Raw genomic sequence first — 70,273 nt, 5'->3', positions numbered from 1 at the left:
TCTGGCGCCCATAGAACCACATAGAATCACCATAGAACCTCCAAAGAGCCACAATGCATCCACGTACATAGTCACAAGCCGGCATGCTTAAATTTTATCACTACAAACTCTCCTTGGTCTTGCCCCCTGCGGCGGGAAAGTTTGTGCAACAGATTTCCCTAAACATAGTAACATGTTGGTTAGTTCTGTTAAAGAAGTCAAAAACAGCGAGAAATTGTCCTCAGCGAGTTGTCGGGGTGCCCACAATTTACTACAAAGCCATGCGTGGGCTTCGCGCGAAACAATTTTCATCAGTTATTTTTTAAATTTTACTCTGATTTTATGATTGCATTAGACTTCATTGCATTTGACTTCGTTGCATTCGGTGCTTAGACTTCCGCTAGCTAGCTTGTAGTAATTCAGCTACAAGCAAGACATAATTCGGTTCGTTACTGCTCTATTAAAAGAATAATTTAATTCTTATTGCTTTACCGCATTTTTCGCAGTAACGACTTTATCTTGTGTCGCGTTACGGGCGGAAATGAACATTCACCTCCTTTTTTGATACTTGATTCGTATCACGGGTGCGCTGTTTTTAGGTACCGATCACTTCGGCCGTTTTCATTTCGGCCAATTTCATTTCGGCCAAAATTTTTCGGACGCCATTCACTTCGACGATAACTTCGGCCGCAGTTTATTTCGGCCGACGTTATTTTGGTCGAATTTGAGCAAGAAAACGTTACTTTCGATTTAACTACGTTTCGATGGTACCATAACTTTTCGAATAACTTAAGATTAACAAAAGATTGAAAAGAACTTCTTCTGAATTACTGTGCCTAAGAATGACCTAAGAACCCTAAGTCATCAAAAAAACCTAAGAAGCCAAGAAACGAAAAAGAACGTAAGAAGCCTAAGAAAACCGAAGCAACATACGAAAACTAGGAGAACCTGGGAAATTTAAGATGGCCAAATGTCTTATTGCTGAAACAAGCGGTGACCGAAATTAGTGCTGGCCAAAGTGAACCTCGGCTGAAATGAACTTTGGCCGAAGTGATCGCATGCGGCCGAAGTAATCGGTCGCGACTATGGCTTCCAACATACAGATTCATATGTCATTTGAGATTTCTTATATCAGATTCATGGCACTTGTTTTCGATTTTTAAATAAATTTCAAAAATATTAAAATTGAGTATAAAATTATTGGAAAGTGCTATCAACTGAAAAGTGAAATTGATTTCGTTTCCTACTTTAAAGCCATGTATCCTTCACAGCAAAGTTTCCAGAAGATCGGGCAGCAATTTGACTAGCAACCTGACGTTTTGTACTCAGCAATGCGTTTCTACTTTTCGCCCTTTTTACCGAATGGGCCAACAAAATGGCGGTCTTTGTTTTTTTCGCTCCGATTAAACGGCTTTGCTTACCATAAGCATTTCAGATTCGTTCAGTTACCAATTTTAGTAGCTACTGAAAAAAAAATTTCCGAAAAGTTACGACAAAGTCGAAAAATGAGAAATTTCTTGGAAACTGGCAAAATGCTTATCCGGCAATTTCTTAAATAAAAAATTGGGCACCGCGACATTTCGCCCGCGAAAACTCGTTGCAGGACTTTTAGTCACACACATTTCGCCGCAAGGCAATCTCGTCGGGCGCCGTTTCGTCGCAGGACATTTCGTCGGCTACCGATAATTTCGCCCGTTTTCATTTCGGCCGCGCTCATTTCGGCCACATTTTTTTGGCCGCCACTCACTTCGGCCGCAATTCACTTCGGCCAAAGGACATTTCGGCGGAAATAGGACCTGGCTAAACTTTTATTCTGCAGCGTAAAAGCATCTGAATAAATATTGTTAGCACGAACTTTTTTTCTGTTTCTACTAAGTCTTCATCTTGCACGAACTGTTTTCAAACAATTTTGGAAGTGCCATTATCACCAATGCACCATCATGTCTCTCTTTTCCAAGTATTCTTATTGACACCTCGTCGACCGTCATAAGATCGATCACACGAAGTCTACCGTCCCGGGTGAGTTAACCGCACGACACCAAGAAAAACATGAAAAAACGAAAAGAAATCTTCAGATCTTAAATTACCTGAGAACAATCTAAAAATAACTACGAAAACCTAAGAAGCCAAATAACATAACCTAAGAAACCTAAGAAGCCAAATAACATAACCTAAGTACATAACCTAAGAAACATGAGAAAACCTAAGAAACTTAAAAAAACCTAAGGAATCCAAGAAACCAAAGAAACCAAAGACACCAAAAAAACCTAAGAATCCTAAGAAACCAAAGAAACCAAAGAAAGCAAAGAAACCAAAGAAACCAAAGAAACTAAAGAAACCAGAAAAACCTAAGAAAACCTAAGAAACCTAAGAAACCAAAAAAACCAAAGAAACCAAAGAAAACCCAAGAAACCTAAGAAACCTGAGAAAAACTAAGAACAAGCCTAAAAATCTGAAAACCTAGTGAGAATTAGGCGCGGTGATTTGGTTTTGCGGCGATTGTTCGCATCGTTCGAAAAGTCTCAAAACGAAATGTCCGCGACCAGATGTCTTGCGTCAAAATGTCGCAAAGATGAAATGTCTAAAAGCATGATGTCTCGAGCCGAAGTGTCCAAGCGTTCGAATGTCCGGCGGCGAAATGCTGTCGCGTCGAGTTTGAGTGCGGCGAAATGTCCCACTCCCAATTGTCCGGGTGCGTTTTACGTAAATGACTAGCCGACAAATAACAGCTTTGGCGAACAGCGTTTGATAGAAACCGACTTTTCACTGACGACATTCTAATTGTGAGGGTCACGTAACATAAGCTTCTCAAACACGATTAAAGTAGCATAAGAAATTCTAGGAGAACCTATAAACCATTCCAAAACGCAAAGCAATAAAATATCTAAAATAATTCATGGGATTCTAAAGTATTTCTGACGAACGCGTCCGATTACGTTGGCTGCGTTACATTTCGGCGGCATGCGATCATTTCGGTTAACGTTTATTGTGACGGAGTCACGACATGCTTCCTACTCTCATATTCTACTAGCGGACGGGTACCTCATTGGCATTTCACACAGAGCATATTACACAAGCTTTACATCACTTCCTGTCATTTTGACAGACATATTTCAGTTTAGTCACAACGGAAGTACTGCTTTCAGTGCTTAACCTGAACCGGCCATTCCCATAATTATATTATAAGAAAGCTTTTACGCCTCCAGGCTCCAGCAGTTAGTCCGTTCTTTAGCAGCGGTCTTGCTGCCGAGTCATAGAGTAGATCTAGTGCACAAGCGTTTGCGCAATAAAGTTCTCGGTCACATGGGTGCTGCTTCGCCCATCACCATAAATACAGATAGGTACACGTGATCGCTGACGTTGTCATATAAGGCTCGTAGGGTACACAATGAGGGGACGCGGATCGGCGAAAATATTTCGGCTCACGCTCTGCTCAACCAGCACTCAGTTCGGTGACCGCTCATTGCGGTGTTCCGTTGTTATGGTCATATGTCGTTTCTGTTGGTTTTATTTCAAAGAAGTTAACTTAGACGACAGTTTAAAATATATAACCGTAAGCTGGGCCATATCCGGAAGGTCCAGAGGGTGACCAAACATGATCAAAACTGACCAAACTTGGATCCCGGAGGCCTTGCTAATCTGTAAAGCCACCCCTACATCAGATATACCAAAAAAAATCACAGGAGAAAAAATTGCTAAGATCTATAAAAAAATGAAGCAAAGTTCCGAAAATTATTGCTCACTGGCCAATACTGGTCGCTTGAAAATGTCATGTCGGTAATGACACGTCTGGCCGTCTGGGCATGGTACTATTTTAATAATAAGAGTCGAAAATTCATATTAATTGACAGAAGCGTCGTACAAGATACAATAAACAATCAAAATAAAGCTAAAAAAAGCTGTATTAACTGACTTGTATATAGTGGGCGCCAGAAAAGAGGACTAGTATGGAAGCATGCCGGCAAGAGGTCTCAAACCGTACAAAATTTTCTTACTATTACGTACGGTTTTACCGTAGCGTTTTACCGCTACGGTGCTCTTACGGCAGCCATGTTCTGCATCTGTACGGTTACGATACAAAAATTTGCCAGCCCATTACGGTACGGTACGGTAAACTACGGCATGTTTATTTTTAAGTTAAGTTAAATTGCAAGTTAAGTGTTTAAGTTAAGTAAGTTTAAACGCCCGCATTTCCATTTGCCTTCGGTTTCTCGTTCCCCTTCTCGTCGGAAATCGTGATAAACGTACTTTCGACATATTTTACACTTGCAAGCAACTTAACTCAGAACACCGAGTTAAAACATTGTGCGCTTAAGATGCGTCACAGCGTCAGTTGAAAGTACCATATCTCGATATTAAATTAACTGAGAGGTCAGGCTACAGTACTAAGAATCGTTAGTACGAAAGGGGATTGAAGGAAGTGCTTTCAGTTACGAAATGCAATAACTGCAGCGTTTCTATTGAAATCAGCAACACGGTTACCTTATTTGTCAATTTGCATATGGTCACTATGACGAGCGCTGAAACTGTATTACAGCATGCAATTGTTTTGTTTAAGGCGAGAGTGAAGTTGCGATAAACGTGAACAGGAGGTCCGGTACCAACTTCATTTAAATTGTTGTTTATTTTTTCATTTAAAAAGCGCCTTGCCGTAACTTACCGTAGGAAACATTTTATCCGTTTACGGTATTACCGTAACCAGGTTATATACGGTTACGTACGGTAATCTTGTTACCGTACTCATTTTTTATACGGATCCTTACGGTTTGACCGTACAGTATACCGTATACGGTGATGCCGCATACGGTTTGCGACACAAGCCGGCATTGCCGGCTTGTGACTGTGTATGTGGTTCCATTGTGGTTCTATGGTGGTTCTATGGAGGTTCTATTGTGGTTCTATGTGGTTCTAGGGGCGCCAGAAAAGAGGGCTAGTATGGGAGCACGCCGGTTTGTGACTGTGCACGTGGTTCCATTGTGGTTCTATGGTGGTTCTATGGGCGCCAGAAAAGAGGGCTAGTATGGCAGCATGCCCGGTTGTGACTGTGCACGTGGTTCCATTGTGGTTCTATGGTGGTTCTATGGAGGTTCCATGGTGGTTCTATGTGGTTCTATGGGCGCCAGAAAAGAGGGATAGTTTGGGAGCATACCGAGTTGTGGTTCCATTGTGGTTCTATGGTGGTTCTATGGAGGTTCTATGGTGGTTCTATGTGGTTCTATGGGCGCCAGAAAATAGGGCTAGTATGGCAGCATGCCGGGTTGTGACTGTGCACGTGGTTCCATTGTGGTTCTATGGTGGTTCTATGGAGGTTCTATTGTGGTTCTATGTGGTTCTATGAGCGCCAGAAAAGAGGGCTAGTATGGGAGTACGCCGGTTCGTGAGTTTGTACCCGGTTCCATTGTGGATCTATGATGGTTCTATGGAGGTTCTATGGTGGTTCTTTGTGGTTCTATGGGCGCCAGAAAAGAGGGCTAGTATGGGAGTACGCCGGTTTGTGACTTTGCACGTGGTTTCATTGTGGTTCTATGAAGGTTCTATTGCGGTTCTATGGGTTCTATTGTGGTTCTATGTGGTTCTATTTGTTCAGGTGGTTGTGTCCTAGTCTGTTAGTTTAATCCCCATAGAACCACTTAATGTCCTAACTTGGACATTCTATGGATTTTCGGCATACATACAACAGCAACTTACCTAAGCCCAGAACAGTTAACCATTGTAAAGCATCCATATCCTAATATCCCGTTCTGCTAAGGAACTATGTGGTCTTAGAAGTTAAGAAACAGTGTTTGCGGCTTTGCGCTTAGCAGAAGCGGCTCACTAAGGCGTTTTTATGTGTACTGCAACAGTTAACAAATGTTAGCTATAGACCGGCATACCAAGTTTACTGCCTCTTGAAATTTTACGGTGAACGACTGCCGCACCTTCGGTATGGAAAAGCTGCTGAGGGCATATAATTATTATAGCATAAAATAATCACTGCTAATAAGCCCATTATTTAAAAGATGGCACCTTCCTCGGCACCGCGACATTTCGCCGCGGACAACTAGTCGCAGGACATTCGGCCGGAGACATTTCGCCGCAAGGCCATTTCGACTCGCGACATTTCGTCGCAGGATATTTCGTCGGTAGGACGTTACGCCGCGAGACTTTACGTCGCATGGCCGTTTCGACGCAAGGATTTTTCGCCGCGAGGATATCTCGACGAAGCGACAGTTCGACTATCCGATAAATAATTTACTAAGCTAAATAAGAAACCTAAGAAACCTAAGAAATCTAAGAAACCTCAGAAACCTCAGATACCTCAGAAACCTAAGGAAACCTAAGAAACCTAAGAAACCTAAGAGACCTAAACTACCTAAGAAAACCTAGAAAAGCGTAAGGTGACCTATGGAAGTCTAAGAAATACAAAGAAAGCCTAAGAAAAACTTGGAACAATCTTAAAAAAACTGAAAAACTAGTGAGAATTTAGCGCAATTTAGCGGTGAATTACTTTGCGGTGATTAGTCGCATCGTTCGAAATGTCCCAAGACGAATTGTCTGCGACCAGACGTCTTGCGTCGAAATGTCGCAAAGGTAAAATGCCCCAAAGCATAATGTCTCAAACCGATGTGTCCCAGCGTCCGAATGTCCGGCGGCTAAATGTCTTCGCGGCGAAAAGTCGCGCGTCGAGTTTGAGTGCGGCGAAATGTCACACTCAAAATTGTCCGGGTGCGCCTGTCGTCGTCTTGCAGCTGTGCCACTAATTATTAAAAGCTTAGCTTGTGCGTTATGTAAGAAGATTCCTAAGGTGTAAGAAGATTCTTGATTTATTGATTCAAGTGGTCTGCCCATGTGATTTATAACTTCGGCCACAGTAATCGAGGAAGTAAAAGTGCCTCAAACATATCGAAACCGTTTGAATCAGCCATCGGCATTAGCGAACCGGAACCGAACCGTATACAGATTACCGTTTGCTCATACTGATTTTCAGATCGTATAGAAACTTCGTTAAATTTTTGTAAATTTTGGATTGTCGGAAAGCGCTGTATAGGAACTAGAACACTGTATTATCGTAGGAATCATTATATTAAAGCAGAGCTGTCTGTGCGTCACACTCCCGCCTCCAAATCTTCCTGATTGGCCAGAACCCGCCTTACGGCTTTTGAGCCTTTTCAGTTTTTGATACCTATTACCTTAATCGTTTGTCATTGTTGACGCCTGACGCTTTTGAAACCTCAGCACCGTAGCAAACTTTCACTTAATTAGCTAAATCTACCAATCTGCCAAAACAGCCAGAACTACCAGATCAGCCAGGACTGCCAGATCATCAGTTTTACAGTCCCTTAAACCTGTCCTTTTACGCCTTTGTCCATTTGTCCTCGCTAAGTTTCCGAAACTTAGTACCTTTACCTGTGAAAACATTCTCCTATTAAACCGGTTCCCAGTTCCTACCTTCAGCTTTACTCTTTAATAAGTTTCAAGAACTTAGTGCTTTAACGAACCTGATAACTTAAATTACCTGAACAAGCCTGGCGGCACCCACTTTTAAGCCTTTGGTCACAAAGGGCCACGTGTGCGTTACCCGCTTTTATGAGCCTTTGGTCAACGAAGGCTACGCGTGCGGTATCCGCCCTTTTGAGCTTTTGGTCACCGAAGGACCCGCGTACGGTACCCGCCCTTTAGAGCCTTTGGTCACCGACGGCCACGCGTGCCGTATCTGTTCCTTTAAGCTTTTGGTCAGCGAAGGCCACGCGTGCGGTACCCGCCCTTTTTAGCTTTTGGTCACCGAAAGCATCTTAAGTCATTGGTAACGGAAGGCCTTTTAATTAAGCCTTTGGTCACCGAAGGTTTTTTAAGCCTTTGGTCACTCAAGGCCTAATAAGCCCTTGGTCACCGAATGTTTTTTAAGCTTTTGGTCACCAAAGGCCATTTAAGCCTTTAGTCACCGAAGGCCACGCGTGCGGTACCCGCCTTATTAAGCCTTTGGTCACCAAATGCCACGCGTGCGGTACCCACGCTTTTCAGCTGTTTGAAACCGTGGGCCGCGTCAGCGCGGCGCGTAAGCGCCGCGCGTCCTGCTTGTCCTATATATCAAAGCAGAGATCTGATTCCGGAATGCTCCCGCCTCCAAAGTTTTCTGATTGGCCAGAACCAGCCCTACGTTTCTGATTGGCCGGAACCCGTCTACAGACTTTAAAGCATTTGCAGCCCCTTAAACCAGTGCTGCTACGCCTTTATCCTTACTAAGCTTCCGAAATTTAGTGCCTTTACCTTTAAAACCTTCGCCTGATAAACTGGATCCCACCATTATTTATCTTTAATCCTTACTAAGTTCAAACCATAGTTCTTTAACAAACCTGCTAACTTTAATTACCTTAACAGACTTTGCGTTCCCACCTTTTAAGCGTTTAGTAACCGAAAGCCCCGAGTGCTTTACCTGCCCTTTTAAGCATTTGGTCACCGAAGGCCGCGTGCGGTGCCCGCCTTTTTGAGTCTTTGGTCACCGAAAACCGCGCGTGCGGTACCCGCATTTTTAAGCCTTTGGTCACCGAAGGCCACGCATGCGGTAAATGCCTTTTTGAGCCTTTGGTCACCGAAGGCACCGCGTGCGGTACCCGCCTTTTTGAGCCTTTGGTCACCGAAGGCACCGCGTGCGATACCCGCTTTTTTGAGCTATTGGTCACCGAAAGCCACGCGTGCGGTACCCGCGTTTTTGAGCCTTTGGTCACCGAAGGCACCGCGTGCGATACCCGCTTTTTTGAGCTTTTAGTCACGAGCCTTTGATCACTGAAGGCACCGCGTGCGATACCCGCTTTTTTCAGCTTTTGGTCACCGAAAGCCACGCGTGCGGTACCCGCGTTTTTGAGCTTTTGGTCACCGAAAGCCACGCGTGCGGTACCCGCCTTTTTGAGCCTTTGGTCACCGAGGGCGACGCGTGCGGTACCCGCCTTTTTGAGCCTTTGGTCACCGAAGGCACCGCGTGCGGTACCCGCCTTTTTGAACCTTTGGTTACCGAGGGCCACGCGTGCGGTACCCGCCTTTTTGAGCCTTTGGTCACCGAGGGCGACGCGTGCGGTACCCGCCTTTTTGAGCCTTTGGTCACCGAAGGCCACGCGTGCGGCACCCGCTCTTTTAAACCTTTGGTAACCGAAGGTTACGCATTATTTGTCCACGCTCTTAAGCGTTTTGTAACAGAAGAATTTCGGTTTAACCCGTTTTTTATACAGTAACTGTATTCCCTTTTCAATAAGATTTAATTAGCATATAAAACTGTTTGACTTCGATTCGTTTAGCAAAAAGGGCCCAGCCGACAAGAACCGCCTATGCACTGCAGCGCGGCGCGTGAGCGCCGCGCGCCGTGCTTGTCCTATATATTAAAGCAGAGATCTGATTCCGGAACGCTCCCGCCTCCAAAACGTTCTGATTGGCCAGAACGAGCCTTACGTTTCTGATTGGCCGGAACCCGCCTAGCGATTTTTAAGCTTTTGCAGCCCCTTAAACCAGTGCTGTTACGCCTTTATCCTTAATAAGCTTCCGAAATTTCGTACATTTATCTGTAAAACCTTCGCCTGATAAACCGAATCTCACATTTAGCTTTATTCCTTACTAAGTTTCAAGACCTTAGTACATTAACAAACCCGATAACTTTAATTACCTTAACGAACTTTGCGGCACCCACCCTTTAAGCCTTTAGTCACCGAAGGCCACGCGTGCGGTATCCGCCATTTTAAACCTTTGATCACCGAAGGCCTTGCGTGCGGTACCCGTCCTTTAGAGCCTTTCGTCACCGAAGGCCCCGCGTGCGGTACCCGTCCTTTTGAGCCTTTCGTCACCGAAGGCCCCGCATGCGGTACCCGTCCTTTTGAGCCTTTGGTCACCGAAGGCCACGCGTGCGGTACCCGCCGTTTTATGCTTTTGGTACCCGAAGGCGACGCGTGATGTGTCCACGCTTTAAAGGGTTGTGTAACCGAAGAATTTCGGGTTACACACCCGTCTCTAGCTAACTGTATTCCCCTTTCAATAAGACCTACTTAGCATATAAAACCGTTTCACTTCGTTTCGTTTAGCAAAAACGCCCAGCCGACAAGAACCGGCTTTGCACTGCAGCGCGGCGCGTAAGCGCCGCGCGCTGTGCTTGTACTGTATTATTATAGAAACTAGAACCGACGACTAACAATGGAAACAAAATTCGAGAAGGCAGTAAATGACGGGCACACGTTCCCTAATTGCTGACAACAGTATGCACCTAGTAAATACTCTGTAAGACAACTATTCAATTAATCCGCCATTGAAACCAGAAATTATACAGTTGGAACGGCTTTGGCAAAAAAATCATCAATAATTTCTTCAACAGAAATCCAGGAGCTCGGAATCGCCGAAAACAGACACACTGTAGCAATATAGTGGGCGATTTAACAAAGTCTCATAATACGAAAGGGATACATTTCGCACAACGCGTACGCCATATTTCACGTTAAGAAAACTAGTTTTTTCCGTTTTCGAGGCAGTTTTGTTTGTGTCACAGATTTTGACGGGCAAATAACGAAGTTCAACGTGCATTGAACGGCAAAGAAAACAACACTACTAGCTGTTTGGTTTTGTCTGCTCTGCGCTGTTTGGTTAAGCGTTTTAGCCGGAGACGGACTATCATACAGAAAACACGAATCCTCCCAGCCGGAGTACCAGAAGTATACTGGGCTGCAGTGCACGCCGGGAAGAAATTACATAGTTTCCAGCAAAAATCCAGCGAAACTTGATCTCCTCTTGTTTGCTGAAGAACGTGGCCATCCACTTCCACACTGGTACAGGCGGTAAAATTTTTGTAAACAAAGCCCACTAAAATGGCGTCCTCGATGCGGTGATACGCTTTCAGCCGGCAGTCATAAGAATGCGGTACACAACCGCATCGTGCCGGTTTCGCCTGTTAAGCTAGAGAAAACATGTCTCCTTTCAGCTGCTTACAAGCTTGCTCGGTTCTATTGTAATGGATAGCAGTAAGAAGGGACTCGGTGTTATTTAGGGATATTCCATCTGATGGTCCATGGATCAAGCACTTGGACAGTTGCGGTTTTTCTCGGTTTCATACACAGCATACCGGCAATTGCTGTCATTGCGACATTGCTGTTCACATTTAGATTTGTCTTTGGTAGTGATGAACGTGACATTCTCATTGCAGTTAACGGAAAAGTACGGCAAGAATATGGCTGCACCCTTCTGCAAAGAATCTTGATATGTTTTATTGTAATTTAATACACATACAGTAATACAAGTCACAATGCAAGAATTTCGTACTACTTGGTTGAAGGTGACTCCGCTGACAGCTGAGCTGCCCAAGAGCGTTTTTCCACAATTAACCAAGCTCACTGAAGGTAGAGGAACAGTATACGTCATGAAAGGGGTTATCGAAAAAACTGAGAATTACTTGGCACATCCCATTCAGAACTAAAGTAAATTTGGCGAAGAGAGCCGTTGCCGCATCGTTATTTCACGGTCATTACAGTGTAGAATAATCCTAATTTGTGTGTTTTGTTAAAATCCAAAATGTAGCGACGTACCTAGTCCCAGCAGAATTTTCCACTGTAAAAACCCCATGTCGTACTCTGGTTATTTGTCGGGAGAGCATCTGCAGTTAACCTGCAAAATTGACTGTTCCACGCGTTGTCATGTGTGTGTTGCATAAGTGCGGCAAAAACGTTAGCAATGGCCAGCTGCAGGCGCTAAACAACCGAAGAAGTTCTTCCTGGAACAATGTCGATGACTCAGTGCATTAACTGTATCATCAAAAAACACCGTGTGCAGCTGACTAACCGTGCGTCGTTCATGGTTCGTAATACTCACTGTACAGAATGTACTCTGCACACGTAATCATACCTACCTCGTTCTTGCCCAGAATAAACAAACATGATGTTCTGCATTTTCTGGAACATAGCTTGTCGAGATTATGATTGTACGTTGCTTCTAAAAACGCATTACGCACCTCTTTGTCCGTATACCGCAAGAGTCCCAAGTAGACTATCCAAGTGTGAGTTTCCAAATTTGAAATGGTTGAGACAATTACGCGTACATACTCTGTATTAGTAATTATTGCGATGCAGTCGTAATGAATCTCACAGGCATACGCTAAGTAGAAACACAGATTTCCTCGTATTTGGTTGCGCTTGGAGCATTTATACGCAGCGGAATGATGTGAAAAGCAGCAAAGTGTGAAATGCGGAAGCGCGTGAAGAATTTCTTACCTTCTGTATTGTGGCTAGGTCATATTCCATCTTTAATGCCTGAGTGAGGTTGGTCACATTGCTATATTTGTGAGTACAAATATACAGTACCAGATTATGTAAGTATGTATACATTTTTCCGTACTTTTAATTGGAGCCCATGGGCACCTAGTTCGAGTGGAATTTTATTTGGTGACCTTACTCTAGAGGGGCTAATGTTGCGGGGATCCTTTCACGAGGGAGCTCTTATTTCGGGGTGAGCTTAAAATTCGATAATTACGGAGCGATATACAACGCCTGGTGCGAAGGTCAAGGCTATCGCCTCTTAAGGAAAATGGCCCGGTACATAGTGTCAAAAATGGGATATATACAATAAAACTTTGTAATAATTTATGTCATTCTAAAGCTAAATGATTGTATACATTGTTCTGAAAATCGTTTGCGCGCGCAACATCCGGTTGCTGAGATATGGTGTGTTAAAATGGGCGAAAAGATTAAATGTAATGTTGTGTACCAAAAGTCTGGTTATTATCCGATCCTTTTGAAACTTTGCTGTACAGATAAAAGGCACATGGCCATGAAGTTAAAAGTGAACCAATATCAGATCCATAGCATTTTTTTCCGATTTTAAAATGAATTTAAAAAATTTTAAAATTCATTTTAAAATTATGGGAAAGTGCTATGGAGTATGGACTTGAAATTGATTCACTTTCGGCTTTACAGCCGTGTGCTTTTTACAGCAAAGTTTCAAGAAGGTCGGATAATAACCAGACATTTGGTACAAAACAATGCATTTAAACTTTTCGCCCATTTTAATACACCATATCTCAGCAACCGGATGTTGCGCGCGCAAACGGCGGTTTTCAGAACAATGTATACAAATCATCTAGCTTTAGAATGACATAAAGTATTGCAAAATAGTGATTCGGAGAGCGCGCAAGCGAAAGTTTTAGCGTATGTATCCCATTTTTGACGCTATGTACCGGGCCGTTTCCCTTAAAAAGCATTGTTAAAACGATATGTCCGAATTTGACTTATAGTGCAAATGTATCGTATGAGTCTTACTTGTATAGGTCAACGAGAAGCAGTACCTTGGCAGCGGACAACGAACCAGACAACCGCTAAAATAGTGACCATTATTGGATCACTGAAAAATGCCCATGTTACAGCTGCTCAAATAATCACTATTCGGTATGCATGCTGATTAAACCACAATGAATGTTGCTGAATATCGTTAGATAGTCCAGAGCGATCTTTATATATTGACCGGAATCTAGCCATGAGTGCTTGCAGATGATTTAAGAATGATACAATATACAAGTAGCGTATGTGCTGTAATCGTACCTCTTTTGTCAAAAAATGCATCGGATTGACAAGAGAGCGTTAACCAAAATTTAATATGTATGCCAAAATTTATCATGGCCTTTGTACAGCTGACTGAACTGGATTTGCCAATGGATCATGCGGAATAGCCGATCTCACGGGTTGGTCCGCCACGAAATACACTTGTTGCCCTGAAGCACCCTGTGTATAATAGAAGCCAATTGTGTGTACACCACTTGTGGAGTTTCGCTGCGTCTGAGCATTTTCGATATACTGATTCGTGCCGTAATCGACTGAGCCAAGCCACAAATCCACATAACACTATGCAGTCCCAAGAAGGTACCGACAAACGTTTGGCCGAGCACCCCTAAGAGCACACATGCGTTTCCATGAACGGGGTCGTAATCAAGATGGGAGCTGTCACAAGTATTCGCATTGACCAAATGGATTCCAATAATATCCCTGAGAAGAATTCCAAAAACACCAATTAAAAATGTTGCCAGGACAGTCGATATGGTGCTCATCACCATTGCGGTGACAAGAAAGCACTGGCGGGAATGCGGTGATTGTCCGTTGGGTAAATGTCGACCTGCGGCGATCCCGAAGGTGCCCGTTGTGATGCACAAAACACCGGCATAAAAACCTGAGCCGAAGAGACTGTAGACCGTAGCGTGCGCAACTGCAGTGATGCTGAAATCTGCGAAATATTTCCACAAGTCAGATAAGCTGTAAGCCTGTGATCCACCGACCCATTTTAACAAAATGCTAAGAAAATCAGAAATACTGGTAACGCTGTTATAACTTACTGATGGTATCCGTGATAATCATTGCTACTCCAAGCAACAGCTGGAGTAAGCCGAGAGCCAGAATCGGTTTATGATTGTGCAGAGACATTAGGTCTAATCAATCCTACACTCATCTTTTCAAGTACGATATCGCGAAATAAAATGTGAATTCTGTATGCGTCACCGAAGGATGACATATAGCAAAAAACGAGAATGCGTTGGGCCAGTAATAAGCTGTGGATCACCAGATAAAGCGCAATACTGCTAAATGAATCGTGCTTTAAGCCTGCATACATGAAAATGAATTGTACTGCAGGGTCACATGCTCACATTAATCCGAATGCTTGAGGGTGATTATTAATTTATCACTTAACTGATTAATGTAATGCCGTTTACTCAATGTAACTTAACTAATTAATTAGCGTAATTAATTAATATTAAGAATTAGGCAGTAGCGCAATCTAAACTACATCATAAATTACTAATATCAATAGCTTATAGTAATTACTAAATTAGCAATCAGTCTGTCACTAATAGTCAAGCAGCCTTTAGTAATACAGATAAATACTCAATAAAATTAGTAATGCAGATTAATACTCAATCACATTAAATTATTAGTAAACTAGCTAATAAACTTAAAGCTCTTCAACATGTAAGGGGTGGCCACTGTGTAAAGCTCCGTTGGCAATACTGAACCACGGAGGTGAATGTGTATTTGAAATAGAAAACGCAGCTTCGAAGCTGCGTTTTGTAATTCATCTGTGGATCACGTAGCGGACCAATAAGCGCAGCCGTTAGCTTTCGGCTTGAGAATGTTGTGGTGACTAACTCGCGTTATCTTTCACGGGCGCGCAACGGAGCGTTGTGCCCCACTTCAGGCAAAACATCAGTGAGATAATTCTCATAGGATTGATTACCCTTATTATGGTGAAGTGCGGCGCTAGTCCTCTTCTAAGGCTGTCGATACAACGACTGGTGTCTGGTAAAAACCAGTTACGGTTTCGTTACCACCATAACATTATATAAGCATCTCCGTACTTAGACGGCTACGCCAAAGTCTCTACGTGTAAAATTAATTACTATACAGTAGTTGTGTAGATGAGTGAAAATAAACCCCATACGAATACCAGTTGTACTGCACCGTAGCTGCGGTGCGGTACCGTCGACGCTCGTATAATCTGTTGAATTATCGTTGCATCTCAGCCTAAGCATGTTTTATCTGTTGGTAAATCTTTTTTTGTAACCTAACCTGCTTGGAAAAAAAGCGTCAGGTGTATATAATAATGCAGCGAGAGTGTATAAAACCGTTTAAGTTTTGAGACAAGCGCTTAACAGCGCACCACCTTGAATAGTAACAAAAATATTTTGTTAGCGTATCCTTCCAAACCAGTTTCCGTGTCCCCACTCGACACACCTTACCATCGTAAAAATGAGGCATACGTCTCTGTTCCTGCTTCTTTGTGTCGCCTTATTCAGCAAGAGGACTTTGGCTGGTATGTGTAGGTTTTGGCAATATCCAGAAATTTCACAAATTTACACGCGCATGCTGCAGACACAATAATAATCGTATTACTTTAACTATTAAATGGGTCGAAATATAGTGACAATACGTAGCACAAGCGGTCAAATATTAAGGGTTTTCTTTAAAATTTATATATTTTATTCATAAGCATGTCGCAATATGCGGAAAATACATCCCAGAAATATTCCATGATTTGTCGAGAATATCGTGGTTCCCGTCGATTTCCAGCATTTGTTTTGCAGGGAATTCATACAGTCCGCGGGTCTATTTATCCGGCTTCTCCAACCAGTTTCTGTCCGTTGACGAATGTCGCACTCAGTACCGGTGGGTGGACGGTAACACCAAGTGTTGGGGTTCGCACAACTATCGCAATTGCACCGGATTTCGCGGGCTCGTCCTTCGTTGCTACGATGAAGTCACACAGGACATTCTGAAAAACATGACCACAGAGATGGCCCGTCAGCCCATCCGACCAATCCGCGTCCGCCTTCACGATCGACCTTACTTGTGGACGGATGTGTTAGTTCCTATCAGAAAGCAGATTGTCCTCGTAGATCTCCGTTTATGCGAAGACACACGGATCACCGGCAAACTGGCCCAGTTGGAGATGTCCAAAGTCGTGGATTTCAAGCTCTTTAACTGCCACAATCTGGACATTCGGCGCAATGATTTCTCGAAGTCGCCGGAAATCCGCGTGATCCGATTCGACAGCGTGACCATCAGTGCACTGGAAGTCAACAGTTTTCAGGATTTAGAATATCTGCGCATGTTGTCATTAGATTATCTGCGGTATCACGATTGGAACGGATTAACGCGTGATAAAGCGTATTTGTGGAAATTGCACTGCGGATGCGAATTCGCATGGTTCCGGTCGTTTATCGCAGCCAATCCACGTCTACTGGAACCTGGGAGGCAGGGAGCGATGTATGAGATCGTCCCGGATTTATGGGAAAGTGAACCAAAGGAGAAATTCGAAATGTTCATCCCGGTGGACTGCGATTGATCATGGTCGGTCTCAGTGGTCCATCAATGCGCAAGAAAACTGCACTAGTATCGGAGAGAACTGACCGCGGCCGGCAACAGGATGCATCGGACGATAAATACTTGACCTTAACGATAGAACAGGTGTGCCTTTCGTCATATCATCTTCACTGCATAACGTCACGAGAAGAACCTATCCATATTAGTTAACTATAAAGTATGTTCCGAATACATGTTTTTTTTTGCGGCCGAAACGGGTCAGCACTGTGAAAATTAAGGTAGGAAGTACAAAAAGAAATAATGATGTCTCAAGTTCCAGATGCCGGGAAAAACATTACTTGAAAGCTCGTATTTCAAATTATATCAGAGAAATGCACTATTTACACCCGAAGATCTATTAGACACAAAATGCCGGTGACGCTTCGGAGAAAGTTTAGAAACATACAGAGAGTGCTTGCTATAAGAGTAAGGAAAAGAATATTTGTCCTGAAAAGACGTGTCGGACCCCAGTCTGGAACAACGGCAATTTGGGCATCGGTTCAATATCGGGTTGGCGGAATGCACTCGCGTTTAGAAAAATTATTTCAAAATAATCCCACAAATGACAAATCTTGTTGTTCCGCATAAAAGCGCAGATCAGACCGCAACCACTTAGTTGGTTGGACCTTTGCCGCCACTTCTTTAAATTTCAAGTTTCCATAGAACAACCCCAGAATCAATGAATTTTGTGACCGTATGCGATTCATTGCTGCGTATAATAATATCTTTCCATCATGTGCTTATGTAGATCGATATGATGGTTAACGCGCACTGTTCCATTCCAAGCGCACCACAGTTTGACTGATGACTATCCATGCAATTTGTGTTTCTATCCGGATTGCACCCGGAATAAGCTGTCACTGCACAGGAGCGAGATCAAGCGGCGTAGATTTTGCATTGCTGACAATGAAGCCAGGCTCCACTTGCAGATACACCGTTTCTGGGAATTTCCTGCTTATTGGCATTTTGCATAAATTGATTCCCGCGGTAATCGACTGTCCTAAACTGCAAATCCAAGTAACACTGTGCAGTCCCAGGAGGGTACCGATAACGACTGGGCCGGAATTCCTAATGGCGAGACAAGCTTCCGCATTAATGTGGTCGTAATTAGCACGAGAGTTATTACAAATATCCACGTTATACTAATTAATTCCAGTATAACCGATCAGAAGGATTCCTAGAACTACGACTAAGCATGTTGCCAAGATAGTCGACAAGATGCTCATGACCATTGTGATGACAAGAAGACATCGGCGATAACGTGGTGATTGTCCGCGGAGTAAGCGTCGACCAGCAGCGATCCCGAAGGATCCCGTGAGGATGCAGAAAATACCAGCATAAAATCCGGAAGCGAGACTGATGCGCAATGCGTAACTACTTGCACTGATGCTGAAATCTGTAAAGCATTTTTAAACTGAAATCTGTTAAGCAAATTTTAAACCCCCAGAGAAAAAAATGCCGCTGAACTTACTAATAATGTCGGTGACAATTGTAGCTGTTCCAAACAACACCTGGAATATGTATGCCAAAAACCAGGAGTGGTTTATAATTGTCCAAGAACGTAACCGTAGACTGCGAAGCCATTGCTGCTCTAGTATACTCTCCATACAGTCATTACAGTGTGAGACTGCTGTCTTGGACTAACAACAATCTTAAAAATTGGAGTAAACTGGAGTGCTAGGTCCTGCGCTGGAATGAACGAGACGTCTAGCTCGTAATCGACCGACTGTCTTAATTTCCGGTTACGCGAGGATGTTAAGCTAGTGCCGGCTATTCATAGGATGCATGTGCGTCTGTCATGTACATACATACGGTACATGTAAGCAAATGCCGCTAGACTCAAGTACCGTATAGTACGCTGTAGTGCTGTAAGCCGACGGGATGCCGCTACAGATGAAGTTTATGGCTATAATACGAGTACAATGCAACCGGTTCATGTGCACTGGCATACTTGTACAGCATGAAAAGTCCAGTCCTTTTCGTTAATTCATTCATGCATTCGTCGTGCGTTTAATCCGCACCAAACAATCAGCGAAATATTTATCAAAAATTAATATGATCGAGGCAGCCAACAACACGTCCGTCATCGCAAGCCCAGTCTGGGTACAATACCGTGTGCAGATCCAAATATGGTACATTTTCATGATGTTCTTCGTCATAATCGGGACATTATCCAGTGGACTCCTCATAATATGCGTCCTCACTTCACGAATACGCTCCAAATCCAAAGCGCTTCTGTTCAGCCTCCTTGTTGCCATAACCTTTCAGTGTGCACTGGGCGTTCCGTTGATGGCGACAGTCAGCGAGGGGACACCGTTCAACCGACCCATCAGCGATCGATTCTGTCCTTGGGCGTTTTGCATCTTCTTGTGTTTGACCACGTGGATCGATTGGGCCGATTGTATGATTGCTGTTAACCGCTTCATTACCATCTGTTATCCCCATTTGTATAAAACATGGACGACGAAATCCGTTTTGTATACAATGAGCATTCTTCCGGCGTTGATTGGTTTGACACTGGCTGGGATGCAGATGGCACAGTTAGCGGGCGTTGTAAAGCGTCTGACGGTGTGGTGATCCTGTAATATTATCTACAAGAATCCGGTGTGGTCCGGATTGTATACGATTGTCCCCTTCGTCGTACCCATAGCAGGGTCGTGTCTTTGCTATCAGAGTGTTTTCCTGGTGATTGTGTGGCGCCGATGTGGAATCGATGCGCCACTGGATGACGATGTCCGGAGAATAAACCGACAACGACGGCGATATCAGAGCGTGTACATCTTTTTTGCCGCCTTCGTCTCCTATAGCAGCTGCATTCTGCCGGGACCCGTCATCGCGTTTTTAATTCCACGGTTGTTATCAGAGCAGTTTCTACAGCTAACGTTGCGCGTCGTGGGACTCGCTGGCTTTGCTTCGATTTCGGTATGTCCTATACTTAGGCTTTCGCAACAAGTTGGGATATTATAATTTGTTTCCGGCAAACCGTAAGATCAGTAAAAAACTTTTGAAAATAAAGCCGTCCATTATAGAACCGGCTTTTCAACGTTTTCTCAGAACAGCTTTTAATGCGTAAAATGCATCACATTGAGTCTTCGAAGTTTGCTCGCGTCGAGTGAGCATAGAACAATATCGGTAGGTATTTGCTTTTGCGGTAGAAGCTGTAAACAGGCGAAAAGGAAATGCAGGAATTGTGCTTGACTTTGTTTAGGTTATTTATTTCATGCTTCGAAGTGATTATCAACAACAGCTTTGGAAGCGAGTAGAAGGCTCAAAGCAAACGTTATAGCGCAAATCAGACCCATTGCTCGCGTCGATCCAGCGAAAAATTCTTCGTTTGACCGCACAGCAAATGTAGCATCCTGTAGTGCTCAAAGAACTGGAAGATCCAGATCAGGTTCGTGCACATTCTTAATAATAACTGTTCAGTGTTCTTAGTCGTTTTGATACTGAGCGTCAAAACAAAGTATCTTTACTAATAGCCTGGTCATTTTTCAGATGCATTGCAAATGGGTACTGTGAAAACAGCTCGCGAACCGCGGAACCAAAGCAGTGGGCATCAACACCACTTATACATACAGAAGCAGCGAATTGTACTATGCAGGAATAAAAAAGCGACATGCTTCGTTTTATTATTAGCTATTGCGGAAACAAGGGCTTAAGCGCTCAGACCCACTACTTGCTTTGCAAACATTTACTTACTAGCTGTGAATGTGTTTTGCTGCACAGTGCCCCTGAATACTTCGATACGCTACCCGTGGTAGCTCGCTAGGGTTGCAAAAAGAAACTAAAGTAAGATCATAGCAACACGTCCGGAATTATAGCTTCGTTGCTTTGGCCTGAACAAGGACATTTGCGCGATCACAAATACTTCGCATCAGAAAAAACTTCAAAAAAGCATGATCCTTCTAGGGAAAATCGGATCTGTAGTGGAGGAAATCGATTCTCACGTTACAAAAATATAGCGAACGCAGCAAAATCTACAACCAGAGCACGTTTCATACATTTGTTTGAATATCGACAGCTGCAAAGGGATTCGGAATTTCCTGCGGCACACCATGAGTGCTATCGATCATTCCGCAATGAGAACGTAACGCTGTCGCTCAACCGGTGTCGGCATCGCTGGAACAGCCGAGCCGTTCCACTGTTTGGAGTATCTTCTACATGGTTGAGATAATTATTATCAGGTTTAGCAGGAAAGCAGCTTCCGTCGTGTTTGATATGGGATACAGGAATGCCTTCTTTAGCAATTAACAGTGTCACACGACAAAAGCCGAAATCAGAAGATGCGCATGAAGGTGGCGCTATATGGAATGCGATTAAAAACCTCGCTTCCAAACTGCAGGAAAGTGGACACCGAAAAGCCCGCAGCATATTTGGGAATCGGAGGAACCAAGAGAACAGTGATCCAAATTTTTTGCAGGTTGCGATAACTCGGTACGTACGATCTAACGCACGAAAACGTTCCTGTGCCGCTAAATGCTGTGCCTGGGCCTGTTGTTTCCTGGTGATCCTTAATATTGTAGCCGCCATTGCAATGGGAAGCTGGGGACTGAATTATCAAGCCAGACATTGTACGTTTAGTTGAACGAATAGCAGATGACATGCGCATTGTTCATTTTCTCCATGCTTGCGTTGCCTTTACCTGAGTGATAATGTGACCTATTACTATTTCCTCTTTAAGAAATCCTGTGGTGTGGACGTTAACTTTATCAGCTTACTGTATACCTGGGATTTTCCGCTTTGCTAAAACGGCAAAAGTAGCATAAAATGTGGTTGTATGCATTGCTTTACATTAATAATTCTTAATTTTTCCAGCTTTGCATAAATCTTTAGGTAAGCCGAACGCCAGCGGTCGGATTACTGCTGGAAATGTCAGCATGCGAGCTCCTGTCAAACAGGATGATGTATTCATGTGGCTTGACTCAGCGCAGGGAATGGATGACACTGACACTCTGTACGTCAAGGATCGCCCGGCGACTGTTCTGCGCAAGCTCTGCTTTGCCGTGGTTTGCGAAAAGGGTCAGTTACAATGTCATTTGCGATGTTCTGCGCGCAAACTTGATGCTTATATATATAGTGGTTAATGAACCAACAAAAATCGGACCAGTAATTACGCTGAGGTACATTTCATCTGTTATCCTGCAATTGGCTAATTTCCGTAACCCTAGCTTGATTGACAGTACTGTTTTATTATTGCACGCTTCGCTCGGCACTTAAAGGTTGCAAGACTGAGTCGGTTTTTTTTTTAAATCGTAGAAGAGTATCGCAGCAAATTGATCCCGCAAAAGTGTTTACGCATTACCGGTTGGAAGAAGGCGTCACATCTGTGGGGAATATCGGTCGCCTTAGTATTGTGTGGCGTATCCCAGATCGTGGGTTCGGCGATTTTCGCTTTGGGGAAGTGCTGCGATTGCGGCCGCTGCGTTGCGGGGGGCTCATTCTTCTGCCTGTTTGGTTTCGTGCTTTCGTTAGTTTACTATTATTTCATTGCCACCGATCTGTATATTTACGTCGATGCACTTTCCTGGTAAACATCAATTTATTTTCATAGTATCTGCCGTCCTTTTACTCAACTAATTTGCCATGCAACTTACTTACAGTACTTTAATCAGTTTAATGTTCCTGACTTTTTGTACAACGGCAGTTACAGCACTAATATGGACGTAAATGCACCTTTTATTAAAGCAGAAGCCATTAGTCGGTACCCATGAAAAATGCCAGCGCTGATGGTATTTGTCAAAATTATTCGCATACAAACAACAAAACTCGTTAATTGTGATTTGAGATGCGTACAGAGTGTTTGTAGAACGGTTGCTGCATTTCATTTAACATCCGGGTCATTGTCTCCATCGGGGAACACGTCAGTGAGGGTGGCCTTTGGAGAAAGCATTTTCCGGAGGATGCATTGGTTCCGCCGATGGCAACATACTGCTGGGTGCGGGCTCCGGTTTCCGAAAAGGAAGAAAATTCTCCCATTGATCGGAAGGAAGATAGTTCTTCCATCAGTGCTGGTGCAACGTCTGTAACGTTTGCGCTGGTATAATCACTGCCGGCGAAAGGCTTAGACAGAGAAGCCACCTCCTGGATGAACATTCAATCAGGGATGTTAGCCAAGATAGTCTATAAGATTTCTTATCACCTTAAAGAAACGAGAAGACATCGACGGGTGGGAACGCGGTGGTTGTTTGCTGGGTAAGCGTCGACCCGAGGCCATTCCGAAGGATTCTGGTATGACGCAGAAGACAACAGCATAAAATTCAAAGCGGAAGGCAAAATTCAACTTGTAATGCATACATTTTGCTGGTTCCGTTTACCAAAGGCAAAAATTATAAATAAGTGTGCATGTACTGTATTGTGTAGAAGTATAGAAGTATCCTTTTTCTTAAAGACGAATCAGTAATCATTTATCAGATTTGTGGTACGGCATCCCGCAAAATTCCCATTGATAACGGCGGAAACCTTATTTGTCAGACAACGTCGGAGATTCGTGTACGATCACTACGTTGGCTTCACTCATTGTTTCACCTTCGATACTCGTACAGGAAAAATTGAAGGTTTGTCATGTTATAGGCTGCTGGTCATTATTCAGTTTTGTGTAAAAGACTTCATAATTCACATTGCGACAATATTTCTCGGAATGCCGTTGCCATGATTCATGATAAGAAACACCAGTCGTGACAACGAGCCTTAAATCTAAAGAATCCACCCAGAATCACAACCGTTATTGCCGACCGATTCCGAAGCGAAGCGAGGGTCCCTATGTCCAAGAGAACGGGATTTTGTCGGTCACATCGCTCGCCTCGGTCACGCACAATATTTAAAAAATTACTTTGATAAACATTATTTCGTAAATGGTTTTAGCGGTGCATTTTCAGATTTGGTACGCGCAAATTACACTCGTTCGGCGCTTGAAGCGCTCGATGAACTGACGGTGAGCCACACGTGACCGATTTACTGGATTACCACAGATCCTGAAATTCTGAATTGAAATGCGAAGTCATCAGGATGATACAAGTGATCATTATACAATCTTGATCCATAAAATAATCTTGTTGCCCATTGAATGCTGTCAGTTATTCTTGTAAAAACGCTTTTCTATTCGGCTAAGCCGATTTGTTTTATCTAGTTCTCAACATTAAACGGCTATTCACAATTGTTTGTCCACAAAGCTCACCGGCCCAATGAGTTTCAAACTCCTTTGACGGGCGCATAATCTCATCCACTGGCTTAAAGCTTCCCATACGCCCTAATCTGCAATCTAGAATAGCCTATTGGACTTAGAAGTACTTACTGAAAAGGTTGCGTTAGAGAGGATAACGCCACGAATTTCGTGAACATCCAGAAACATTCCCGCAATTTCATTTTGTTGAAACGGCTGCTGCAAATTTTTTTCGTATGCTGCAAATTTTGTTCTCGTATGCTTAGCGCCAGTCTTTCAGAATATTGTTGCGTAATATATTGTTGCACTGCTAAAATAACTAATCTCCGCTTCGGATTCAGTAAAGGCCGTTCCAAGAAATTCATGTGCATTCGTTGAAGACCGACGAATCCTATACAAAGAAATCACGGCAATAATCGTTTGTTATCATTATGATTGAGGCACCCAACAACTCGTCCGCCGCCGAAGCTCCAGTCTGGTTTCAATACCGTGCCCAGCTTCAAATATGGTATTTCTTTATGATGTTCTTTATTATAATCAACAACATCCAGTGTGCTTGTGATAATATGCATCCTCACTTAAGCTTCCCGCGCACACTCCAAATCCAAAGTACTGCTACTCAGTCTCCTGGTGCCGGCGACCTTAGAATGCGGACTGGGCGTCCCACTGATGGCGACCGCCAGCGAAGGGACACCGTTCACCCGACCAATTAGTGATCAGTTTCGTTCGTGGGCATTTTCAATCTTCTTGGGTTTGACCACAGGGATCGACTGGGCCGACACCATGGTCGCTCTTAACCGCTTTATTGCCATCTGCTATCCCCATTTATATAACACGTGGACGAAGAAATCTGCGTTGTACACCATGAGCAATCTGCCGGCGTTGATTGGTTCGACACTGGGCGCGATACAGCTGGAGCAGTTGGCCGGCAGGCGGCAGTGTAAAACGTCTAACCGTGTGGCGATCCCGCAATATAATTTACAAGAGTCCGCTGTGGTCCGGATTGTATACGATTATCCCCTTTGTCATACCCATCGGAGTGTCGCGTTTGTGCTGTCTGCGATTATGGGACGTCGATGCGGAGCCAGTGCTCCATTAGATGATAATGTCAGAAGGCTAAATCGACAGCGACGGCGATATCGGACTATGTACACCTTTTTTGCCGCTTTCGTCTCGCACACCAGCTGTATTCTGCCAGGCCGCGTCATCGCGTTCTTATTTACACGGTTATTGTCTGAGCCGTTTCTACAGTTGACCTTTCTTAGGTTATTTATTTTCTGCTTCGAACTGATTATCAACAGCAACTTTTGAAGCTGAGTAGAAGACTTAAAGCAAAAATTCTATCGCAGTTCAAGCCCACCGTTCGCGTCGATCCAGCAAGAGATTCTTCGTTCGGCCGCACAGCAAATGTAGCATCCTACAGTGTCCAAGGAACCGACAAATCCAGATCAGGTTCGTGCACCAATAAGCCAACATTTTCTGTAACAACTGTTTTGGAGCCGCTTTGAGACTGAACGTCAAAGGAAATATCATTGTTGAACAGCCTAGATTTTTTCAGATGCAGTGCAAATGCAAACGGTGAAAAGAAATCGCGAACCGCGGAACTAAAGTAGTCAGGCTCACATATACATATGGCGGATATGGCGGATTGTACAATGCGGGATTAAAAACGAAATGCTTCGTCTTAATAGATATTGCAAAAGCTCAGACTTGGCTTAGCTTTTGCGCTCATACCATCTACTTGCTTTACAAGCATGCGCGGTGGAAGTGTTTTGCTGCACGATGTTCCTTGAATACGTTTGCTGTATACATGTATTTTCGTATTTTGGAACGACGGGCCGACTAACCGGTTTCCAACCATTTTTGCAATGGATCTGTCTGCTCCGATTCTGCTGGCCACCAGTCGTGCTGGTGTATTCATAGCCATTCATTGCACGGTATCATCTGGTGATGGTAACAGTGATTTTTAATCAACGGGTATATTTATCGGTATCCACCTTCTCGAACCAGTTTCTGTCGGCTGACAAATGTCGCACTCAGTACCACTGGGTACACGCTAGCATACAGTGCTCAGCGCTGAGGTTAGCAGGAATACCGCAAAAACACGCCATTTCACGGGCTAATTCTTGTTGCGAGCGGTTTGAGGAAATCACTCAAGACATCTTGAAGAACATACCATTGAGATAGCCCGAATACGCACCAGACCAATCTGTCATACTTTTGGATACATTGGATAGATGTATTAGTTCCTACTACAAAAATGATTGTTCTTGTGGATATCTGGTTTCTACGAACAGACACCGAGACAATCGCGGCCCGCGCTAAACTTTGGATTCGGATTTGGATTACTCAAATTTGGACTAGGATTTTTCAAACTTGGATTATCTAATTTGGATTACTTAACTTGGATAACCTGGATTTCCTAAATTGGGACAGCGCGACAGCTCACCGTGTACGGTGCATTTACAAGCATAGTCCCGGCTATTCATTGTTTTTGCCTCTCAATGATTTCTATCCTGCCAATTTTTCTAAGGAAGTCCGATGCTTCAAGGAACGGGTATGGTCAAATGGAATTCAAAGGATGTGCAGTTAACTATTCATAATAACTATACGGAAACGATATTTGACGTCATAGAAAAAGGTAGTCCACTTGCTATTCGTGAAACTTAATTGCATTTATTTTAATTTCTTGACCGCTGTAGCCTGTAGCCAATGGCTAGTTTCGACATCTTCACTAACATTCGCGTACCTCTCGACGGTTGCGGGGTCGCCGGAATATGCTGGTCGAGCGAAGTCAGAAATTTCAGCCTGCAACAGATAGCTCATTTTTCAAGCAGTTGCTATTAATAATTATTCTCATGTTACAGTAAAGTAAGTTACTAGCGCTCCTCGTTACCCGCACAAAGATTACCTCATTAGCAGTCCTTCAGACATCCGGTTTGTGCACCTATCCTTTCTTATACTCGGCATGCCACTGGTGTTATGTTCACTAGTGCGCTAAATTTACTCTTTCTCACGTTAGCTCCGATGTACGAGTCAACTCATCACTTCCTGGGATCTCTCATCATAGCTGGATTTCACATTATGAGCACGGCCTTCGTGTATCTTTTATCAGTCGCATGTCGTGTGTGTTTTTGTCACGGTTTTGATATTACTTCCTTTTCAGTGCCCGTAGTTTTCCTTAACGGAGCACATTTGACTGGCTCACTTAATTGCGGCCGATACTGAATAGAAAATGCAAAGTAATAATAGTTCGGGACCATGTATTATATGCCTTTGTATAACTGAATTCGTATTCAGCCCATGATAATAGAATGCAGGTATCTTTTTGATAAACTGAGTGCCACCTGTTCGGCTTAAGCCAACTGATTTGTCTTCAACATCAAACGACTATTCCGTCCGCAACAATGATCTCTGTAAATGTATAATAATGCACGAGCGAGTGCTTAATCCGCCTTTTCAGTTGAATCGATGCAGTTTATCCTTGTAAACGCTCCCGGGACGTCATGGCGGTTATTTACTGATATGAACTGAAGAGATCCATTGTGAGGGAGGACAGAGCTACGGATTCCAATACAATTTAGGAGTTACGTCCATAAACCTTTTGGGCAATGATGATTTGTTCATCGCTGCATTGGCGAAGGGCCAGGAAAATTCCCGCCAGTCTATTCAGCTCAGGAATTATCCTATAAAGTGCTACAGTCTCCGTTTACACACAATTGAAGCAACTAAATTTTTTGCCCTTTATTTCAACACTTTCTGCACTTTATTTCAAAATCTGTACTTTCTGCCATTTTTAAACCAAGCAAGCCAGTCAGCCCAAACAGCATCGGTAATTATTATGGTCGAGGCAACCAACAACACGTCTGTCATAATTCCAGTATGGATAGAGTACCGTATACAGATTCATATATGGTACGTTTTTATGATGTTGTTCATAATAATTGGAACCATAGCCAGTGTGCTTCTTATAACATGTATCCTCACTTCCCGTGTACGTTCTAAATCCAAAGCGCTGCTGCTTAGTCTTCTCGTGGCGGTGACCTTTCAATGTGGACTGGGCGTACCACTGATGGCCACAGCCAGCGAGGGAACACCGTTCTCCATGCCATTAAGCGATCAGTTTTGTCCTTGGGCGTTCTGTATCTTTGTATGCTTAACCACATGGATCGACTGGGCCGACTGTATGATTGCCGCTAACCGCTTCATTGCCATCTGTTATCCCCATTGGTACACCAAATGGACGAAGAAATCCGTATTGTGTACGATGAGCATTCTGCCGGCGCTTATTGGTTTGACACTGGCTGGGATGCAGATGGCGCAGCTGGCGGGCAGTGTGAAGCGTCTGACGGTGTGGCGATCATGTAATATTGTCTACAAGAATCCGGTGTGGTCCGGACTGTATACTGTTATCCCCTTTGTCATACCCATTGCACTGTCGTGCATCTGCTATCTGTGTGTTTTCCTGGTGATTGTATGGCGACGCTGTGGTGCCAGTGGTCCCTTGGATGATGATGTCTCCCGGCTGCAGCGACAACAGCGGCGATATCGCAGCGTGCATATCTTTTTTGCCGCCTTTGTCTCCTATAGCAGTTGCATTCTACCGGGACCGGTCATCGCGTTCCTGTTTACTCGCTTATTATCCGAGCCGTTTCTGCAGCTAACGTTGCGCGTTGTGGGGCTTGCCGGCTTTGCATCGATTTCGGTATGCCATAAGCTTACGTTTTATTCCCTCAAACAAAAACAGTCCGTAACTCTTTCTAGATATCCATTCAGACGTTCGTTTTCGCGCGCTCTGAAATACTTCTGTAATTTCAAAGTCAAAATATTTGTATAGCCCGAGAATCGCTTGTGGAGAGTAGTCTAAAAGGATTATTGATTATCGTCTAATAATAGTAGCTTTACTATCCGTTCTTTGCGAAACTGAGGTATAAGAGGCATAAATAAGTAGAAAAGAGAAAGACGAACGTGAACCAAAACCAGTTCGGTAATTTGTTTTCCCACTTTTTTATTTAATGATGATGATAAATTTTAGCTGATGTACTCGTACCTTCAGTTGCATGATTAGTTAATACCATGTGTTATATCGAGGATCTCAGTGCACTACAAATTATTGGTGTACCTTCGTCTAGGTGATTTATTTTCTTCTTCTGACTGACTATCAGCAGCAGCTGTGGAACCTGATCAGCGGATGTAGGGCAAGATTGCTGACGCAGGTCAGACACTCCGCTCGCATTGAGCCAGCTGGAAATTTTTCGTTTGGCCGAACAGCTAATGTTAGTAACGTAGCATCCTACAGTGTTCAAGGAACGGACAGATCCAGATCAGGTTCGTGAAATCCGAAGCCCACATTTTTTAATACTGGCAGCTTCTGAATTCTTCTAAAGTAACCGTAGACGAAAATTATTGCATAATACTGACATCCAGATTTCCTTTCCTTTAGGCATAATGCAAATGCGGTCGACGAAGAAAATTCGCAAATCGCGGAATTAAGGCAATGTGCACCCTGCTCAGATATTCTTATAAGTGCAATTCTGCGGTGGCCATCTAAACTGCTATTTTTCGGTTTTAATTTTTGCCATTTTAATGCTTAATTAAATATGCGGAGCCATAAAATTGTAATGGTCAGCTCTTGAAATCGTACAGATATTACTGACAGTTTTGCTGGTTATATGATTCAACAGCAGTCCACCTGTACCGGGCATTTTTACATCTGTTAACTAAAGACGATGGCATTCTATGACCGGGACGACAAGGGATCATTGCCTATTCGCTGCCAGTTGCCAGAATAGTCTAAATCCAGTGCTGAAAACGGATCGCATCGGGTGGATGTGTGCAACTTTCCGTTGTGCTGTTCCCAGCACGGATGACGACTGGCAGCCATTGTAATTCTGTCTTTGGGGTACTCGGTCCGGCTAAACTGGTCGCACTGGGGTGTGACGAGAGCGCAGGAACCGGTACTCCAGCTCCTCCAATGGGATGCTGGATTTTGTAAGCGTTTTTCCAGATTCAAACAGTCCCACTACGGAATGAAACTTGTAACAATATGTTTTATTGCATGACTGTTTCGAGAATCTTAACCTCGTGAAACTCGATTAGTGTAGTATGCACTACCATTTATAGTAAAGCCAGCTAATGGAATAATAGACTGTACCGTAAAGGCAAGGACACAGTTACCTGCGTGATAATCGTCCACCTAAATTTACAATCAAAGTGACGAAGAGTTATTTTTACACAGCACCGTTTACATACCTAAGTACAGAGTACGTACTGAGTGCTTATTAACTCTGAATAAATCTCTGTAGACTGGACCGCAGATGAATCAACAGATTTAGACTTCAGTACACAAATCACGGCGCTATCAGAAATAAAAAACAAAGCAGTGCAGTAAAAATGCATGGATGTAACGCGGGTTGTTTGGCCGACAAGCGCACTAGACCATCGCCCGAATACTGGAATTGGCAACTAACTGCATTTGCAAGTCGCCCGGGCTGACCTTCACAGTACCGCAATTTTTCTTATATTTTGCTCACTTTATGCATATAAATACAGAATACTGTACTTTCATGGTATTATGCTCACCGGCAACACCCACATCACCAAGGGACTCACTTTCTAACTGCTGATTGCACGACCTACCTTTCGATTTTTGACTTGCCTTTCACTGCAGTTTGTGATTATCCAAACAAAACGTACTTGTTGGGTACTGAAATAACATTTGTAATACGTACGACCGTACGAAAAATGACAGGTTCTTGTGCACTACACCCGGTCTAGTTCCTGTAGTTCGTTAATCTTATTTTTTCATGAAAGTTTATTGATTTTTACGATTTAAAAAACCATAAGCAGTTTCTGCAGTGCTATAAAAGTAAGCATTTCTGGCAACTTTGTTTTGCTGGGAGAATTTAACACCTGGTGGGCAAAATGCGGGTAGGAACCCGCATACTGAAAAAATCAAGAGTAAATCTTTTTGGGTTTCGGGACTTTATTAGTACGATGTTTAAACATGCCAAGTCATCACTCTTGGGTTTCATCAAAGTACTGTAACAACCTGGTAAGCTCTCATTTGCACGTACACAAATACCGCATTAGCAGTCACACAAACTTCCGGTCTCTGTGTGCATCCCTATATCTTAGCACGTCACGGGTGCACTTCATTTCTGTAGTATGTATACTGGATTATTAATTTTCTCCTTTCGTTAGCGTCCGCTTTGCGTATCGGATTATCATCTTTCTTACATCGCCACGGACTCATCTTCCAGGGTTCCTGGACAGAGATTTCTGAATGTCGGTATTCATTCAGTCCATCAATCTCGAGTGAGCCGTCTACATTTTGAGAACGAAACCGTTCTACTGATTGTATTGTCATCGGCAGTGTTCAGCACTTGATGTTTAGGATTGTTTAAGATTATTTAGGATTGAGGAATGTTTAAGTGGTCGCGCGTCTTAAGACTGACGAACTACAAAACACATGTTTCACTAATTTGATAGTTTCTTTGCCAGCATATGCAAACATTTATTTTGGTTTATAAAGTTCCGAGTTTTAACTCACTCGCGTCTTACAAGCAGTATCGAGCCGGGGCAAGATTGTACTTTTATTATATTTGTGCGAAAATGCACATTCTCTACCGTATACCTTATTACCTACTGTATTTTGTGGTATTGGTATTTGGTATTTCTAAACTGATTTGAATGCTAAATATCTGGAAAGATTCTTTGCGTGGAACTCAAAGCTACAGATTTCGAAAAGATCTAAGAATCTCTTTGCAAAATCCGGGAGTGGTTGAGGATGCTTCCACCATCGCATCTGTCACCAGGAAAGTTCTGTTCAACAGAATCCCGGAATTTTCGGTTAAACAATACTTCATTTATTTAATAAATGGTATTTTTAAATAATACTTCTTTCAAATAGTTTTATTGATATTTAAAATTAGTAGTATTTAATTCATGGATGATAAAGCAAATTCTATATCTTCCATTTGAAAAACCGTAAAATAACGAATTTATCATTAAATCTCAATGAAAGTCTCTGAGTCAACCTTCATTCTTGCCTTTTTTCAATTTTTTCAGTATAAACTAGTCTGGAAAATAGCACTCTGTAATTAAAAACTTATTACTATGCTCGGGGCAACCCACAAGACTTCTGAAATCATAACTCCAGTATGGATCCAATACCGCGTGCAGATCCAAATATGGTGCTCTTTCATGATTTTCTTTACTATAATCGGAACAACAACCAGTGCTCTTCTCATAACATGCATCCTTACCTCGCGCATACACTCCAAGTCCAAAGCGCTGTTGCTGACCCTCCAGGTGGCGGTGACCTTCCAGTGTGGATTAGGTGTCCAACTTACGGCAATCGCCAGCGAATGGACGCCGTTTTCCCAGCCAGTCAGCGATCAGTTTTGTCCATGGATGTTCTGCTTCTATTTATGTTTAATCACATGGATCGACTGGGCCGACTGCATGATAGCATTTAACCGATTCGTTGCCATCCCCACTTGTAAACCAAATGGACGAAGAAATTCGTACTGTATACGATGAGCATTTTGCCGCATTGATTGGACTGACACTGGCTGGGATGCAGATGGCGCAGTTGGCGGGCAGTGTGAAGCGTCTGACGGTGTGGCGATCATGCAATATTGTCTACAAGAATTCTGTGTGGTCCGGACTGTATACGGTTATCCCCTTTGTCATACCCATCGCCGTGTCGTTCCTGTGTTATATTTGCGTTTTCCTGGTAATTATGTGGCGACAGTGGCGCCGATGGGGAGCCAGTGCGCCACTGGACGATGATGTACCGGGAATACAGCGACAGCGACAGCGTCGGCGCTATCGCAGTGCCTATATCTTTTTTGCCGCCTTCGTCTCCTACAGCAGCTGTATTCTACCGGGACCCGTCATAGCCTTCTTATTTACTCGATTATTATCTGAGCCGTTTCTGCAGCTAACTCTGCGCGTTGTGGGGCTCGCAGGCTTTGCTTCGATTTCGGTATGCCGTAAACTCGCATTTTATTGCTTCAAAAAAATTTCCCAGTAAACAGTAACACTTTTGTACAAATTCACCCACACTTTCTATTTTACCCTCTTCGAAATACTTTGGTTTTACCGTATATTTACTTCATTCTACAGGCATTTGTACCGCGTGCACTGTATACGAAGACAACTGCTAACTGCTTGTGTGCGAATCATTTAAGGCCATGATACTATCCGTTCTTAAAAACTTCGTTGTAAGAGGCTTATTACGAGAAAGACGAACCTGAACTGGAACCAGTTCGGTAACTTGTAAACAAAATTCTTGATCTACGTAATGATTAAAATTCTCATAGGTAAAATTCAGTTGATGTAGCGTATATACAACCGCCATTACGTACTGTATCAACATGCGGCTATCTACTCGAGTAGCTATTTAAAGCGTTCTGTCATTGATGTTCCTCACCCTAGGTTATTTATTTTCTCCTTCTGACTGACTATCGGCAGCAGTTATGGAACCTGATCAGCGGATGTAGAGCAAGACTGGTGTCGCAGGTCAGACCCTCTGCTCGCATCGATCCAGCCAGAAATTCTTCATTTGACTCAGCAGCTAACGTAGCATCCTACAGTGTACAAGGAACGGACAGATCCAGATCAGGTTGGTGCACCCAGAAGCCTACCTTTTCCAAAAATAGGCTGCTTCCGAACCATTTCAATAGTAACCGTTTGACGAAAAATATTCCATATTTGCTAATATTGAAACTGAGAATTGTTTTTCCAGATAAAATGCAAATGCATTCGCTGAAGACAAACCGTGAATCGTGGAACCAGAGTAGTAGACGCCCTTCTTAAATATTCGTGCAACGAATTCTATGCTGGCCATTATATGGCTCATGATCGTGCTGTTTGTTTGTTTTAATTTTCTCCATAGAGTATCTGCATGATTACAGTAGGATGGGAGGAGCCATACAATTCTAATTACAAGCTGTCGAAAGCACAATTAGCCTTGATGGTAATTGTGAACTAAAAGTAATCTATTTGTACAGAGCATTTTTACAACTGTAAACTAAAAACAAGTTCTATAACCGGGAAGACGAATGATCGTTGCCTATTCGCTGCCAGTTGCTAGAATAGTCCAAATCCAGCGCCGGAAACCGGGCATCGGGTGGATGCCTGCCTTTCCGTTGTGCAGTTCCCAGTACGGACGATGACTGACTACCATCTTGATTCAGTGTTTCTGTCGTACTGGGTCCGGCTATACTGGTGGCGCTGGGGTGTGCCGAAATCGCAGGAACCGGTGCTCCAGCTCCGCCGACCGGATGCTTAATTTTATAAGCATGTTTCCAGATTTCAAACAGCCCCGCTGCGGAATGAAACCTGTAACGTGTGTCAGTGCTCGAGTGTTCGCGAATCAGCGAAAAGCAAGTACGACTGCAGTGCTACAGTACCAGTTACTACATTAAAAGTCGGTTAACAACGCAATTACCTGTATAGCAAAGTCAAGGGCACCGTCACGTGCGTGATAATCGTCCACCTAAATTCACAAATAGCGTCACTTATTAGTTATATTCCTATAATATCTCAGTTATGTGATCTAATGGGCGTAGCCGCCAGCGTACCAAGAAGGCGGCACTACTTTATAAAGCCATTCACATAGTTATGTTGTGTTAGAGAAAATCCATCGAAAACTACTAAGTTAGTCATATACTATATTTATTTAGATGGACACTGGTTACGCACTCGTAAACTCCAAAGAAATCTCTCTGTAGTGGACTAGCTTCGCTCCGCAATGTCTTGAAAATCTACAAACAAAAATTGTCTTTTGGAAGTTGCTATCCAGAGAGACTACCCGTATTTGGCCAAATTAGGCTATAAAGGCTATATCGGTAGGACTTTACGTTCATATTCCAAAAGGAAATATTGATCACAATCAGAAAAGTCAAGGCGTTCCTTCCAGGCTTCTGGATTTTCCCCACACGTCGGCTAGCATCCATGTGATCTAGAGCGCCATGACTGAGCGAAACCGGTGTATGCGCTATTGAACGATGCGACACCTACGAGTAGAACAAACGCTGGTTTACTGCAATGCTTGCACAATAATTCATGATAAGTATGTACTGTAACTTTTATATAAGATCAAATGCCAAACAGCGCGTCGGGTTTTCAAGTAAAATTTTTGTTCCGGCAGTCCGGCGCAAAGAAGCAAGGTTTTTTCGCATTATGCTGCAATCCTTGAACTTGCCTCAAATATGTAGATTGTCTGCAGTGTGGCTTGGACGATGGCCAATGTCTGCGTAACAATCATCAGGATGGTGTTGATGGGTATGCCCGGTGCGTCATCGTTGCTGCCGATTATGCTGAGCACGCTAAAAGCGTACACGCCAACCTATTACAAGACTTGCTTCGTAACATTCAGCGACAATAATAAAGACGTTATATAATGCTTTGTAACTCACCACGGAGATTAAAAGCATTGCAGTATCCAGTTCCCAGCTAACGCGACATCCCACATTTTTCGGTAGTTTCCGGGCGGCTTCCACGAAGGCGATAATCGTCGCGCCGATGCCCAAACAGTATAAAATGGTTTCGCCGATTTGTGCCTGTAGAAAATAAGAAGTTGTGATTTTTGAAACTGTAACACGACCGAAAAAAGTGACTTACGCAAAAACGTAACGATTTTCCGTACTTCAAAATACGAGTACCATTAAAATTGTCAAACACATACGTTGCTGGAAAATTTTTTTGGGTTTTGGTTAGCAATAATGTACATATCTGTGAAATAAGCGGTGTATAAAAACGGCATCTTTATCTTGCTAAATTTCAAACAACACGTTTCCTGTAGATTTACAGATCTGGTGGTAAAATCGGATATACGGCATTTAAAAGGCGGACAAAACGGAAGCAATAAAATTAATCTTGTATTCTAAGGCAGAACTAAGATGTAAGTACAGACTTAAATATGACACCTAAATGTGGGACGAGAAAATTCGTACTGGCTTTTGGTTGGCTGACGTAAACACTGCGGTTGTGCGGTATAGTTCTATTGCGAAGAAGTGGGATAAAGTTCTGTTCTTAATGACACTTTGCACAGCTCCACACATTACAGTGAAAGGATTCGCACCACAACAGTTGCTTACCGCTATAAGAGCCAGTTCCGGATTGCGATTCTTAAACACGAAGAACAGGATCAAGCACACAATGGTCAGCGCAAACACCACCGATCCGGTCAACAGTCCCCCCACCGCCTGATCACAATCCAGCCAGTACAGTCTCTGTGTCGGACCACCTTTTGTCGATAGGACGTTGCAGTAGCTGCACCACCGCCCGGTGAGTTGATGCCGCTGCCATGTCGCGATGTGCTGGTGATCGACATCAGACGAGCGGCGTTTGTAGCGCGGCGGAGACGAGCGCTCCGTGGTAGAGATATTGCGGTACATGATGTAGATGATACCGGCGGAAATCACGGCGTAACCGATGATACAGGGGTACAGGAAGACTGAGGCGTTAACGAGAACACCAGCGAGCACGGATTCCGACTGCAGGCAAGCTGGGGAGGAGAGTGTGGAGAATCCGTCGATGCCGTTGAATTTCCGATCCACACCTGAAGTATCACAAGCGCATTTACCAATACGATTAAGAGCTCCCACCGAAAACATTCAGAAATAATTCTGGAATCAAAAATTCCAAGAACCAAAAACAAGACGTATTCCTGTCAGGGATCTTCATGGTATATTAAACCCGCAGAAAAACTGGTTTGCATTGGTTTCGAAACTGAAATTTTTAAAAATATAAGCACTTATTAAGCAGAACAAATCATCAGCAACATTCTCTCGAAAACTTCGCAAATTAGAATTTAGAAAAGTGTTAGTTAAAATAAAAAATTCCAAAGTGTGTAACAGCCATAAAAGATATGACTGCTGGATACGAAACTTTATTTAGAGAAAAAATGTTACGTGAGATCCCGGAAGTGTGTCTAGAAAGTTAAAAAAGGCTTTTCAAAACTCGTTAAGCCAAAATTTATAAAACTGCTGCAACAAATCCACGAGAAAATCTCGATGTGTGCCAAAAGTAAAAATGACCTAACTACGAGCGATTCTTTAATCATCTGTCAATACTTACTTCGATAATAAAGATTCATGTGGACCTGACCAAAGGGTACCGTATGCTCCTCCGTGCCGTTCTGTGTCTTCTCCTGTTGCGAGCGGTACACGGTAAACTCGTACAGCGTCTGATCAATCAGCACCCGTAACCAGATCGTAATATCCGTCGCCACCAGATGCATCAGCCCGAACCGACTCAGAATGACACTGCGGTATATCACGTGCTATTAAAACAAACAGGTATAGTGGCCGTGGTTGATGTGGGGATATGAGCCGGTGAATAAAGGACTGCTTACTGTGTTACCTTGGAGTAAAGGAAGATAAAGTACGTCTGTAGCGCCACAAACGTGAGATTCATCAGCGGAATCACGCCAACAATAACCTCGTAGCAGCGCCGATTACTGATGAAGACCCCGAATTCCAGGCAGGAGAAGATCATGGCGCCGATGCCGCAGATGATGGCGTTTACTTTCAGGTAGACGCTGCTCTTGGTGCGGGCTACCGGATGCGGGAAGTTTTGATAGCTGCTGTTGTGGGACGCGGAGAAGTCGTGGTCCGAGGTGGTAATGCCTTTCCGCAGAAATCGGAAGGGTCTCCACAAGAAGAAGCCTCCATTTCCGTTTGTGAGTTTCTTCACGCGGAAGAGGAAGATCATTGCGTAGACGAGATATAAGATGCTCAGGCCGTATAATGCCGCATCGAACCACTGTAACCGGAAGATTTAGTAAGATGTGTTTTCTGTTAGAAGAGTATCCGGCGTAACCGTTCGTATGCGGATTTACATCCCGGCCCAAGCCGCCAGGTTAAAATTTTGGATCAGTGCGAAGCACTATTTTAATTAGCTCACAAAATATTGACGAGAAAAAAAAATCTTGGCGGACGTTGTTTGAACCAGCCGACGGTTTTGCTGGATTGATGGCAAAAGCGTCTGCCTGGCAGACGGTTTTTTCGTCCGAACAGTTTTTCCGGTTTTACCGGTGGTATACAGAATGATGTAATGGAATAGAAATTCGTGAACTAGCGTTTCGAAGCGCTTTTACCTTAGAGTAGGTTATTGGAATATGATTGTCTTTCCGGGCTTGGGCGGAAACTGATAAGGCGATATTGGAGATGATGATCAACAGGGCATACAGTGCCGCCATGGGCTGTGCGACGTCAGATTTCCTGCAATTGTGTGACTGGACACTTTAGCAACACTTACTCCCATGCAATAAACAACTTGGGAATTTAAATAATTCTATGCTTACTCAACGAAATTGCCGACAAGAACTTGATACCAAAGTACTAAGATCAACTGAAACATACGCAAATAAATGCACTTTAAAAAATATCCCTAAGAGTAGAAGACATTGTTCAAAAAGCAGAAGTTTGACAGAAATAACGTAAAAAATCAAGGTACTGATTAATCGCTACTACAAAAAGAAGCACAGGTTACTCAACGTTTTTGCCCGTGCCCGCCAAAAAAATAAAGAGTATATATAAAACCATAACGAGCCGTTTTTAAATAAGCCAGCAGTATAAAAAGAAGTAGCAAAACATGGCTACATTTTTAGAATAAAACGGATAAAATTAGACGCGAAAACGCCGAAAAAAGTAGGGTACGAGAAGGAATGTATAGGAAACAGCCAATAACGTACCATTCATCGTCGTCTTCGTGTGGAATATTATGCTCCAGCGGATCATCATACAGTGTCCGATCATGTCCATTCCCAAGGCATTCTCCCACTGATAACGTAGCCTGTGAATCACACATCATCCGCTGCCGTCCCGTACCCTCGCATTCCGGCAGCTGTCGCAACGCCGCCAACTGTCGCCGTGTGGCCGGCTGGTCATAATCCAGCGGATCGACACTACTGCGGTGTGAATACGCCGTCCGATCCGTGAAGAGCGATTCCGTCGAGTCGAACGGAACACGCGATAACATCCCCTCCTCATCGGCATCCTCAGGCAACCTGTTGGAGCGTTGTTGGGCCATTCTTAATGATCAATGCAAATTGTTGTCCTTAACAGTGTTTTTCACGGGTGTTGTACCGTCTACATGATTAAGCAACTGAATGCCGCGTATTGTCTAAGTGTGTCAGCTTTGTATTACTTTGTTTTACTTTAGGCCTTAAACTGTGTGTGGCTAATTGTAGCGACGGAGCCGGAAAACTGACGATGTCAGGCAAACAAACTACCAGCTCAGGCAGAAATGTGAAGTGGCTCACTTGTCAGAGAGGCAGTTAGAGAGAGTGAGAGAGAGCCCGGCTATTGAGGTCGACGCGGGAAGACAGTGGTTGTCTTGTGTGCGAGCTGCCTGTAAGGCGACCCCATCTCAAGTGCGTGTTTGTTTATTCCGCAGTGGCGGCAGCAAGCGGTGGTGTATTTCTAAAGACAGAAATTGTGATTGCGTTGAGTTTGGTTGTCGGTATAGTTTTACGTCCAGCGGACAGCAAATGGCTTGTTCGTATTTTTAACAACTTCCACGGAAGTATCCGCTTGTTACCGTAAGGATTACGCAGTGTTATGATAACAGTGCCTATTAATTTTTTCAACTGTAATTTATGATATAAAAAACAGTCGTTTGCCGGCTTATTTATTATTATTGTAACCGACACATACCGGAAAGTACAATAAACAAATTATTATTATTGTTATTTATTATTACTGTAACCGATACATACCGGAAAGTACAAAAAAAAATAAACTGGTTCGCTTTGATACGAAAGTCGAGAATTTATCTACAAACAATCACGTGTATCTAAAAAACTTCATGATCCAGATTCCAAATTCTAATCTCAAGCGTTAAAAATATCGCTGGATGTTACACTTTTTTAGTTTATTTTGTCTTTAAAAAATCGAGCAAAGGCTAATGATTCCAGAAACATCTGCCGGAAGATTATTTGGCGATACTGTTGCCGGCGTTCTGCTGAGTCAAAGATTGCTGTTTACTTTGCCTGTGTCCATTTGCCGTGCCGGTGTGGCTGTAAGGTTTTGCGTTAGACGACGGTTTCGTCGTTAGGCCTTGCTGCACGCGATTGGATCCGGCTGGTGTTATGCAACACATCCTGGACATCGTGACAATCAGTGCACGGCGATAGTCTCGTCCCAGCACGAAAAACATAACCTGTAAATTGTGTACAAATTAATGAAATTAATAATCTGCCCAGTACGAAGATAAGTTGTTTAAGACACACCAACAACTTTCAAAAGTCGACTCCCAAGAAACCTAATAATAGGATTTAATAATTACCGGTGTCATTGCATATCCGGCAGCGTAGATGGTCTTGGTATGCAGCATCACGTGCTGCACATACACCGGCGCGCGCAAAAGTCCCAGAATTCCAATGGGAATGTAGCAGGCGAAGTACCACATCGAGACAGCAAACAGCACCTGGGCGGTCTTCAGTCGCCGCCGCGAAGTGCGGTTGTAAGCGGCATTCTCTGCCGCTGAATCACGGCGTCCGCAAAAGGACCATGCTGCGTGTTTACAGAACACCCATGTGTAAATGGCCAACAAGAGTAAATTAGGGATATAGATGCCAGTCGCCAGCGTGACCAGGTAATATGAAACATGTTTTGTTGGACGGAATCCACAGCCTTTATACGGCATTATGAAGTCGTACTGGCCGCCAAAACCGGATAAAAACGGACAGTTGAGGACGAAGGAAAACATCCAACACGTGCAAATCTATAAAACGTACACGCTTATTTTACCGCATATACCGGTATATTGATCCAACAACCACTGTCATAAACTTGTTGTAAGCGGAGATCTACGCAACAAAACCATGTCAAAAATGTGAACATCGGAACATACCGGTAATCGAATTTACCAACAAAATTATGAAAAATTTAAAGTACATATATTTGTATTCCAGCATTAAGTCAGAATATTTATTATATGTAAGGTTACCATCATTGTGATTGTCTTTTTCCTGGACCATTTTACGTAAATCTGCGGACATTGTATGCTCACGAAACGGTTAAATCCGATGCAAACACTGGACCACTGACCGGCATAATTCGTGACGTTAAAGAGAAAGACCACATACACACAGCGGCTTGCGGGGAATACGTCGTACTGGCCAATGTAGGTAATAACCGAGGTCAGTGGCACGTGTACGCAGCACATGATCAGTTCCACGATAACTAGATGGATGATTAAAATTCCCGAGCCGGTGCGGTGCTTGTCCATCTTCAGCATCGCCCACAGAAAAAGTGTCAGCAGGAACGCGCCAATATAGCATATCGATAGGGTGAAGGAGATCCAGATTTTCAGACCAAACTGACCGATAATGGCAGAAGAAGCGTTAACCGGACGAAAGACATTCGACGAGACATTATGGTTAGTACGGAAATCCTGAAGTCCCGAGAAGTTGCTTGATATATTTAACATATTGGAAAAGAGACTAAGTGTTTCAGCAAGTTAGCAAGGAAGATGACAGCGTTCGAAAACAAAACTGTATTATCTTTTAATTCTCATGCCTTAATTAGTTCTGTAACAGGCAGGCGGTGTATCTTTAGACAACATATAACTTTTAAAATCCAAGTCGAAATATATTCCTGGGTTCAGAAAAGAGCAATGACGTATCATTATCGAAAAATAAAAGCAAAATATATTTGTCTCACTTGTAAACAGTTCTTTGCAAAAGGAAATAATACAGCTGCTTGAAACAAGAATCAACATCATGATTTCCGTATAGCCGGAGATTATAACAGCATAGCTGCCAACCTAACGGAAGCCAACGCCTAGTGTGGTGCAAGCGGAAATCCAATTAATTCTGGACTAACAAAAGACATTCTTGCAGCTCAGCAAGCGTTCGTAAATCTGATTAAGTCAATAAGATCGTGAAATGTTAATGATCACGAAGAATATGGAAAGGCTGTAGCGCGCCGTCCCATTAAGTTAATAACAAATGTGTGCCGCAATTTGCGTCATGAGTTAAAACTAAGCAGGGTACCGTGTATTAATGCTTCCGGAGCAGTCATAAGTCTGACGTTAAGCGACTTATCGAAAGGTTAATACAGTCTCTGTCAAAAGAGGGCGTGTCGTCGCTCGGTTAGCCTCGGTATATACGTAGATGTCTGCGCAGAAAAGCATGCAACAGACAACCTTTTACCATAAAAACAAAATACATATATCTCCTGATATTTGCTTCGGTCATGAAATCTGGAGCTTTTTCTACTCGTAATCCTTGAAGATGGACGCAAGGCAGATCTCCAGACCTGGCGACTTAATAGGTTAAAACATTTTTGTTCTGTTAGTATTTTGACGACATGTTTAACGATGCAGTATATGGCATCAGAATTCAACACATTCGCGTTTTTCAGTAGTGAGCTGCAAACCCGATGTTCGCAGTCATCACGAGAGTGTTCCCTTAAAACTGCATTGCATTGTTCGTAGCTGGTCTGGTGATCTCACGGGAATTCTAAAATGCAGCGTTCTTTGAATAATGAAGAGCGCGCAGCGCCGGATGCTCCGCGCACGAGAGTTCCAAACGTTTCCTATAGCTGCATCATGACGTACTGATACTTTGTCTCGCATAAGATGATTAATTAGTTCAATTAGGATTCATCCAATTAGGCTGCAGAAGGAATGCAGCTTACCAGAAAGGAAATTAGGAAAAGAGTTTCGATTTGCGCGTCAATTTTCTGTGCTAATTTTTCAAATAGGTTTGGATTAAACGCACAGACTGAACTTTTAAAATCTGACAGAGACGATTCTGATAAATGCGTCAATGGCCAAATTTATGCATGCGTTAGCATTTTTCCGGCGATATCGGGAGAATATTAGGACGCGTGTCAGCAAGAAAATTATATCCACGTACGCACTCTAATTTTGCATGCGTGTGTTCATATTCCATATCGAACTTTGCGCGCTATGATGTCATTAAAGCCGTGGTTATTCAGAAAAATGCCAATCGGAATGTCAAGCTGAAATTTGTATTACAAGCGCCAATGACACCGTTGTTCAGAAATGCAAGTTTCCGCTGTTCCACTATTAGATTTGATGATGTAAAAAAATTGACTTAACGTCCTATCATAATGGGACGTAATCCTCTCCAGTCCATACGAAAGCCAAAGATTCACGGCATCACAGCATATCCGTCCATTTGGTGGACGAACATTTTTTCCTACACGCCGAGCTACGCAACGAAGGTGATATCGTATAGTAGTATGTAGGCAGGGCACAGGAAATAACTGCGTCTGCTGTGCTACCTGATGCCGGTACTGACAGTCGCGCTTGGATAATTTTGTGTATTTCAGTGAAAATTTCGAAATGTTCTGTAGACTGTGGCTTGTAAACTAAAATTAATCTATGTGGGGCAGGAGAAGGAAGGACCATCCAGCCAGTATTACTGTCTTTTTTGCCGGTCTATTGGACGAACTGGTTAAGGCAATCCTCAAGCACCACATTCCGCATACACATTTTTAATCCAAAGCAAATTTTCGTGCTTATAAGAAAATTAGGGTATTTCCAGCATATTCCAACAGTCTTTCTCTAAAGCATGACGCCGTTTTTGGTCTTAACCCATGATATCCAGCGTAATTTGCGCTGTTGTTTGCCTGTTTTTTGTTACGCAATCTTCCGTAAAATTTTACTCGTATGCGCGAGAATTACATAATTGTGAACTGTTGAAACGTCAAGATTTTATCCAAAAGAAGTTTCTTTAATGACTGTGCGACAAGCAAAACTGCAATAACTGTAGCCGCATGTTGTTTAATGATTCTTTTAGAAAAATTTTAATATGAAAACTTTGGGAGCAGTATATTTGAAAACTGCAAGGGTGTCTCAGAAGATTTTGCATGCAGTTAATAACCTTAAATAAATGAATAATACACAGGTCTTGCTAAAACCGATTAATCGAATCCAACTGAATTACAGTTCAGACGTTGAATTCAAAATTTAATATCGACAGTTTGTTATAGCGGAACTATGTGCAGAGTACACTCTGTACAGTGCAGTATTACGAACCATGAACGACGCACGGTTAGTCAGTTGCACACACCATCGGGTGTTTTTTGATGATACAGCTAATGCACTGAGTCATCGACATTGTTCCAGGAAGAACTTCTTCGGCTGTTTAGCGCCTGCAGCTGGCCATTGCTAACGTTTTTGCCGCACTTATGCAACACACACATGACAACGTGGAACAGTCAATTTTGCAGGTTAACCGCGGATGCTCTCCCGACAAATAACCAGAGTACGACATGGGGTTTTTACAGTGGGAAATACTTCTGGGACTGGGTACGTCGCTACATTTTGGATTTTAACAGAAAACACAAATTATAATTTTTCTACACTGTAAAACTGTGAAATAACGATGCGGCAACGGCTCTCTACGCCAAATATACTTTAATCCTGAATGGGATGTGCAAAGTACTTCTCAGCTCTTTCGATGACCCCTTTCATGACATACACTGTTTATCTTCCTTCAGTGAGCTTGGTTGACTGTGGAAAAACGCTTTTGAGCAACTCAGCAGTCAGCGGAGTCACCTCCAACCAAGTGGTACGAAATTCTTTAATTATGACTTGTAATATGTGCATTCACTTACAATAAAACATACTTTACTTGGATTCTTTGCAGAAGGGTGCTGCCATATTCTTGCCGTACTTTTCCGTTAATTGCAATGGAAAGAATATCACTTTTATCACTACCAAGGATAAATTTGATTGTGAACAGCAATGTCGCAGTGACAGCAATTGCCGGTATGCTGTCTATGAAACCGAGAAAAAACCGCAACTGTCCAAGTGCTTGATCCATGGACCATCAGATGGAATATCCCTGAATAACACCGAGTCCCTTCTTACTGCTGTCCGTTACAATATAACCGAGCAAGCTTGTAAGCAGCTGAAAGGGGACATGTTTTCTCCAGCTAAACAGGCGAAACCGGCACGATGCGGTTTTGTACCGCATTCTTACAACTGCCGGCTGAAAGCGTATCACCGCATCGAGGACGCCATTTTAGTGGGCTTTGTTTACAAAAATTTTACCGCCCGTACCAGTGTGGAAGTGGATGGCCACGTTCTTCAGCAAACAAGAGGAGATCAAGTCTCGCTGGATTTTTGCTGGAAACTATGTAATTTCTTCCCGGCGTGCACTGCAGCCCAATTTACTTCGTACTATTGGTACTCCGGCTGGGAGGATTCGTGTTTTCTGTATGATAGTCCGTCTCCGGCTAAAACGCTTAACCAAACAGCGCAGAGCAGACAAAACCAACCAGCTAGTAGTGTTGTTTTCTTTGCCGTTTGATGAACATAACTTCGTTATTTGCCCGCCAAAATGTGTGACACAAACAAAACTGCCTAGAAAACGGGAAAAACTACTAGTAATTTTCTTAGAAATATAGCGTATGCGTTGTGCGAAACGTATCCCTTTCGTATTATGAGACTTCGTTAAATCGCCCACTATATTGCTACAGCGTGTCTGTTTTCGGCGATTCCTAGCTCCTAGATTTCTGTTGAAGAAATTATTGGTGATTTTTTTGCCAAAGCCGTTCCAGCTGTATAATTTCTGGTTTCAATGGCGAATTACTGAATAGTTGTCTTATACATAGAATATTTACGAGGTACATACTGCTGTCAGCAATTAGGGAACGTGTGCCCGTCATTTACTGCCTTCTCGAATTTTGTTTCCATTATTAGTCGTCGGTTCTAGTTTCTATAATAATACAGTATTCCTATGATAATACATTGTTCTGGTTCCTGTACAGTGGTTTCCGACAATCCAAAATTTACAAAAATTTAATGAAGTTTCTATACCATCTGAAAAGTATGACCAACCGGTAATCATGTATACCGGTTCGCTAATGCCGATGGCTGATTTAAACGGTTTCGATATGTTTGATGCGCTTTTACTGCCTCGATTTTTGTGGCCGAAGTTATAAATCACATGTGCAGACCACTTAAATCAATAAATCAAGAATCTTCTTACACCTCAGGAATCTTCTTACATAACGAACAAGCTAAGCTTTTAATAATTACTGGCACAGCTGCAAGACGATGACAGGTGATCAATCACGAATATAACAATACTTTAGTGTCTCAAAAAGTTCAGACGACAATTAGGCGATGCTTGTCCCAGGGCGAGGAAGGTGCCATCTTTTAAATAATGGGCTTTTTAGCAGTGATCATTTTATACTACAATAATTATATGCCCTCAGCAGCTTTTCCATACCGAAGGCGCGGCAGTCGTTCACCGTAAAATTTCTAGAGGAGGCAGTGAACCTGCCGGTCTACAGCTAACATTTGTTGACTGTTGCAGTACACATAAAAATGCCTTAGTGAGCCGCTTTCGCTAAGCGCAAAGCCGCAAACACTGTTTCTTAACTCGAAGACTACATAGTTCCTCAGCAGAACAGGATATTAGGATATGGATGCTTTACAGTGGTTAATTGTTCTGGGATTAGGTAAGTTGCAGCTGTATGTATGCCGAAAACCCATCGTCAAATTAATTTTTGTACAGGCACGGCATGGACATTTAAAACGGTCAATATTATGTACATTACGGTTTTTCTCGTTCTGTTAAATTCGTGGTTTCGCTACTGTGTTTATTAAACACCATTCTCTGATTATAGCGAGCCTAGCCGTTTGCGATAAAAAGAATTCGGCGGGCAGCTCTGCAGTCATTGGGAATACTTCCACTCAAACCGTAAGACATGCTCTAAAAGCGACGCGTTAAGAATTGGCGCGCTAACCAGATTATAATTCGTTACAGAAGGGAGCTGCCATATACGTCAGCGACTTCGCCGTTGACTGCGGCAAGCAGAACATCGCGTACATTGCTACCACGGGCACCGCGGACTGCGCCGAAAAATGCCGTAAAAGCAAGGACTGCCGTTACGCCGCTTATGTAGCCGACCGAGCAGCCGAAGACTCGAAATGTAACGTAAATGGGCCGTCAGTTGAGCTATTTCCAGGATTTTCCCAGGAATCTCTTAAAGCTGTCCACTACAACGTAACCGAGGAAGTTTGCTATCAGCAGTTGAAAGGGAAGGATTACTACGAAGCTCTGGAAGCCCGAGCGGCCAAATGCGGTCTCGTATCGTCCAACTATGATTGCAAATTCACCTACCTGAGCCGCCATGGTAACGACGCCATCGTGGGTTTTGTTTACAAAAGTTTTACCGCGCGCACCAACGTGGAAGTTACCGGGGAAATGCTGAAGACAGTATCCGGTGAACCGGTGTTGAAGACCGGGGTTTCGCTTGATTTATGCTGGACGCTTTGCAATCTCCATCCGTCGTGCACCGTTGCTGAGTATTTTAGAGGATATACGGAATATCACTTGAGCCATTCTTGGAGAGATTCTTGTAATCTGTATGCTAAAGCTGCACCAGCGAAGGCATTGAACCAGACAGCCCACAGTGTACAGAACCAACCAGCTAATAGCGTTGTGTTTTTTGCTGTTTGAGCGTTCGGCAACACCGTTTATTAGCGCATTACTGTGTCCACAAAGAATTTATGTATTGCATGGTAATTAATTATAGTGCATTTTTCATTTCGTACATACGAATCACGGACAATAATAAAACAGCAGCGGTGCCCTTTCCCTACGTGTTTAGCCGGGAGATGTATATATATCTATATAGGGTTTTATATGCATGTATCTATAATTTTTATATTCACATTTACAGTATATGTGGACTCTGTATTTTGTGTACAATATCTCGTATGTCATCTGTGTTTTTACATACTTCACCTCTTTCGTCTGTACATACTGTTATCTGTTCATATATACAGCAGTTTGCGTAATACCAAGAAAAAAAGGAAATCATTTGTCGAGGTCGACAAAGATGACGTGCTGTCGGCGCTTGGAAATAATTAGACAAAGCCTAATCAACCCTCGCGCTAAAAAACTAAACCAAATTTTATACACAGTTTCGTGTTTCGTTCACTTTTACGTTGCGTTACAAAGCATGCCTCACTTCGAACGAATATGCGGTTAGCGAACAATTAACATCTCTGCAGTCGTCATTTGCGAAATTCCAGTATCCCTGCTGTGATATTCCGTAGAACGGCGTTCATTTGCGTGGTGAACACCTCCGTCTTCAGCAGTGCCTGCATGTCTCTTCCGGAGTCGTGCGTTTGATACAGGAGGATAAAGTAGGTCAACAGTACTCCCACAATCTGCAACGTCAGCGTAATAGCTCTTCCCGTATCAGGTAATCATAAAAGCGGTTCAAAAGCGCCTTGCATACCGTAACAAGGTATTCCCGTGTGATGCAAAAGAATCCTCCAGCCGAAACAGCGGTAGTTCGAGTGGTGTCAATTTCCATTACAAACTTGGCAATAAATAAGTCAGTTTCCTCGTCGATCCCGGTTTCATCCCTGAGAACCTCTAGTTCCCTTTTAACACGCTTTACCTAGAAATAAATAAAGACGTAAAATAAAGATGTGGAGTTAAACCCAGCTGCAGGAAATGTCACCTTAATAATATGTAACTCGCACTGATTTCCAGCAAAATTCACTAACAAATAATTAAAGGAATTAAAGAACTTGACCTTTTCATTGCATTTAATCAGAATGCACAGCCGAATCAACATCGTAGCAATCTGCATTGATCCCGTTAAATAGCGAAACAAATCGCCGGTGCGGTTGATTTCCATTCGAATGGCAAACGTTTCCAGATCTTCCTTGGCATCTCGTTCGGTAATCGGTCGCAACGCCCAGGCAATCATCGAGACCACCTCAACTAAGTCCTGCACACAGCTAAACAGTAGTAAATAACCAAACGTCCCGTTAAAGTATCGCAATACACCGGTATACTGGCGAAATTTCTGAACGAAATCTGCAGGAAAAATTCCAGGTTTCGTTGCGCTGCGGCCGATTTCACAGGCTAATTGTTTGAAACAGGTAGACAGAAAGAACACCAGCATGAGAATAAACATATGCGGCGCCATAACTGCATGACCGAGTACTCCATTGGCTGTTAAGTAAAACGGATACAAAGTGTTCCAGTCGTTCAGAATCCCGGATTGAGCTTGCGCCAAGCCCATCGGCCGAATTGTGGCGGAGGAAACCGGAGGTGGCCGCAGTCCAATCAGCACCGTGTGCGCCGCGAAAACAACCGCGCCGATAACCGCGTTCGTCCATAGTACAGCCAAGAAGGCTGCCCGCGGCATACCGGTGGAAAAAGCATTGCACGCTAACAATTTATTCAGTAAAGTGACGATCTTGCTACGATGAAGGAGCATGTAGACACCCGCCAACGGGGCGTGGCACGCCATCAAAACGCGCTGCGCCAGAAGGACCAGACTGAAGAATTCCAGATCGACGATGGTGTAATACTCGATGTGGATGTAGAGATACATGTCCATGAAGGAGCAAGCGGTGAAGAAAGCCAGCAGGAGGATGGACCATACGGTGCATAATAGTCGGAGAAGATTTCTTTCCGTGGATGAGGTGGGTGTGCTGGTGAGAACACCGGTGACGCGCAGGTACATGAGATATATAGATAATGTACGTGGATATTTTGCTGTGGGCTTGAGATCGGCGTCCATGATGCTTTGGTTTGCTGAGGGAACGTCAGCTTTGACGCTTGGAATCGCACTACATTGAGAACGATGGATGGCGGATGCCGTATTCGGATTCCAATCGCTTCCGACGCTCAGATGCATTATGAGTTCACGACTGAAGGCACAGTGTTCTGGACTACCTCAGTGCGGCGGAAGCGTGCATTGGTATTCCCTAGACGCGCACGTGCATTAGTGTAATTACATCAAAACACATTTATTCGAACACAGATCATCATGAAGAAAGGAGAAGGTACGAAATGATCCGTTGTAAAATGATCAAAATTTAATGCTGGTATTCATTTGATCGAACTTTGTACTGTATAATGATAAAGTCGAAGCAATCATAGTCGTTTGAAAAAATCAGAAAAACTCGATGTTGGAGCATCTTTTATTTAATTTCTAAACATCGCAAAAATCAGAATGTTGTCCTAAATACCTAGGTATGAAAATCTACTGAGGTTTCGGAAGAACACGGCTAACTGTCTTGCTTATAGTAATTGCTTATGAATGTACGAGTGCAGTTGAATAAAATGCAAGGAATTTGAAATGGCCCATTTCCGGCTACGGTAATTATGTTGCAGGGAAGTATGCGCCCTTAAAAAATTACATGATTTGGGCGCGCCTGTGCGCCAGTTTTGAGCGCTAATTAAACTCAGAAGTTGGCCGAGGAGTGATAGGCGTGCGCCAGTGCGTTTGTATCATTCCTACGGGGTTGCCAAACAGCGAAACCTGTCACCAAATCTACGGATGGAAGCAGACAAGGATCAACTTCGTTTTATAATTTCCTGCGTCTAAACGCGTTTATTACAATTGAATGTTTGTACCTCGAAAGCGGCGGTACAAAACATGCATTCCTAGCTGCGGGAGTATTTCTCATGTTCGCGGTGTTCATTGCCGGTGATGAGTAATGGTCCTGTATGACCAGAATAAAAATGTTACGCTCGTTATGCTTCACTTATTCAATAATAAAATAGTACAATATTGGCATTCTGTAGTCGCAGGCTATAGGTGAATTTGCCGGCGTCGGCATATTTGCATGCGGCGATTGCAGTCTAACCGGTTGGTTTGACAATACATCCATTCACTCTGAACATTACAACCAGCATGCTAAGCAGTCCCATGCGGCAAATTCTGTTTTTTAGCAGCTGTAGAATATAACGGGACTACAATTATTTTTTGCATAAACCCGGCAAGCTTTTTTCTCTTGTAACTGACGGCAGTGTACATTTACACGTAATATAGTACTCACCGTTATAGAAATGCCGGTGGCGGCGTTTACGATGATGCAGGCGTCTTTTATGATCATCCTTATGGTGTTTCGTGCAGTCATAGGTAGGTGCTTCGTAATTATTCGTTAAGGGGGTAGCAAATTTTCTGGTTGACATAAAAACACTGTATTGCGAATTTTATTATGAATTTTTGCAGCGGAGACGCATCACAATAACGTGTGTACATCCGAGTCCTGTAAACAGACTGGTAAAAAATGGACATCTGACTTCTTTACCAATACGGGAACCATCATATGACACCTCAATATTTGATATTTCAGCTAAAAAGTATCTCAGTCGAATCGACTCCAAAATCAATCCTTGCGAGGATTTTTTCCAATACTCATGCGGAAAATGGATCGCTTCTCTTCCCGCGGAGATTGAAACTATCGACGAATACGACATTCTAACCGAGGAAATGAATAAAGTCAAACAAGGTTGCCGATAGAAACTCCGAGCAGTTTAATAACTATAATATCGAAATATCCTTTGATTTTACTTAGGGCTCTTAAGTAGCGAAAAACCCGCAACATTCGCATCGGAAACGAAAGCCAGAACTATCTACCAACAGTGTGTAAATCAAGGTAATAGGGCTTATACTATTTTTTCGCGAAAGTCAAAATTTAATAATTTGCATTTTTCAGTAGAAAGCGACGGAGCTGATTCGAAGCCGCTGTTAGACGTGATGATGGAGACCATCGCCGGATGGCCTTTATTGACTTCAACCTGGGATGCATCGACCTTCAACCTCCTAGACGCCATGGTTAAAACCACGCCCTACGAGGTGGAACCATTCTTTTCCATCGAAACTGTGCCGAATCCGGATTATCCACGCAGTAATGCCATTTCCCTCTCAATGCCGAGTCGCTTCTTGCGCCTGATGAGCAACGAAAATATGACGAGGGAGATGCTCAATGAAACATATATCGGTATGATTGTGGGCGTCGCCACGGTAATGGCTGGACAAACCGACAGTACAGTGGAGCAGGAAACACTCCAAACAGCAGCGGAAGAAATTTTGGACATTGAGAATCGATTAATTTCGGTATGTTAAGCTTTAAAGGTTGATTTGCTAAAATTATTGGAACGTTTTTGCTTTTCCAAGGCGACATCAGTCAAGTTTTGTAAAACTCACCGAGACGTACTAGTAGTATAAAACTTGTTTTCTTCTAAAAGTACCTTAGCGGCTTAGCCTTTCAGTTTATTCAAATGAAATCAGTTTACTGTTTAAATTTATCAGTGAATTGCATTTACTAAATGGTTTTAGTCATATTAGTTTTTAATTTCTTTAGCGATTCAGTTGTTAGAATTAATTCTGTTTCGAAGGCAACTTGGGAAACTTACGCGAACCCCGAAGCTGATTTTTATCTGACTCTGAACGACAGCACCACGTACTTCCAGTCGGAGTCGCTGCGCCGCCTCGGTGACTACATCAGTGCGCTGTATGGGGACTGCACTTTCTGTCTGGAAGGAACGACGGCGGTGATGATCCGCAACCCAACGTACCTCCGCAGTGTAGACGCAATTATAGCGGAATTGGAGTCCTCCGATGACGAAAGCAAACGCCGGCTTGCCAACTTTATCGGGGCGCAGTTTATCGTCGAGTTTGCACAGTATCTACCAAAAAGCGTGATAACCGCAGCGGAGAATCCTTACAACCCCGCTGCAGAGGAGGAAGCGGTATCGGATGAAGAGCGGTGTGTGGGCGTGGTTACAAGAACGATGCCGCTGGCTGTAGCATTGATGTGGATCCAAGACAAATCTTACGAAGGAGTTAAAAAACAGGTCAGATACCGTACAATTGAGAAACAGCTGTTCAAACTTAAAAATAAGCTTAACGCTGTGTCATTACAGAACTATAAAAGGTATGATTTCGAAAATTTTGCTGAAAGTTTACTGTAGGTAGAACAAATGGTGCGCGACATTACCTTCGGTTTTCTCGACCTGCTGGTAAGTGTTAACTGGATGGATGACCGGACTAAGATCACTGCCATGGGAAAATTGTCGGCATTGCTTTTCGGGGCGGGTTACCCGGATGGATTCTCGCCGAACACCATGCTAGTGTCCTCCTATTACCAAACGGTAATTCGCAGCTGTCCGGGAAACATTTTATAATAAAAGCTCGGAAACCATTAGTTTTTAGATAATTCCTGGAGAATCATTCTTAGCCTCCATGCTGCAAGCCACTAAAGCGCTGAAGCAGCGGCGTTTGTATAACATTATGCGATATAACAATCGCAATGACGCGCTGGATGGGGATTTGTCAATCATGGAAATGGGGCCGATGTACCGGCCAGGTACCAATTCAATCAGTAAGTACCGTAATTCAATGAGTAAGTACCGTAATCTGATGTAATACGTTGGCAGTTTTACAAATCAATACGTTGGTAATTTTACAAATCTGTTTGCTTGCAGCGATTCCGCTGGGAATTCTGCAGCTGCCATTCTACAGCGCCGATGGCCCTCAGTATCAGAATTATGGTGGCCTTGGTTCCCTAATTGCCCATGAGGTCACCCACGGATTTGACGATTACGGTACCCATTGCTTTTCACAATTCGCGGCAGTCATAAAAATCAGTCGAGTTACAACGATTGCAGGTGCCGAGTACGATGGTGACGGTTTCAAGAACAACTGGTGGACCAATGAAACTGCTCGTCGCTTCCCAGTAGCATTACAAGGGATGATTGCCCAGTACAGCAGCTACCGCATGCCGGGCGGACGAATGGATGGCAACCGCACCGTGGGGGAGAATATCGCTGATAACGGCGGACTGCGTGCAGCTTATAAGGTGTAATTTCGGCACCGGCATTTAGCGCTTGTTATGCCCGTAAAGACTGTGATTAACCTTTGGCAGTTTTAGGCTTATGCTCGATATGTCAAGCGACTGGGTCATCCCGAGTCTCTCCTGCACGGTCTGGAGAAATTCCGTCCTGAGCAGCTGTTTTTCATTTCGGCCGCGCAGATCTGGTGTAATAAAATGTCGATGGAGGCCCAGGAAGCGTGGATGGAAAGGGAAACACATGCGCCGTCGAAACTGCTAGTGAACGGGGCGGTGTCTAATATTCCGGAATTTTCACAAGCGTTTGCCTGTTCGGCTGGCTCGCACATGAACCCTAAAGTTAAAAACATTGTCTGGTGATGAACAGATGTAAATTGTTATCTTGATAAGCTAAATGTAGCGTCCAGACGCTACATTTTATGCCAATGGTATCCGTGCGGCCGTTTAATCGGTTATGGATACCCCGCTAAGTCGCAATAAAGGGGGAAGGAACGTTTGTCCGCTCCGCGTTACCCGTTTCTGTTATCCGTTTTGCGCTGAAAAACTAATGTAAAAACAGCTATTCATTGGTCCATACACGGAAATTCGCCTGTATCGTGGGTGTGCTTCAATTCAAGGTGTTGCTTTCTTTCTTATGGTGACCCAATAAAGCTCTTCATCGGAGCAAAGCCTCAGATTGCAGTATATTTCAACATGTGCCGAAGACCGGCACCGACAGGATTTCATACAAAATGCTTTGCGAATCAGCAAAATTATAATAATAGAATAACTGGCAGATTACGCAAGTCTAATTATATGACACTTTGCTTTAAAAACTGTAAGATTTAAAACATAACACTTCGAGATTTAAATATGTAGTATCGCAACGTTATTAGAAAAAAATAGTTACAGTAGGAATACGTAACTAAATGCAAATTATCAGAATGTGAAGTGAAACTGTAAGGGCACTCCTGGTGATAACTAGCGCAAAACTACGTATGTACAACAGTTAATAAACAAAATCGTCGCGTGAAACTGTGCGCGGAGGCAGTATCCAATTCCCAACAACATCCTCTGGCGCAGTCAGAAATTCATGCCCTTTAAGATCCTCCACCTTCGGGCGATTGCGCGGCTCACGGACCAGGCATTTCTCAATAAAACTGCGCACTGCTTCCGGTAATGCATCGGAGATTTCCGGCGAGCCCTCCTGTTCTATAACGACACACAGGAGGCCAACCACATTGTCCATCTCCAGTTTCACCCGCTGACCTTGGTAATCTGTTTTAAAGTATTCCGGCCAGCCTCGATTCACCACCTCCAGGACAACGCACCCTAAACTCCACACGTCCAGGCGCTTGTTTCGCCGACTCGCTGCTCCCGGTGGTTGGTATCGCGGCGGGCTACGGTCGAACAAGAGGCGCTCCGGCGCGAAAAAACGAATGTATCTGTAATCGCGACGATAAGCCCATTTACCGGTCGCGTCTTTGATGTTTCCCAGACCCGCTAATTTTACTTTGTATTCGTTCGTTCCTGTTGGCGCCACCAGGATGTTACAACCTCGAAGGTCACGGTGAGCACAATGGTGTTCGTGCAGATAGGCCAGACCGTCGACAACCTGTCGCATTATGTGTTGGATTTGTACGGAGGTAAGCTCCACTGAGCAGGCCATGTTATGCAGTGTGCTCCCTGTTACAACGATGAAGACAGTAGTTTATAACCATCGACGTAATGTTTAGGTATAAGAATTATCCTAATCGCATACTTGCATTTTACTACAGGCAACCATTAAGAAAATTAATGATTACTGTGATAAAACATGGCTACAACGGTGCAGTTCCCATGAAAATTCTGCATCAGCAATACTACGCCATGTCTTTTGTGTATCAAAAATCGATGCGAATAGCGTTTCTGAAAGACTGGCCAATTGTAAGCCAGATCAGCAACTTTTATTCGTCGAATACTCTCATGAAACAACTCATAACTATACCTCATGACTATTTCAGTAACTATATGTAAACGTCTCTAAAAACCGCGTACCTTACTGTGGCGTAGTGACATGGCAACAGTGGTTGTCGTTGCTGCAAAATCGCTACGTGAATCTGCAGCAGTGTGTTTCGGTAAATTGTGAATAAACGGAATGGCGGAGTATTGGTACTACTGAAGCAAAACACGCCTGGCTGCAACCACGGTACGATTTCGTTGCTGCAGCCTTCGAAATTTACGGGCCTTGGGGAGACGGAACTAAGAAGCTACTTGGTGGAAAAAGTTGGAAATGGTATAGCGACTTCCTCTGGCCAGAAACGTGCGAAAAGGTTTTTAGCAGCGATTATTACCCAAATACAACGGGGAACGAAATTTGTGTAATGGGTACGATCCCCGATTATGATAGCATAGAAGTCTTTCTGTTATAATTATTTCGTTTTTGGTACTTAGTTTGTATCCGATGTCCGATACTTATTAAAGGTACGAGCACAGTTGCGATAACGTTGAGGCTTCGCTGTGAATTTTTGGGCTTATGAGTTCACAACACTTACGATACTTTATGTAAAAATAGTTCACTGCTGTGCACCGTATATTTCGGGCGAAAAATAAATTCACTGTGCGTTCCGGTAGGCAAAGTAAATTGGCCATGCGCCGGCTCAGCACGCGAAGTAATTTGGCTTTGCGCCCTGCATTTCCAGAGAGACGATTTGTGGCGACGCAAAGCCGTTCCCAAAAAAATACACAATTATTTAACACAACTGAAGTGGTTTGTATAGAATGACGTGAAAGGATCGCTTTACAGAAAAAGTTAATCAGAGTGATTGAAATATTATGGTATCTAACAACAGGTTCACGCAAAGCAGGTATGAAGTATTAACGAAAGCCGGTTACGATCATCTGCTAACGAGACAGGATGACCTTTACGAACTAAGGTATCATGTAACCCCACGTCCCTACAGTTTATCCTCCAAATACGGGTTACCGTACTTGTTGCGACCGTGCTCTGTACGTTGCCGCAGCACGATGTTTTCTGACTGTAGTCTGTACATGTCGGTACATCCACTTTGCATTTTTTTAAATTTCCTGGGATTTCCTATAGACAGCCTTTTCTACTGCAGTGCTTACTTCCGAAAAGCTCCATGAAAATTTCAAAGCCATACAGTCGTTGTTCTCCCTTCATCTGCTCTTGGTAATGCAGATGGTGCACGATGTTCGGATGGCGCAGGTGTTTTATGAACTCAAAATGCGATTTGAGAGTATCAAGTAGGCCGTTTCGCGTTTCGTTGTCCTCCTTCCAGGACATATCACCCCTTCCATCCACGTCGACCGTCTTAACAACAATTATTTCACCCGTATCGGTCCGTAATGCTTTATGGACACCGCCGTGTGATTGACTGGCCCACGGTTCCCACTGCTCCAGGTAGATGATGCGAATACCAGATGTGGGAATATCTGGAAAGATCCAGGAGTCTGTTGCATTCGTGCGGTTGGTGCCGTGATCCATATTCATGATTTCCCAATGCACTTGATTCCATTAAAAGAACTAGAACCCCGGATTTTGTGATGGCTCTGGAATTCTCGGAATGCTCACGAATGTTTCCCATCGGTTATAGCAAAAACGATTACTGTGTCTGTGACTAACGGTTCCGCGACGTCCGTCCAGTCAATAGCCACGGAAGTAACGAATTAACTTCCATTACTAGTATTCTATAACTTCGCTAGAAAAAACACACGTCTCCCAGATGGATTATTATTGCACAGTGCACACTGCAGAATCTGAGCCGGAAAGCGGTCCATGTGCTGCAGAATAGTGCAGAGTGCTCGAGCAACGTTTACAGGTTCATACAGTAGCGAAAGCCAGAGAGAGATTGGTTCTGACTCACCATCAGCTGAGCCTGCCTAGCCGTAATAATTGAGATGGCGCTAGAGAGAGACTGAAAATAATCTGAGCAGGCAGACTCAAGCACTGTCTCTCTGTTTGGCTTTGATATTGCACATAAAAGAATGAACCGGTTATGACTCATCGACTAACCTAATGGTAAATCAATCACCGCTCATCGTGACTCCTGATATTAACGATTAAAAAGTGCGGTCCGGCTGACAAGTGAGCGACATAACGTACTTGATGCGGCATTGACTACCAAAAAACTAATATGCATAATAGCACAAATAATTGTATGCTAAGCTATTGTGTCTGATCCACCGAATCAATCTACTATCTGGCAATCGCAACTCGCAACGCTTGGAATATTTGAACGGCTTTTGTTGATTTAATCCGTTTCATCGGACGCGGTAGCTTAGCTCCCAGTGCACGAGTTTTCATTTAGCAACGGCCCGCGCTGAGGCGCTGAGTTTGAGCCTTAGTCTGACCCCTAAATCGCTGAGTCTGACTGGTAAAGGCTGAGTCTGACCACTAAATGGCTGAGTCTGACTAGGACTTTTTGAGTGGCACCTGTTGAGACGATATGTGCTTCACCGGAAACACTGGCAGATGTCATAATATCCAGTAATTAAGACAATAATTAAGCCCTATACGAGAAGTGGTTTGACAATGCTCAACGGCGTGCGAAACCGGAACGTTTACAATAACCGCAGTTATAATAATGATTGTAAGCTATTGTTACGTTTAGCCACACTGCTCTAATTAAAAATACATAAAAGAAATACTGCAGTTATTTTTGCATACTATTGAGTTATTTTATTATTATTGATTATATTTTCTTGGTTTTTTTCAACATGGTTGCAACAACTTTTGTATATTATTATTTCGATTTGTTAATAAATCCATAACGTAGCAAATGGCGTGGCGTTGTTATTGTCGATGCATAGAGTAGTATTTATAGCGTAGCGACTTTGGAATTACACAGTCTTTTCCTTAAACAGTTTTGTGCGGAAATTGTATAAAAAATCATTTTTTATTCAACATGAGAAAAAGGATCCAAAGAATAGAACGAAATGCTGACGAAACGAAACAATTCAGTGATGCCATCATTACTGCTCAGTCAAATTTCCGTCACACGGGAAAATCCGATACACAATGGCTGCTTGATAAGGCTAACAAATTCAAACACAGTATGATACTTTTAGAGCAAACATATTAACATAACTGTTACGCAGGAAAAAGTCAAAATGCAGAATACGGTATTTCTAACAACCGCAGATAAGAGATATGGCAAGAACTTGTAAAAGAACACAAATTACATAACTAAATACTTACTAGTCATTAAGCAAAAATAAGGGATAGAAAATATGATACGTTAGCTAAAGCGGAATACGGGACAGGCTCCGGCACGGTCTCCATGAAATCCAACAGGGAATCCTTCTTCGCTTCGCTCAGCCTAAACTCCGTGATAATATCCTCGCCAAAGCGCTCATTCTTAGCTGAAAAATCGGGGTGACGATTCCGCACGCAGGCAACAGATAAACGGTAAGCGCAGTCCCGAGCCGGTGCAATGCCTGTTTTGTTTTTTTCATAGTTAGGCTCATTTCTAACAAGGACCATACCGGATATGGGTGGTTTTTGTGAGAACATTGCACGACATCCAGTGCACTGGTACCCGGTGTAAGACTGTAAGCCAACTCCGCCAGCCAACGGACGGAGCTTGAATGGTGCAAAATTTATTTGCTATGGCGGTATTTCTGCTTACCAAAAAAAGCCTATCGAACGAGCTGCCTTCTACAATTCGCTGAGGTAGCGATTAATTTCCTCAATTAGTTTAATTAACGTTTTCTTTCTGTAGTTTTTTTAACGTTTTCTTTCTGTAACGTTTTGTCTTTTGTTGCAACGTGCTATTAAAGTTGGCGATTTTAAATACTATTAAATTTATATATGTATTTACTATTAACCGGCGCTGCCGCTCGGCTGAATGAAAACAAAATTAGCCGTAATCTGATCGCTGACATATCGTTTCTATCAGCTTAAGTACCATGCTAATAATACGGGGGGAGCACTGCAGTAGGGGAATGGCTACGAGTACAAATGCTAGTCGACCGAAGCAAAACAAAGGTCCTCTATGTTCAAGAAATCAGGAATTTTGTCGGTTATGTCGGTCACGCCTCAGAAATTTTAAACAAAAACGGAAGCACACACTACAAGAATAAACATTTTTAAATGAAAAATTTTATTTTAGAAACAGTTTCAAAACGAACACATCAAGCGTAATTATTTCGTAAAATTACTGCCTAATCTTGGCCGCCCGGAATAACTTTTTGGCGCTGAAATTGTCTTTATGAAAAAGAGCCTGAAAGACCCAGCGGCACAGAAAATAAATGCAAAACAGGGTGAAAAGTTCGTTCAAAAATGAAAAAGGGCACTGTCCAGTGTTTCGAACCCTGGAAAGAAAAACCGGCACACGGTCGCCGAGAGTCACTTACGTATGTATAACTGCTCGTGATGCTTTAAGTTGCGCACCAGTGACAGCTGTTAACGAAAAAAATGTGGTTCAGGAAATAACTAAGACGTGAAGATAATTAATTAACGACTTGTTCTCTATCAAAGAAAAGGATCTATCTGCTACAATTTCCCCATAATCTTCGTATACAGAATCCACTACGAAAAGACAAAAAACTCATAATGTCATTAAAGTTAGCATGTTTGAAAACCGTGGCGCTTGAATTTCTCAAGCCGTTCTTTGATGTAGGAACGGTAGAGCAGACCTTATGTAACAGATGTGCAAAAAAATGGATGGAGGCTCCGTATACCGCCTTTATACCACCGCTGGCTTCTATAGTGCTACAATTTTATAATTTTTGACCATTTGCATTGAAGATTTATATGTTATGTGTTTTAACTAATCAGACCATAGTATATGACAAAAAATTCCGTCTCTGCAGTGTACCCCAGCATCATTGTTCATTTTGTCGCATAGTACTCATACTGTTTGGAGTTTGTTTCGTACCAACACAATGCAGGCATTAACAAAGAGAAAAGCCGTTCATGATTTAAAACTACTGATGATGATTATTGTAGTCATCATATTGTGTCATGCGGTACTCGTAATTTAATTTATTAAATCGTTATATCATCAGCTCAAAATTTTGTAGAAATAAAGCTCCTTCATTTTTTGTCTCTTAAGTAGGTTGGTGTGGCCAAACCTTGTACTGTAACTGTTTCTGTTTTTAACGCTCCGTATTCACGGCGCTGAACATTTTTATACTAATTCTCGTATTGGGCTTAAGGTTGCATTACTCACAGGATGTGATGATGTCTGCGAATATTTCCGGTGAAGTACCTGCCATCTCACAGGTGCCACTCAAAGAGTCCTAGTCAGACTCAGCCTTTTAGTGGTCAGACTCAGCCTTTACCAGTCAGACTCAGCCCTTTAGGGGTCAGACTCAGCGCCTCAGCGCGAGCGCGGGCCTTTAGCAACTGCATTCATCTGCTGAATCATCCTGAGAAAAGACGGTTTCAGGGTCCGGGTGGTCCTGCGATTTGGATTTCCTGTGGAGATGGCGCACAACCGAAGCTCATTTAGACAGCAAGTAGAAACCAAAGACCACCACGAAATGGCACGAATATCCATTAACGAAAGGACGACGGGCGTGGCACTAAAAAATGAACCGCATCTCAAAAAACTGTTGCACAGCATCAGAAGAAACTGTTGCAAGAGCGGTGGTATTCCTCAGCAGCTGAACCGCCGGGCTTGTCACGCAGCGACGGAAGCAGACCTCAGGCGGGCTCAGGGGTTGACAGTGATATACCTGTTCGCCAAGAAAACCGATAGTCTGCGATGTAACGAGTTGGTGAACGGTTTCGAACACTCCTCCACCGGAAGTTCTAAGAATTCTGGAAGTGCGAAGGCAGAAGCTCTATCTGTAAACTCCGAATACCTATTTATCCGTGTTTTGTAGCGTGATACCCTTAGCTGGCCGTTAGGCAGAACACGTTCGTTCCACTGTGAAAGGATACTGTATAGGTTAAGGTACGAATAGAATATTCCGGCAATAAAATTGCCTTTAGTTTAGGTAGGTGCTTTTTTGCTTGAAAAAGCGAAATACATAAACTGAATCCAAAATGTGAAGGCATAATCTAAGTAAAGCACTGATTAACAATTAATTATTCAAAAACTGAAAATTCAGATTAAAATGATTTAATTATTTGCATATTAAGTTAACACATGTTCCGTGAAGTGGGCATACCGTCGAAAAAATAAACGCGATCACTGCATGCGCATGTACCCATAATTCCAAGAAAAAACTACTACTTTACTACTACTGCTTTACTTTACTGTCAAAGTTACGTTGATCAATCGAGCACTCAATAGTAATATAAACAATTTATCTGAAAGATCGGTATAAACTTTGGAAATTAAGTAAATCGAAACCAACTCTGAACGCCGCATGAACTGAAGTAATCTTCTCCAACCAAACGGGGTTTCCGAATCATCACTTTCAAAATTTCTGAATGGAATCCCAGTACGTGACAATATGAAATCCTTTTGTTCGGTGGACAATAATTTTCCAACCCCCTATTTAAGGTGTCAAACGCTGCTGAATTTATAGGCCAGCGTTCCAGATCGTTCTTTAATCGTTCCCCTCCTTCCCACTGGCAGTAATGCTGGCATTCCACGGCATCGGCTAGCTTGCCGTGTATAGTACAGCGGAGATTTAGCCCATCAAGCAAACGTGAAAATCCCCTAACTGAGTCCTTCATGGTTGAAGTCGTGCAGCAGAACGTCCAGCCGTCGCCCAGAAGGTTCTGCAGCCATTTTATTTCGTCCGGCGCTGCCATAATTATTTCTACAACACCGGTTAACATCAACAACAGTAATATGTGGTCACTAATGGTATACTCTAATCGGTACATCTGAGTGTGTACGCTTAATGTACCTAACGTAAGACGCTCGGCGCTTTTCGATCTCATGATGCAGAAGATGTGGAGATTATTGACTGCGGGATACCACCACAGCTCATGGTAAAGATCCAACATTGGGCTGCGCCAGTAAACGATGGTTCTAACGCGGTAAGACACATAAAGTTCTAACTGCAACTGCATTTCTTTGATTAGCCGCATGGCCGTGTAGCTATGGCTGGGAGAAAAGTGCATCAATATCAAACTTCGTGTCGATGTGGCGGTGTACTTCAACAAAGCCTTCGCCAGGTATATAGGGTGATCTTCGCGGTTGTCCGGATCTTCCAGAATTACACACTTCTCTGTCATGGTGCTTGATTGAAGTCTGGACCATCTGCGACAAATGCTGCAATATGCACATTTTTGTAAATAATTCAGTCGGAAAAACCGTCCGAACGGTAAAAAGCTTATACATTGTAGCACGCCCCCGCTTTCCGGTATATACTCCGGCGTAAGCGTCTGGATAAAATTTCTGATCCGTTTGCTTCACAGTTTCGATAAGTGCAAAAAATAGGGAAGAATTTACGGCCACCGATTTTTTCTACCGTCGAACGGTTTCGCAGGCAAAAGAGCAGCATGTTATTGCGGACAGTTAAATTCGTCAAGGAATTTTCGGATAAGAACATAATAGGATTAAGGGAGCCCTTTAAGTGAACAAATCACTATCAAGCAGAGCTCCCCGAATCTGCTTTTCGAAAGTCGCAGAAAGCATGGGATTTGCCTCTGTAATGTCTCGTTAACCGCTTTTTTAAACGTGTTTCAGAACGACGATGTCAACAAAGCCCGTCTACTTGCGCAGTCCAAACCTGAAGCCGGCATCTGGTGGAACGCGCTGCCGTCGGCCCACATCGGAAACTTACTTGATGACGACACCCTGAAGATCAGCATCGGAGTTCGCTTAGGTGCGAAAATCTGTGAGCCACACCAGTGCAGTAAATGCCATAGACCTGTGGACGGCTACGGACATCATGGGCTGTCATGCCCTTTCTCTGCGGGTAGACATCCACGGCACGGGGGCCTGAACAACATAGTTTGCCGTGGGCTGGTATCAGCTGGTGTGCCTGCCAAACTGGAACCGCAGGGAACATCCCACACGACGGATCGTCGACCCGACGGATCCACAACTTTCGCGTGGAAGCGCGGCATGTGTCTCGCTTGGGATGTAACAAGTGTAGACACGGTGGCTGCCTCTCATCTCAAAGCCACCTCCACAAGTGCTGGAGCGGCAGCGGTACAAGCCGAAGAGAAGAAAGCGAGACTGTATTCTTATCTAGTTGGTCGTTACATTTTTGCACCAATTGCCTTTGAAACGATGGGACCATGGGGACCTTCCGCTATCGCCATCGTCAAAGAATTAGGCAAAAGACTGCAGCTACATACCGGGGAGTCTCGCTCACATGAATTTCTGCGACAACGATTGTCGCTTGAAATCCAAAGAGGAAACGCTGCACCTGTTCTCGGGACCGTGGGCGAAGCGGATAAACTATATGAGGTTTACCTGTTGTAACTCTTTCTTACATTACCTTTTGATGTTTCAATACTTTGCGCTTTCTGTTTGATTTGACCAATAAAGATCAGTACAATCACTATTATCAAAACTGACAACAACTTCACAATCCTGGTGGCAGTACAACCGTCATTTGACTTTTTGTGAAAACACAAATGCAAGTAACATGCTGTTGACATTGCAAGTAATCAATTGACACATCCACCACGCCTACATTACTTACATTAATTACATTAGGTTCTTTACAGTTTACATTAAGCATATTTACTGATTTAAAATGTTTCGAGTTCAGAGTGGACTGCCAAATGGGATAGGAAGTCCCAACTCGCTGAACGAAAATTCGGTTTTCTATAATTTTGCCGCTCGCTTACTTTCGAACTTATTTCGCTGACCGATAATCGACTTCTCGTTCTGGTTCCAAAGTTTCTTAGCTTCTCAGTGTTTTTTCTAAGTTTACCTCTTATGTTTTTCTATGTTCTTATGATTTTTTGGTTTCCTTATGTTTTCTTATGCTTGTCTGGAGTTTTTTTAAGATTTCTTAGCTCGTGCTCTTGGTTTCTTAAGTTTCTATGTTCAATAATTTTTCATAGGTTTTTTTACGTTTTTTCAGTGGGGTTTGATAAGTTATTTTGTTGGCCACCGGAATGTCGTCAGCAAAATGTAAGTGCTCAGCAAGCAGTCGCTTAGCAAATAGCAACTTGCACCGAATTGTCTGTCGGGTGAATGGTTTTTTGGTCAGCAAAAAGTAGCCAATCCAACAAGTTGTCGGCCAGCGAGAAAGCGGTCAGCAAATTGTCGTGTGGCGCAAACGGAACTATTGGTATCCCATACTTACCCGTATTATGGGGATTTGTCCGGAAAGGAGCCAACAATCTCGACTTCGCCTTCGGCTGAACTGAGAAACCACCTGTATTCAAAACTGCGTTATCAGGGACTCTTCTAGGATCGGCGGAAGAATTCCAAAGGTTTTGGCACCTACTACGCGTATGTTGACGTTCCCGCTTTAGATGTATGCGTTGCAGCAGTTTTGTAGTGTCATTGTGATTGAAGTCAATCATATAAAACCTTTACCGCTCTGTAGGTTGCTTTCAGAATGCAGTTGAATTTCTTATTCCACTGCCATTTGTTAACTGTAGCAAAATTGAACTAATAGCCAAATGAACCGGACAGTGGTAGCAGCAGTATTTTTGTTGTGAACCGTGGTGCCATAAGTAGTGTTAGTCTCACTAAGAATGTAGAAAAAGCAGCGGCAAAGGAATGTGGGGGTCGGCCAACTTCGCCTTTGCCGCCCATTTGCCTTTGCCGTTTCAGTTTGCCGTTTTCAACTTTACCTTTGCCTTTACCTTTGCCGGTGAAAAAGCCGTTAGCACAATAATTTGCCGTTGCAGAACGCCGTCTCTAAAAGCCTTTGCCGTTTGGAAAACGAATTACCATTAACACATTGCCGTTCCCGAACTTTTTTTGGTGCGGTTTCCGGTTTCTCGTTTTTTCCACATTTCCTGTGTACTTTATGCGCACAGTCCGTCTGCGAAAGTTTTACAGATCTTGGTAATCTTTTTCCTGTATACACCGCAAAACCAACATCAGGATAACATGATTAACATCATACTGTATAATACAGTAACAATATACAGCATGATCTTGGTACCACTGTAGTACTGACCATGATTTTGTTAAAGCTATTAGCACATCAACAAGATTATCCACATGATCTACAATTTATATTGGTAGTTCGTAATCTCAAAGTTAAGAACAGCAGACAAAAGTCACCGTCAGCTGACGAAAATTTTTGAGCCAAATAATTACCTCACGAATCAAATTATTAAGTTTGAACAAACTTGTCCTAGCGCCAAGATTATGCTGTATGTATACTGTTACTGTAATACAGTAGGATGTTAATCATGTTATCCTGATATTGTTTTTTGTGGTGTATATGGGAATAAAATGACCAAAATCTGTTAAACTTTCGCAGACGGACTGTGCGCATAACGTACACAGGAAACTTAAAAAAAACGTGAAACCGGAAACCGCACAAAAAAGTTCGGGAACAGCAATGTGATAATGGTAATTCGTTTTCCAAACGGCAAAGGCTTTTAGAGACGGCGTTCTGCAACGGCAAATTGTTGTGCTAACGGCTTTTTCACCGGCAAAGGTAAAGGCAAAGGTAAAGTTGAAAACGGCAAACTGAAACGGCAAAGGCAAATGGGCGGCAAAGGCGAAGTTGGCCGACCCGAATCTGGGAACCTATGTGCCTCAGAGAGTTGCAACAATTGATTTTTAAAACGGGTCGCATCAAGCACTATAATAACTGATGAATTCCCACTTACCGTTTCAGATCCGTCTGGGTTACCCTGTCCAAGCTTTGTACTGTCTCCCGCAGTAGTATATCCGGTAGGTTATTTATATGTTTCGCTGGAAGCGCTTCGTGATTCTGAGAGGCGCCTTTAAAAACCAGGGCACCTGCAAATCACCCATGTGAGCTAACTGTAATGGAACACTGTTTAAGGCGCGATTCAAGTATTACGTAACGGCTCAGGGGTGGGGGGTGGGTCCGGCTGGCGTTACCCGCCCATAAGTAATACATGGATAAAGGTCACAAAAGGGTGGGGGGTGGTCGAAAAAGTTGAAAATTTCCGTTACGTAATACTTGAATCGCGCCTTATTTCTTTTGCTTTGTTTTTATAATTACTACCACTGCAGGGTATGTTTACGGCACCCTGTTCTTTTACGCAATTTTTCTGTTTTTACGGCATAGCAGTTTCTCCCATGAGCAGAAGCGAAGAAAATTCTTGCACTCAATTTAATGTCATTTTCATCATGCCAAATTATCAATGTACAAAATTACAATATCGAGAAGATGTTCCCGATTATACGTCCAGAAACTATTTTCTAAGAATAAAATTTCGTTAGTAAAAATTTGACGTACCGGCGACTTTTGATTTCGAAGCCAACCAATTGGGAACAAACATCAGTTTACGGATCGTTTTTGTGAGCCAAGCATCCATACGAGTGGTACCACCTATGTTAAAAAACAAAACTCTGTACAAGGCAGTCATGAAAGTACAAGAACAGCGTTATAAAAATTGTATTTGTCTTGGTTTAAGAATCAAAGTTTTTAACAGATAGCATTGAGCTGAACTTGCTGGGATATTTCACCTTAATTGTACTACTAGAAGTTCCTTGTGCAAGATGATCAACCATGCAGTTTCTTAAGCGATTAAGATAACTTCTAAAGTACCCACTGTAAATTGTAATTGACTGCAACAACGTTTCATCGCTTTAACAGAAAAACCAAATGCCCAGTCAGACCTTTTGCAATATATCGCTCCATAAAATTGTTGTATAAGTGGAAAACCAGTCGATGAAATTTCTTGGGCAGTCGTTTGGTTTTGACGCGACAAAGCACGGTGACACTGACATCGTCAGCCGACATTATAAGCGTGCTCGTCATTTCCAGCCATACGATCTTCATACTAACATCCCTTTGCTTCATATAATACAGAACAGAAGACCGTGGGAAGGTGCAATCGGCCTTGTTGCATGCTGCGTGCGGCAGCAACGGCACGGTCACTTTGTAGAAAGTCTTCGGTGTGACTGTTCGCCAAAGTCGCATTTGGCGGATACGAATATTGCTGGCCATGAAAGGCGGCCTCCGATTAGTTACAATGGCCAAAGAGAACGGATTCCTAGACTGCAGTCGGACTACGGTAAATTGTCCACCCTCTTCTTCGGCTCGCCTATCACCATCTTCAGGCACCACCGTCACGAAGATAACTTTTCTCCAGGTCAGAGGTTGATCTCTACCCGCGGAAATCACAACCCCCATTATACATTCGGGTTCATTCCAATAATGAAGAAAATCCTATTCACTTACAATGCGTCTCGAACGAGTACCTCCACCTCGTAGTTCAATTGGGTTGGCTGGATGTAACGGTAGCCGTCATACTTTTTGGATGGCAGCGTGCGGATACAGGAGAATTCCAGCAGTTCCTTTGACGACGGTCCATCATGATGAAAGTCGATGATGAGCCCATCGTCAGCAACATCCGTAACAAATCCCCGCTGTATCACTTCATCGCGCACCACGTCCACTGTGAATTTAACATAAAAATTAGAATAGTACAGCTTATCCAGCAGAGTCTCTAGCCTTCTTGAAGGCATTATTTGGTAAAATTTTTTCCACGTGTAAAAATTCTGCTGCTGACATTATGGTTGTCTTCCAATCGAGTTTGATTCCAGCGAGAGGATGAGCGGCCTATATATACTATATATCACATACGGTGTCGTATAAGGTGGCCCAGACTCCAACTCTGACTCTGATTCTGATTCTGACCACTCAAACTCTGACTCTGACTACTCAAAGTCTGACTCTGACCTCTTAAAGTCTCTGATTCTGAAGGTTTCTTAGGGTTTTTCTTAGGTTTCTTACGTTATTTTTAGGTAATTCTTAGTTTCTTGGGTTTCTTAGGTTATTCTTAGGTCAGATTGAGACTTTGTACAGTCAGAGTCAGAGTCAGAGTTGGGACAGTCAGAGTCAGACTTTGAGTAGTCAGAGTCAGAGTTTGAGCGGTCAGAGTCTAAGTTAGAGCTTGAGCGCGGGCCCTCTGCGCGGGGTTTCCACATTTGGAGCAATTGTGGCACAAATACATACAGAGAGCATTTACAGAGAGCGTTAGTTGCTCACACCAGCCAATCCAGCACGCGATCAAAGAAAGTGCGCAGTTAGGCACTGCGTACCGTTGAATTATAGATCCGAAGAACCTTATACGGCCTAGACTCCAACTCTGACTCTGATTCTGACCACTCAAACTCTGACTCTGACTACTCAAAGTCGGACTCTGACCGCTCAAAGTCTGACTCTGACTCTGAAGGTTTCTTAGGTTTCTTAATAGGTTTCTTAGGTTTCTTAGATTTCTTAGGTTTCTTAGGTTTCTTAGGATTCTTAGGATTCTTAGGTTTCTTAGGTTTCTTAGGTTTCTTAGGTTTCTTAAGTTATTCTTAGGTTATTCAGTCAGAGTCAGAGTCAGAGTTTAGACTGTCAGAGTCAGACTTTGAGTAGTCAGAGTCAGAGTTTGAGCGGTCAGAGTCTGAGTCAGAGTCAGAGCTTGAGCGCGGGCCTAATTTTACCGGTTGTGAAATTTGTTGCCGATGCTGTTCGAAATCAATTGCCGTCTAACTGCTTCAAACTCATTGAGCGCTTTCAACCATTAATGAAAATTTAGTCTGACGACATAACCATAAATGAAAAATGAAGGCATCGCCGCAACCACACTAAATGAAAACCGCGACCAAACATGGGTGCAGAAAACTAGTCTGTTAGTATAGGGAGAAGATTGGACAAGGAGGATTGGTCCAGAACTTCGGAAATTTTCTCTTTCCTTCGGACTTCGGAAAGGAATTCGGCTCCAGGTAACCCGCAAAAGCTTTTTCGGCGGTTTTGCCGTCCAGGTTGATGACAGAACGTTCCTCCTGTTGTAAGCCTTCATAGAAAATCTTGTAATTAAAATAGTTAGTGTTAGGATGACGCGCCCACAGCCGATCCGCGCGATCGATCATCTGTTGCAGATCAGGAAGTACACTATGTGGAACCTCCAGCAGTCTCTTGTGGATATAGTAGGCCGCGGGTAGAGATTCCGAAACGTGAGGACTGTAAAAACATATTTATGTTAGCATTAAGTTTAAGAAGTTTGCTGAATTTGGATTATATGATGCAGTATCCAATAAGGCATTGCTTTATTTTTCATATGTACATACGTCTTCGTTAGGGATTCCTTCGTCATAACTAGTTCTGGAAATTTATCCTTTCCGCATTTGAATAAGAAACCGTTGTAATCTGGCAAGGTGTCGTGGTCCTTGAGAAACTTGTACACAGGGGCGAGCCGATATCCCGCTTTTTTCTGGAACTGGTTCTGCAAATGCGATGCGGGAGCTGCAGAATAAGGTTCATTCAAGAGATTTTTTCTTTTACAGTATAACTAGGTGGACGACTATCCTAGCAGACATAACATGGATTTCAGTAGTTAGCGTGCGCGCTTAGCATTGTTTGCTCTGGTCTTTTTTACTTTGATTGTTTTACCTTTTACTTGCTTTAAATGCTCGTCTGTGGGTAATTTCGAAACCTCTGTACTGAAATTTACCGAGGTCATTGCTGTCTAACTAAAACCGTCTTTGCATGCTGGAAATAATACTTTAGTACAAATAAAAAAGCATAAACTCCAAATGAAAATCCAAGCAATATAGAAGTACCTACACTGGATCTGTCGATTGTAAAATTAATAACATTTCTAGTCAAGCAGAGCAATGTGGGTTCCTCGACTAAAAACTCACGTCTTACACCACTGATCCAGTCATTT

The 70,273-nt window shown here is 43.1% G+C and overlaps 7 protein-coding genes across 8 annotated transcripts; 4 read left to right on the top strand and 3 right to left on the bottom strand.

The window, feature by feature from the left end:
• Positions 1–15,562: 15,562 nt before the first annotated feature.
• On the top strand, positions 15,563–17,091 carry LOC129592520 (uncharacterized). Its single transcript, XM_055488576.1, has 2 exons — positions 15,563–15,771; positions 16,043–17,091. The coding sequence occupies exons 1-2, from the start codon at positions 15,708–15,710 to the stop codon at positions 16,801–16,803; spliced, it is 825 nt and encodes a 274-aa protein (XP_055344551.1). The 5' UTR covers positions 15,563–15,707; the 3' UTR covers positions 16,804–17,091.
• A 16,795-nt stretch (positions 17,092–33,886) lies between these two features.
• On the bottom strand, positions 33,887–39,132 carry LOC129592517 (proton channel OtopLc-like). Its single transcript, XM_055488574.1, has 11 exons — positions 38,690–39,132; positions 38,093–38,216; positions 37,357–37,758; positions 37,072–37,276; positions 36,090–36,553; positions 35,409–35,552; positions 35,195–35,338; positions 34,851–35,006; positions 34,693–34,754; positions 34,439–34,486; positions 33,887–34,329 (listed from the first exon to the last, which is right to left on the bottom strand). Exons 1-11 carry the CDS (start codon positions 39,025–39,027, stop codon positions 34,032–34,034), a joined length of 2,385 nt encoding a protein of 794 aa, XP_055344549.1. The 5' UTR covers positions 39,028–39,132; the 3' UTR covers positions 33,887–34,031.
• Positions 39,133–44,144: 5,012 nt separating this feature from the next.
• On the top strand, positions 44,145–45,476 carry LOC129592559 (uncharacterized). Its single transcript, XM_055488626.1, has 3 exons — positions 44,145–44,283; positions 44,475–44,545; positions 44,624–45,476. The coding sequence occupies exons 1-3, from the start codon at positions 44,247–44,249 to the stop codon at positions 45,287–45,289; spliced, it is 774 nt and encodes a 257-aa protein (XP_055344601.1). The 5' UTR covers positions 44,145–44,246; the 3' UTR covers positions 45,290–45,476.
• An 802-nt stretch (positions 45,477–46,278) lies between these two features.
• Positions 46,279–47,528, top strand: LOC129592551 (uncharacterized). 2 transcript variants are annotated; one of them, XM_055488615.1, is made up of 3 exons: positions 46,279–46,445; positions 46,614–46,687; positions 46,757–47,528. In XM_055488615.1, exons 1-3 carry the CDS (start codon positions 46,409–46,411, stop codon positions 47,447–47,449), a joined length of 804 nt encoding a protein of 267 aa, XP_055344590.1. In that variant the 5' UTR covers positions 46,279–46,408; the 3' UTR covers positions 47,450–47,528. The 2 variants fall into 2 exon arrangements, with proteins under 2 accessions (XP_055344590.1, XP_055344588.1); XM_055488613.1 differs by having other exon boundaries at positions 46,754–47,528.
• A 355-nt stretch (positions 47,529–47,883) lies between these two features.
• On the bottom strand, positions 47,884–49,038 carry LOC129592575 (uncharacterized). Its single transcript, XM_055488643.1, has 3 exons — positions 48,540–49,038; positions 48,237–48,401; positions 47,884–48,165 (listed from the first exon to the last, which is right to left on the bottom strand). The coding sequence occupies exons 1-3, from the start codon at positions 49,032–49,034 to the stop codon at positions 48,010–48,012; spliced, it is 816 nt and encodes a 271-aa protein (XP_055344618.1). The 5' UTR covers positions 49,035–49,038; the 3' UTR covers positions 47,884–48,009.
• Positions 49,039–50,702: 1,664 nt separating this feature from the next.
• LOC129592505 (neprilysin-like) lies at positions 50,703–54,098 on the top strand. Its single transcript, XM_055488560.1, has 11 exons — positions 50,703–50,885; positions 50,979–51,029; positions 51,103–51,258; positions 51,325–51,405; positions 51,469–51,866; positions 52,148–52,606; positions 52,724–52,903; positions 52,965–53,133; positions 53,237–53,356; positions 53,420–53,610; positions 53,683–54,098. Exons 1-11 carry the CDS (start codon positions 50,813–50,815, stop codon positions 53,959–53,961), a joined length of 2,157 nt encoding a protein of 718 aa, XP_055344535.1. The 5' UTR covers positions 50,703–50,812; the 3' UTR covers positions 53,962–54,098.
• Positions 54,099–54,212: 114 nt separating this feature from the next.
• Positions 54,213–57,470, bottom strand: LOC129592506 (uncharacterized). The gene is made up of 2 exons (XM_055488562.1): positions 56,689–57,470; positions 54,213–55,266 (listed from the first exon to the last, which is right to left on the bottom strand). The coding sequence occupies exons 1-2, from the start codon at positions 57,071–57,073 to the stop codon at positions 54,590–54,592; spliced, it is 1,062 nt and encodes a 353-aa protein (XP_055344537.1). The 5' UTR covers positions 57,074–57,470; the 3' UTR covers positions 54,213–54,589.
• Positions 57,471–70,273: the final 12,803 nt, after the last annotated feature.

Source organism: Paramacrobiotus metropolitanus, unplaced genomic scaffold (assembly GCF_019649055.1).
Source record: "Paramacrobiotus metropolitanus isolate TYO unplaced genomic scaffold, Prichtersi_v1.0 Parri_scaffold0000053, whole genome shotgun sequence".
Lineage (NCBI taxonomy): Eukaryota > Metazoa > Tardigrada > Eutardigrada > Parachela > Macrobiotidae > Paramacrobiotus > Paramacrobiotus metropolitanus.
The sequence above is the reverse complement of the archived record's forward strand: the minus strand, read 5'-3'. Positions and strand labels throughout refer to the sequence as shown.

Coding starts and splice junctions, on each gene's coding strand:
- LOC129592520 (XM_055488576.1), top strand. CDS start 15,708: ATGAGGCATACGTCTCTGTTCCTGCTTCTTTGTGTCGCCTTATTCAGC. Junction 15,772..16,042: donor CAGCAAGAGGACTTTGGCTG/GTATGTGTAGGT, acceptor TTTGTTTTGCAG/GGAATTCATACAGTCCGCGG.
- LOC129592505 (XM_055488560.1), top strand. CDS start 50,813: ATGCCGGTGGCGGCGTTTACGATGATGCAGGCGTCTTTTATGATCATC. Junction 53,134..53,236: donor GCCAGGTACCAATTCAATCA/GTAAGTACCGTA, acceptor GTTTGCTTGCAG/CGATTCCGCTGGGAATTCTG. Junction 53,357..53,419: donor CCACGGATTTGACGATTACG/GTACCCATTGCT, acceptor CAACGATTGCAG/GTGCCGAGTACGATGGTGAC.
- LOC129592517 (XM_055488574.1), bottom strand. CDS start 39,027: ATGGCCCAACAACGCTCCAACAGGTTGCCTGAGGATGCCGATGAGGAG. Junction 35,553..36,089: donor CGGAACTGGCTCTTATAGCG/GTAAGCAACTGT, acceptor TATTTTCTACAG/GCACAAATCGGCGAAACCAT. Junction 35,339..35,408: donor CAATGCTTTTAATCTCCGTG/GTGAGTTACAAA, acceptor GTCTTGTAATAG/GTTGGCGTGTACGCTTTTAG.
- LOC129592559 (XM_055488626.1), top strand. CDS start 44,247: ATGGGGTTTTTACAGTGGGAAATACTTCTGGGACTGG. Junction 44,284..44,474: donor GGAAATACTTCTGGGACTGG/GTACGTCGCTAC, acceptor ATCTTCCTTCAG/TGAGCTTGGTTGACTGTGGA. Junction 44,546..44,623: donor GAGTCACCTCCAACCAAGTG/GTACGAAATTCT, acceptor GATTCTTTGCAG/AAGGGTGCTGCCATATTCTT.
- LOC129592575 (XM_055488643.1), bottom strand. CDS start 49,034: ATGGGCTTGGCGCAAGCTCAATCCGGGATTCTGAACGACTGGAACACT. Junction 48,402..48,539: donor TGATTAAATGCAATGAAAAG/GTCAAGTTCTTT, acceptor ATTTATTTCTAG/GTAAAGCGTGTTAAAAGGGA. Junction 48,166..48,236: donor CACGGGAATACCTTGTTACG/GTATGCAAGGCG, acceptor CTGACGTTGCAG/ATTGTGGGAGTACTGTTGAC.
- LOC129592551 (XM_055488613.1), top strand. CDS start 46,409: ATGGATGCTTTACAGTGGTTAATTGTTCTGGGATTAG. Junction 46,446..46,613: donor GTTAATTGTTCTGGGATTAG/GTAAGTTGCAGC, acceptor CTCTGATTATAG/CGAGCCTAGCCGTTTGCGAT. Junction 46,688..46,753: donor GGAATACTTCCACTCAAACC/GTAAGACATGCT, acceptor AATTCGTTACAG/AAGGGAGCTGCCATATACGT.
- LOC129592506 (XM_055488562.1), bottom strand. CDS start 57,073: ATGAATATGGATCACGGCACCAACCGCACGAATGCAACAGACTCCTGG. Junction 55,267..56,688: donor TTTCATGGAGCTTTTCGGAA/GTAAGCACTGCA, acceptor TCGTTGTAACAG/GGAGCACACTGCATAACATG.